The following is a 72089-nucleotide window of genomic DNA, read 5'->3' on the forward strand; positions in this document are numbered from 1 at the left end:
GCCCCTTCCCTGTCTCCTCTTTAGAAAAATCCTTGAATTTGTCCATTGTCCTTCAGCCTTTCCTTCTCCTGGTGACATTTTTTCACTCTCCAGCCTCCTAAAAGGTCAGGATTTCTGTCTGTCTTTTTGGATCCTTTTTAGTCTTTCTTTTCACATGGAAGGTTTTCTGGCTTTTAAAAAGACTGTCTCATTGTCCCTGATAACCTGGAGAGGTTCCCTTCAAACTTTTTCATTTTTTCTTCTAGGAGGGATAGTAGTCTTCCTTTTGGCCATAAGACAATACAATACTCAATTGGCTGTGAAATAAATACAAATATCACATATTCAATTTAAGAAAGAGAGAAATTTGAAGCTAGCTGAAGGTCCAAAGGGCACCAATTTATATTTGTACTTACTAGAAAACTAGGATGAAATTTTTTATTTTAAAGTAAAATTAGAATATCTGCCTGGGATTGTTTTTATTTTAAGTATATTTCCATAGATAGATGAAATTATAATAAATTATAGTAAAATGATTTTTAAATGTTAAACATACTGTAGCATGATGAAAAAAGCATAATTTATCACTTGTTTACTTAGATATACGTTTTGTGGTTTTAGTTTTATAAGATTATTCACTTACAAAAATGAGTAATAGGGAAATATGTTTTGCGAGATAATATATGTATCACCCAGACTGAATTGCTTATCAGCTCCTGGAGTGGGGGAGGGAAGAACAGAAGAAGAAAATACGGACCATAGAACTTTGGAAAACTTATGTGGTAATTTGTTATTAAAATAAAAAAAGAAAGAAAATGAGCGAGAGAAGGAAAAAAAAATATTGCAGCCACTGATGCAACTGCGTAGCTTGGTCCTTCTAGTTATTCTGCAAAATTCTGCCTCTCTCCAAAATACTGAAAGTGAGATCTGCCTCTCCTCTTCTAAGCTGACTAAGACCTCTTGAAAGTGCTCCAGTTCTAACCATAAAGTGAATCAAAAAAAAGTTTCTCTTATATGTTATATGGTCAGCAGCCTGGAAATGTCCATCTGTCTGACACAATCGCTCCAAAGATCTTCCATTACACAGCATCACAACGTTCCCAGAAGAAGGCTCTCACCCTCACAGCCCTGAAGAGACACTATCGGTGGCACTTTATATGTGTGTCAGCCCCTGTAGCACTGGCAATAAGTCTCACTTCAAACTCCTTCTGTAAGTGAGTGTCTCGTTGTAGTACATGACACAGTGGATGGAGCACTAGACCTTGAGTCAGGAAGATCTGAGTTCAAATGCCACCTCAGATAGGTGACCCTGACTAAGTCTTTTTTTGTCTGCCTTGGTTTCCTTAGCTGTAAAATGGATAAAATGTAAAATGCACCTACTGCCTAGCATTGTAGTGAGAATCAAATGAGATAATACTTGTAAAGCATTTTATAAACATTAAAAAGTACTGTATAAATGATAGTATTCATTCATCTATAGACTAGAAAGAAGTCAATCATTGTATGAGCCGGTACAGTCTTCAAGTGACAGAGAAATGTCTTCCATGTCTTAAATTTCTGCCACAAAACTAGTTCAATTCTCAATATGTTCTGATTGACTAAAAATGTGCATTCGTCAAACTTCAGGATGACTACAGGATTAACATTTGAGGTGGTACAGTCATAGGAAAAGTACTGGGCATGGAATCACAAGAATTCACAAGAATTCCATATGTACCACTTCATAACAATGTGACCTTGGACAAGTCACTAAACCTTTCTGTGCCACGGTTTTTTCCATCAGTAAAATGAGCCTAACAACACCAACCTTTGTTGTGAGGATCAAATTTGATAAGGAATGATAAAGTCCCTTTATAGCCCTATAAGTAAATGTCTGTTAATATTATGATATTAACATGTTTGAGATTCTTCAAGTGTTCTTTCATGTTACATGCATTCATTATAACATTTCCATTTCTAAATTTTCTGATCTCAAAACAGATTGTTCCAGCTTGAATGGGTGTAATTCCATAAGCTGTATATGTGAATTTGACTGAACAAGAATCATTTAGTTCCTTTTTAGGTGGGTGTTTTTTTCCCCCTTTGATTGTTGTTGTTTTTAAAAAAATCTTCCCAAATGGTGTCATCTCTTAATCTAGTTCCTTGCCAATACAAAACCTCCCTTGACTTTTAATTTCTACATTCTTGTTTCAGTCATTTCAGTTGTGCCTAATTCTTAAGGCCCTTTGGAGGTTTTCTTGGCAGACCCTGGAGTGGTTTGCCATTTCCTTCTCCAACTCATTTTACAGAGGAGGAACTGAGGCAAATAGGATTCAGTGACTTGCCCATGGTCACATAGCTAGGAAGTGCCTGATTTGTAAGATGAGTCTTCCTGATTCCAAGTCCAGTGCTCTATCCATTGTGCCACCTTGGTGCCCTCTAAATTCTTTAGTTATATGTATGTATTTCAGTCTCCTAAAATTTATCTATCTGCTCCTTTTGCTTATGTCTTCTTCCCTAGGCTGAAAATAGTGAGCTGGAATATCCCTAACATTAAAGATTTATCACTTCAAACCCTTTTTATAGGACTATTCATTTCTAAATAGTATCTCATTTGCTGAGGTTATTATGCAGCAAAAAAAAGTTAAAAAGGAATTAATGTTTCCTGAAGCTCTGCATGAGTTTTTAAAAATCTGTAGGATGGTGAGTTTTTAATAAATCCAACTAATTACCTTTTTAAAGATTAGATGTCAGAAATGAATCCTTTAAATTTGCTGCTATTTAAAACTAGTAATAAACCCAATTTGTTAAGAACTAAATGTAATTTTAATATGAAAATACCACCAGGCATAGCAATTTCTACAAGAAAGATTTTTCCTCAGTCAAGGTGTAAGGGAGGATATATCAGTCCAAGAAAGGTACATCAGTAGGGAGCAGTGAATGAACATAAGTAATTTTTCCTCTTTGCTGAGAACAATAGGATGAATTAATTTAATATATAATCTAATTGCAGTGTTACTGTGGTGACAAGGGGAAAACAAGTAATAAAACTCTACCTTCTGCTCGCAGTTAGGGAATGTATTTGCTTGTCAGGTATTTTCTTCCAAAACCTGTCCCCCACATATTTGGGATCTGAAAAATATGATCATCAGAGCCTTATGATTGTGTCTTGCTTTTCTCTAGGTGGTACAAAACATTTGACACAAATTCTAGTAATCGCTTAAAATTTAGATCAAATAGTGCCATTTCCATGTAGCCTTCCATCACTATCTCTTTTCTTTCTGTTACATAATGATTCCCAGATCCATCATTTACTGTGATAATTGTCAAGCCACTTAGCCTCTGGACCAATTCTAGCAATATTTATCTACTGTAAGGTTGGGATTTGTGCAAGAGGGATGGGACCAAAGGAGCCAGAGAAGGCAGTTACTGACAGTTGAGACCAGAGAGGATTCTGGGAATTTTTCTCAGAGGAAGAGAGGAGAGAAGAGAGGTCTTCAGGTGGAGGACTGGAAAGAGGGAGGAGGAGGACAACCCATCTCGGATCCAGTCCTAAGGGCTTCCTGAGGATCTTTCTTTTGGAAATTGAAACCCTGATTCCCTGATCAAAGCTATTCCATCACATCTCACCCATCAAGACTTCAACCATCCAGTCAGCTAAGTTTGGACTCCATTTTGGGAGTAATCTTTTAGTCTCCATCACCCATTCCCAACCTTGCTAAGAGACCCTTTTTAGTCAAAACTTACAATTATAGAAAAGGATAGAAACAGAGAATTAAAGAAATAGAAATAGAAGGAGAAGGGGCTAGGGGAGAAGCTTAAGAGTGGGAACTGCTGGGGTTCCCACCCAAATGACAGCCCCCATAGGAATAGTGAAGAGGGCATCCCAAAATCCCTCTTCCCTTCACCCCTTTCCCCAATTCCCGAATTGCAAACAATAAAAGCCATTCATCAGTCAGATAGTGTTTCAGAATACCTGAGAGACCACAAGGGAGAGGGGAACCATAACTTGGTCTGGCTGCCTCCATCTTGAAGCTGGACCACCTGCTGTGAATTTAACTGATTAGGGGGAGGTTTGTGTGAACCCCGTCCTTATTCAGGATCAGATTGGGGTACCACATACCTCCTCTTATAGAGAAGCCTTGCCCCCAACTCCTGTGGGGTAGCACAACCATCCAGGTCACCCAGTTTCAGGGTGACACCCCCTTAAAGTCTCCCAGGGTATATTCAGCCCTGGGGGAGTGCTGGAAGAGAGACTCACTTCATAGACTTTCTCTAACTCCCTTCTATGAAACATCCACTACTGGTCCCTTTTTATTGTTACACCACTGATTTATCTTATAGATTCAAGAAGGTCCAATATATTAAGTATTGAATTCATGTTGAGCAACAATTTACACACAAACACACATACACACACAACTTTTGGCTTAGGAGAGTTAAAAGTAAGGTAAAAAATTCGGGCTATAGATAAAACTTAATGACTTTTTTCCTTTTTTTTGCTATTTCCTAGTCTTAGATTATTCATGAAGCACCTTATCCAAACCCTTCAATGAGCTATCTCTGTATATATATAATAGTTATCTGTACACAGCTGTGCATCCCAGGTCTCAGGGAAAATATTTGGTGGGCTCTAGTCAATGCCTTCATCACAATTCAATGAACAACAAATCTGCAATTTCAGTCATGGAATAGGTCATATTCAACTTTCTCTTTTCCATTTCCCTCCCCACCTTCACTCCTGGAACCAATTATTGTGCTAAAAGATCCCAAAGCATCAGGCTGGAAGCAGAAGTAACATAGAATACCATATCTCCCCAAAAGGCACTATCCTAGAATCCTTTGGAAGTGATAAAAATTTGTGAAACTTCACTGATAAGCATGAGGTAAAATCTTCCCCAAATATTGGAAGAAAACCGAGAAACAATTTTTGATCTGCTGCCTCCCACAAACTGACTTGATCTATAACTACTGAAATAAGATCTAGGCTTCTTAGAAGCACTTGCAGTTCCCCATTTCTCCTGTCCTTGAGATTTCAGCTAATTAAAAAAAATCTTTCAATTAATTTTGATAGTATAAATATGTTTTGTTCATAGACTATTTTTTATTTCTTTCATATAATGACTTGCTTGGCACAAAAATCATACATTTAGAGAGCATTTACTGCTAAATAGTGCAAAATATAGTTGAGTGGTTTCCTTAGTTGATCAGAACAAAGAATGGAACAGTAGGTTTCAGAAAGGTGGTAACCAGGCTTTTCACTTCAGGTAGTACATGATCATCCGTCTACTATTCCCCTCCACCACAGTCCCCAGACCAGATAGGAATACCAGTATGAATGTTTGGGTCTGTGACATATCCTTTCTGCTCAGTTTATCTTTACCCTTAGTGTACACTTTGTGATAGAAAGTTGAGTAGACCCTGAACTCACAGATAATAAAAAGTGTCTTCTGTTTGTATCTAAGAAAGGGAGGGAAAATGTCCCTCTCAGCATATGGAAGACATTCCTTCAATTTTGAAAGGAACATTAAGTTATCTTCCATTGACAAAATGTTCATATAAAAAAGATTCAACTCTTTGTAAGTCTAGGAATGTAACTGGGGCTCAAGTCCATGGGCATGAGATCCTTATTTTTTTAATTGAGTTTATTTAATTAATTAATTTATTTAGAATACTTTTTCATGGTTACAAAATTCATGTTCTTTCCCTCCCCTCATCTCACCCCCCTCCCATAGCCAACGAGCAATTCCACTGGGTTTTACATATGTCATTAAGATCTTTATTGATGGAAAATGATTACTCAATCTTAAGTTTGTGTGAGGGGCAGAGCTGACAAGAGCTTGGGAGAAGAGAAAGTCTGTCCTGGTTTCTAGCTTCAAGAGAGGAAATACTCAGTTCCAGATTCCCTTCAGGGAAAGGTCCCAGAAGGGGGAGAAACTTCAAGAAGTCAGCATGTAGAAGAGCTGGTGCCTTGATCATGTTCCTATCCTCCCCAGCTTACCAAGCTGAAGTCCTCAGATCATTTCTTCTTGGTTGAAATTTGGGAGTTTCTCTCTCTCTCTCTCTCTCTCTCTCTCTCTCTCTCTCTCTCTCTCTCTCTCTCTCTCTCTCTCCACCCTCTGTCTCTCTTTCATGCTTCCAATCAAAGAGTTCATTCATTCTTTGAATTGTCTAGCACAGTGATTCCCAAAGTGGACACCACCGCCCCCTGGTGGGTGCTACAGCAATCCAGGGAGACAGTGATGGCCACAGGCGCATTTATCTTTCCTATTAATTGCTATTAAAATTTTTTTTAAATTAATTTCCAGGAGGGGGCAGCTGGGTAGCTCAGTGGATTGAGAGCCAGGCCTAGAGACGGGAGGTCCTAGGTTCAAATCTGGCCTCAGACACTTTCCCAGCTGTGTGACCCTGGGCAAGTCACTTGACCCCCATTGCCTACCCTTACCACTCTTCCACCAAGGAACTAATACACAGAAATTAAGGGTTTAAAAATATAATAAATGAATAAATGAATGAAAATAAAATAAATTAATTTCCAGGGGCGCTAAGTAATATTTTTTCTGGGAAGGGGGCGGTAGGCCAAAAAAGTTTGGGAACCACTGGTCTAGCATATTCTCATCTACATAATTTCTCTGATTTCTGTTTGCTATCAGCTTGAATAAGTTCATTTGCTATTCACTATGGGTTTTTTTGTAACTGGTGTTTGGTGGGAAGGGAGTCAAGTTTTTGGATATATGGTTTAGGGCACTTCTCTGTTAAAGCATCGCAATCAGGATAGTGGCTTAAATTTAAAAATTATTTCCCCTAGATTAATGATTTTTAGGAGGACAGAGAAATATAATTCTAGCTTGATGTTCTCTTTCAGAAGACAGCAGAGCAGCGAGACTCATGGCCCCAAACTCCTCCTCCCCCTTCTAAAGGAATCAAAATCTACCTTGGAGAAATTTTAATGATAGTTAGAGTGTCTATAAGCCATATCTAGTTAGATTCATGTGGACATACATAACTGAAATTGAAAAAATACACACACACACATACACACATACACACACACACACACACACACACACACTGTACTGATAAGATGTGGTTTCTATATGACTCCTCATTCTCATCACCTTCTAGTTGCAGAACACTGGATTTAGAATTAGATACCTGGGTCAAGTCCAGCCTTTACTTATTAGCTATGTGATCTTAGTTAAGTAGTCTTATTGGACTCTCGAGTTCCCCATCCATAAAATGAAAATAATGCAATTGATTAGCTCCATCAGTTCCTATTAAATAACACTGATATACTTATGGCTTAATGGAACCCATCTCTAGTTAGAACTGAACAATAAAACATTCCTGCAAGTTTACTGACTTGGCACAATTATAATTATTCCTTCTTCAACCTGAGTAAGCCTGAAGAAGGCATACCTAAGTAGTTAATCTTTATTTAAATAAAATAAGTAGTTAATTTCCCTAAGTAAATTAAATAGTTAACCTTTGGAGAACCTCCCTTTTGCTATTGGTCCATGGTTCCTGACCCCACTGCTCCACCACTAACATGGAAGCTTCCATGGCAGGCCATTTGTCTGAAAATCTTATGTAAACCCAGGTCTTCAGTGACCCTGTGCACAAGAATTCATATCCCACTGCCCATCCAAGCCAGTCTCCTGTATGATATAATATAGGAGAGGGGACAAAGGAGACACCACTCTGTCCCTGACTGAATTGCTATCCATAGCCTCTCAATCTGTACTTGGCTCTGAGCATCAGTAAGATATTTTGACCCATCTGATTGTTGCTTTGTGCCATTCCCCAGAACTGGAATTCTATTCTAAATATGGATGAAAATAATCCAAGTTCCACTTATTGTTGGATTTTAGGGAATTACATATTCAAGAGAATTGGGAATTTTCCCAAATAAACTATTGTACTCTTAGCCTAAACATTCTGGGAAATGTAGTCCTTAATCAAATGCACTTGTTATAATAATGTCCTTATACTACCTACTTCCCAAGATTGCTGTGAAGTATGGAGTTGGTAAACCTCAAAGTGCTGTAGAAATGTGAGCCATTATCATCACCATTATTCAGTCAAGAAATATTTGTTAAAATATTTACTAGGTGCAAAGCACTAGAAATACAACGAAAGGGAAGAAAGGAAGAAATCCTCTCATCAAGACACTCAAGGAGTTCACAGTCTATTGGAGGAGACAAGATGAAAACATCTATGAACAGGATAAATTGGAGATAATCTTAGAAAGAAGGCACTAAGATTAAGGATGAATAAGTAAGGGTTCTTATAGAAGGAAGGATTTAAGCTGGGACTTAAAGGAAGCCAAAGAATCTAGAAGTTAGGAAAGAGGAGAAAGAATTTTTCAAAGGATTAGAGTATGAGCATCTTGAATCCAGGAACTCTTTTGTCTGTCTGATTGACTGACTGACTGACTGACTGACTGACTGACTGGCAGGCTGTTTGGAAAAGGTGAAAAGCTGGTGAAAGTGCTCTGAATCAGGAGATGAAGAGTCATGTTCAGAGAATAGCAAGTACTGGATTGTATAGTATGTGGCATTGAGTAAGAAGACTGGAAGGGTAATGGAAGACTAAAAACCAAATAGGGGTTTATATTTGACCTTGGAGGACAATAGAGAGCTACTGAAATTGATTGAATGGGGAAAGGGCATTAAATGATCAGATCTTTGTTTAGGAAGACCATTTTGACAGAAGAATGGAGAAGGCTTGAAGTGTAGAGAGACTTGAGACAGGAGGACCAAGTAGCAGGTTATTGCAATAGTTCAGGAGATAGGTGATGAGGACATGCACCAGAGTGGTGGCAGCATCAGAAGAGGGAAGGTGATATATATATATATATATGAGAGAGATAAGTAACAAAGGTGGAAATGATAGGCTTAGATACAAGGAGTGGGGAAGGAGTGAGGAGTTGAGAATGACACCTAGGATGTAAGCCTGGGTGAACAGGAGAGCTTGATCTGCATTAGTAGAAGGAATACCCACATTGAAGAATTCACAAATCCTTAAAATATTGAAGTAAAATGCAATTGTTTTTAATTGTTTTTTTTTAAAAGAGAGGTTTTTTATTAGTGTTTTGTTTAGACTACTTGAAAACTATCATAAAAATAAAATTAGAAGCAAATTAAATAATTTTTTCTTCAATAATAGCCTGATTACAAAATTCAGCACTGTGTTTTAGAAATTCTGATGAAATGCTTTTCAGGCATGACAGTATCTTACTGAGTCTTTGGAGAACTGTCACAAAAAACTCAGATGGGGCAACCAGAATTCATAACAAAGTTAGAATGATGAACAAATATTACCTATTCATGTTTTTTACATGATAAATTCTCTCTTTTTAGCTATTACCTCAAGGATCTGTGAATTTACTCACCTAAATACTCTTTTAGACAACACATTACAGAACCATACCTTGATGGACTCCTAATTTCATGGGCATGGCTATTTCCTCCTCTAGTACAAATTGCAGCCCACATATATTTCTTATCCTGTACAATTCTTTCTTATTTTTGTTTTTCTAAAAACCCAAATAATGGATGTACTCAATGCCCTTTAGGCTTTACTCTGGTTTTTAAAATATTTCATGAGCACTAATACATCAATCAGGCTGTTCATCCTCAGTAACTGTGATGGTTCCTCTTAAGATATGGTTTTCTTACTATCCTGGTCCATTCTTTTTTGCATATTTTCAAGTTATCAACATCCATCCAAGAATGGTACCCAGAACTGAACACAATACATTAGATGTTTTCTATCTTTGAGTATACTTGATTTGAGCAGTAAACTTCTATTCATATAGTTTAAGTTCATATTAACTAGTATCATCTGTTGAATTACATGGTTCATGTTGAACTTTAGGTCAACTAAAACAACTAAGTTTTTCTTATGTGAACCGCAGTAAATACAATGCTCTTTTCAGTATACCATGATGTCTGCCAAGATAATGTATATTAAAATATTTTTTAAATTATAAAGTGCCATATAATTTTGTGCCATCATTACTTGGAATAATGTGTTATTATTATTTTGGAATATTGTTTTGTGCCTTAATGTTTTATCTACCACTCTCAACTTTGTCCGTCCATAGATTTGATGGGGATGCCTTCAATTTTTTTGATTAAAAAAATTGTTTAACAGAATAAATCCTTGTTTGCTACTAAATATTATACTATGGATTGACATTAATTCAACAAACATTTATTTAGAGTCTACTATATGCAGAATTAATAGATGGCAAGAATCAAGTGAAGAATTTTTGAGAATGGGAGAGGCTGAGCATGTTTCTAGGCAGTAGGTAAGCAGTCAGTTGACAGGGAGAGACTTAAAATAAGTGTGGAGATGACATAGAGTACCTTTGCACTGGCTGTCTTCCATCCCCAGTATACTCTGTCTCTTCACTTTTCTTTAAATTCTTGGTTTCCTTCCAAACTCAGTTCATGAGCACCTTCTACAATGATGGCTTTCCTAATGGCATCAACTACTATTGCCCTCCATCTAAAAACCACCCTAAAAACTGTATTCATTATATGTATATAGATATAGACATAGATATTCTGTATATATATTTCCTGCTCTTAATTATTTCCTACTTATTCCTCACATAGCTTATTTGTATATTATTTGCTTGTCATCTCCCTCATTAGATTGTAAGCTCCTTAAGGATAGAGACTATTTCTTGCCTCTTTTTGTGCCCCCAGCATTTAGCATAGTGCTTGGCATCTAGTAGGGACTTAATAATTATTTATCAATTGATTGACTGATTCTGACTGTGACTCAGTACTAAAATTCTTTCTTTCTTTGTATCTCATAGTTACAAATGATAGGTGCTTAACAAATGTTGACTGATTGGTTGATTGCTTGCAGTATTTTTTTCTTTGACCTGAAAGCTTTGGATTTTGGCTCAGATATTCCTGGGAGTTTTAGGGTTTCTTTCAAGAGATAACTGATGCAATCTATATATTTCCACTTTGCTCTCTGGTTCTAAGAGATCTGAGCAGTTTTCTTTTAAAATTTCTTAAACTATGATATATAAGGTTTTTTATCATGATATTCATCTTAAATTTTTTCTTCTTAAATTTTGTTCCAGGTCACTTGTGTTTGCTTTGAGATACCTTACATTTTCCTCTATCTTTCTAGCCTTTTGACTTTGTATTAATGTTTCTTGTTGCCTCATGGAGTCATTGGCTTCTATTTGGCCAATTCTAATTTTCATCAAGTTTGTTGCTTCAGCAAAGATGTTGTATCTGTGGTACCAAACTGTTGATTCTTATTTCATCTATTAAAAATTTTTAAACTATTTTTTAAACCCCTACTTCACTTCTTTTGGGAATTCTCATTGAGTTCATGCCCAAGCTATTTTTTTTTCCTGAGGCTTTGCTTGTAAATGTTTTGGAGTCATTTTCTTTTTCTGAGTTTGTACCCTGAGAGTCCCTGCTGACATAATAGCTCATTGTTGTGGGGTTCTTTTGTTTGTTTATACATTCTTCTAGCCTATTTCCTGATTTTGGCATTGATATTAAGGCTAAGCTCTGGGTACTTTTGGAGGGAAGATCTGGGCTGGTTCTGTTGCTGCTTTCTTGGAGTGTTGAATGGTATATAATTCTAGGATCTCGGAGATAGGCTAAGGACCTACAACCCTGAAGTACACCTAAAAGGGTCTGATCCAAGGCAAAGTCTGATTCCTGCCTCTGGTCTGAGCTCTGTAAGTTCCTGGCCTTGGTTTGGTTCTGAACAAGACTAAACTACTGCTAGATTCAGCTTTTATGAGCCAAATGGAAAGTTTGCTGGTTCAGAATGACAGAATTGCAGGTTCCCTTTTGATCTTGGATTCCTGCCTTGATTGTTCTTCTGCTGTCTGGGCTGAATGCTTTAAGTGTGACCCTGCTCTAAGACTGGGATCTGGTTTATGCTGCTGCTCTGGGCTTCTGAACTTCTTCCTTTTTCCATGCATCATCCAGGGGCTCCCTTCTAGAGAGTAACACTCCCCGTCTCAGGCTCTCATAGATTTGTGACCCTGAATCCATCTTGGTATATTACAAAGCTGGCAGTTGACACTTGTCCCCATTGTGGTGCTCTGATATGGGTCTGCAGGTGGCTTGGTCTGGGAGACTTCCTTTTGACTTTATGTATAGCCTTTCTTCTTGGGTACCAGAGTGCTCTGCCCAGGTTGCTCCTATCCAGAGTCAATCTGGGCTGTACAAATGGCTCACTATAACTTTTTTCTGGTTTTCTCTATCAAGATTTGATTTGGTGCATTTTCTAGATTTGTTTGGAAAAGATTGAAAGTTTACTGAACTGCTTCCTACTATTTGCCAGTCTTGGTTCCACTCCTCATGATATATTATTTTAAGTATGACCAGCAAGCTTTCTGGACTCCAATCGGTTTTTGTTCAATTATAAAAAATACATCATTTATATTGGAGTAATTGGTGCCATAGCTGCTGGTATTTTTAAGGACCTCATAGATATAGAGTTGCAAGAGGCCCTAGAGTGATGTTGGGGAAAGTTTTCGAGATCATGTGCCCAAATTACAACTTCAAGCTGCCTGTGAGCCCCCCGCATTACCCGGGAGAGCAGGAGGGTGGAGTAGCCCTCATGCCGCCCTGGCACCTTTGCCATGGCTTTGCCAATATGGCCCTAAAGACATCTAGTTAAACACTTTTCTTTTACAGTTGAAGAAATTGACGTCTAGAGAGATTAAGTGATTTGTTGAATGTTGCAACAGCAAATGACAGAGCAGCTGGGATTGGAACCCTGGTGTTTGGAGTCCAAGGACTAAATCAGTCTATTCTTTTGTGGCTATCTTAGTTGGTATTATGGCTAGCTTACTCAATGTACTTGATCCCAAATGACTTTTGACATTTTCTAAATAAAATATGGTTTGAAAAGATAAAAGTTTACAAATCCAATTATTTTAACATGCCACGTCCTCTAACATAAAGCCACTTTTTTTATTACTAGGCAGAAAGAGACTAATTAAATATTAGAACATTCCATACAAGAGATTTTGAGCAACAGCTTATTCTTATATATGAACAAAAAATCTCTTAACATGTAAATAATCGGGGCTATGCTGGACTATTTTCTTACTGGAAGAGACCCATTCTAATAATTATTGCACCAAAATAGTCCATATTTGTTACATAATGGGATGGAGGTCTCTGATACTTAGGAATCATTTATCCACACATACACTATTTGTCCTCCCACCTGAGACTGTTCATAAGGAATTAAGGAATAACTGATTGCTTAGTAAAAAAAAAAAGTTCCAGTATTCATTATGAGCTTGGGTGTGATGCTCCTAAAACTTGAAGAGGTTATTCATACAAGGGATCCTTTAGAGGGGGTGGATACAAACTGATACAATATGACAGCCAAAGTTAAGTCTTTATTTTGCAGTGACAGCTATAAAATAGCATTAACATGGAACTGAAGATACCAAACCACTAATGTGTTTTCATTTCAGAATGAGAGACAGCTGTTTTACAAAGCCAGAAAGCTAAAGCAGCTAACTATAAAAGGGAAAAAAATTAAAATTTTTTCCTATTTTATCAAAACCACATTGTGCTCATTTTGCCTTTTCTGTCTGGAACGCAGTCCTCCTCACTAACTATATAAAGATTAGGTTTACTTCCTTCAAGTAATCCCTGAGGAAACCTTCTTCACATTGCTTGTTCTTTTGATATGAAAGGGGAGACAAAGAAATCTGCATTTAAAAAACATATTCATCTCATGAATTGTACATCTAAACAAATGCTATTTCTCAAAGCAGCCATTGGGAAAGCTATATGTTTATATATGGCCACTATTCATAACATACTTAAAAATTCTCTTATAGAATTGTCTTCAGGGCCTTAGGCCCATTATTTCACAGGTTCTCCCTTGTGGCAAACTTTTATCTTTTCAAGACAGATTTTATTTGGAAATGATAAAAAAGTCATTCTGAGTCAAGTGAAATGACTAGGCTAAACATAATACCCATTTTGGGTCCTAAGCTGATTATAAGATTGATTTAGCCAGTAAGTAAATATTTGTTAATCACTTTTATAAAAGAGAAGGGACTAGATTTTGAGGTAAAAGAGAAATATGATTCCCTTGTCTGATTTTACCTTCAATATCAGGGATAGGGGAGTCAAAATGACAGTCAAACTAAGGTATTCATAGGAACCTGGCGCGGGGAAGTCCAGCATCTGAATTTGTGTTATTGGGGATTTGGAAGGGAGGTAATATGGGGAGTAGGTAGGATGTAATAGGCAGATGCCAAATATAATATGAGGCTGAAGATAGGGGTAATAACTGGTAGGATCAGGGAATAAGACAAGGCAAGGGATCCAAGGCTGGAGGTAATCAAGTGAATAGACTAGGTAGTAGGGAAGTTAAGGCAATATAGTGGTTAAGGAAGGTTCAATGATGAAGGATGGCAGTTGAGGTGGTAGAAGAAATAAGGGAATGTCTGAGTTCAGGGAGTATAACACTGAGGTAACAACGATTGCCAGGGAGAGGATGAACTAATCTAAATAGGCAAACAGCAGTAGGGAATACAGACTAGGACTTAGGCTAAAGACAAACACTGAAGGGAAATAGACTGATTGAAATTAACTACAGGCTTTAGTTAATATCACAGGAAGGGACTTGTTTTGAAGTTACACTTCCTTCAAGATGGATACCCCGGCTTCCCTCAATCCCAGAGTATGTTGATTTTATTCCTCTTCTTCCCTTTCTTACAAATTAACTAATGAAGTAACCAAAAGGTCTGTTTTAAACATAAAGGGGTTTATTGTCTTCTCAGGATAGATTGTCAGGATAAAAGGATCAAGGAAGCCCTAACAGCTGCTTAGAGAAACCTCAGGTGGGGGAAGGGAAGCAGGAGTGGAGTCTGAGAAAGGTTCTGCCTTCTCTCAGCTCTCAAGGTGATTTTGAAATCAAAAGGGATTAGGATGATGGATACAAAACCTCTCTAGATAAATTACTGCAAGGGTAGGGCTAAACTCCCACAGATTTGAACTAACTCTCAGATTCACTCTCCTTATTCACTCCTCTCAGACATTTAGGTAAGGGAAATGAAGGCAGGAAATGAGGTAGGGTATGGAGATTCAAAGGTTTTTTCTAAATTGAACAAATCTCAAAAAACTGCAAAACTAGGCTAAGGTTTCAGTCTCCAGAAGGAGCTCTGCTGGCCCTGGTTCCCTCCATGAGTTCCCAGGTCCAACTGAAACTCTTCCAAGATTCTAAAACCTCTTAACTGACATAAGCACTCAGCAAAAGCTTGCAAACTGTTAAGCCCTCCTCTCTGTATCACATTTGTCAAACAGCTACTTCCTCAAACCTCAAGACAAGTCCTCTGTCTTGGCAGATCCTCATCAAACCCACAGGGATTGTTGGTCTCCTCAACCTTGTGCTTTTTTGCACTATGCAGTGGCTCTTTTGGGATCACTTCATGGTCGCCAACTATGATATCTAAAATTATGAGGCATAATAATTGTATTAAATCAAGTAGTAGTGGTAGTAGTAGTAGTAGTAGTAAAGAGATGGAAAGATAGGGGAGAGGTAGAGGGATACTTAACTTTCTAATCTAATAGTCTCTACTATGCAATGATCCAGGACAATTCTGAGGGACTTATAAGAAAGAACACTATTCACATTAAGAGAAAGAACTGTGGGAGTAGAAACACAGAAGAAAAACAACTGCTTGATCACATTGTTCGATGGGGATATGATTGAGGATGTAGATTCTAAATGATCACTCTATTGCAAATAACAATAATATGGAAATAGGTTTTGATTGATGACACATGTAAAACCCAGTGTAATTACTCATTGGCTATGGGAAAGGGGTAGGAGGAGGGGAGGGAAAGAACATGATTCATGTAACCATGGAAAAATATTCTCAATTAATTAATTAAATAAACTTAAAAAAAAGATGAAATGAGGGGAAAAAAGATATCACCCTGTGATGACATTAGTCATCTTTAAAAACAAGAGAAATATATAACCTCCCATTTGCACTACACATTTCTAAAACTTCCCACTTATATATTACCTTCGATATACCACACACAGATGTAAATATATACACATATCTATCTATCTATCTATCTATCTATCTATCTATCTATCTATCTATCCTTTTGGTGATCTCAAAAAAAAAAGGTAGCAGGTAGGAAAGAGTAGAGGAAAGACACTGGGAAATGTCTTTTTTTTTTCAATCAATAAGCTTTTAGTTTTATTAAATGCTTGGTCTGGTCCAGGTGCTCTTAAATAATAGAGATACAGAGAGAGATGAAAGAGTCCTTATCCTTAAAGAACTGAAACTCTAAAAGACTTGCAACTTTCTGTAACTTACAATCTTAATGCTCTCATGGAGAATTTAAGTGTCAGTCTCAGGGTCACAAGGACAATATGTTTCAGGTAGGACTTGATCCCTGGTCTTCCTGCCTCAGGGGCTAGCTTTTTTCCTACTATCAGGAAATGCTTTGTACAGAAAGTGGGATTTTCGCTGCCTTTTTTTTTTTTTTAAACCTTCATTACTATGTATTGACTCCAAGGCAGAAGGGTGGTAAGGACTATGCAAAGGGAGTTAAGTGACTTGCCCAGGGTCACACAGCTCAGAAGTGTCTGAGACCAAATTTGAACCTAGGACCTCCCATCTTTAGGCCTGGCTCTCAATCTGCTGAGCCACCCAGCCGCCCCCTTGAGCTTATTCTTGAAGGAAGCCAGGGAAGTCAGGTGGTAGAGGTGAGGGTGAAAATAGTTCCAAATAGGGAAGGGGCATAAAGTTAAAAGATGGAATGTCAAGTGCTGGGAACAGAAAGAAGTCGTATTGGATGACTGGGTTGTAGATTACATATTAGAAAATAGAATGTGAGAAGATTGGAAAGGTAGGAAATTGTACATATTGGGAAGTGATACAAGTATATAAGTTGCTTTGCAATAGACAAATGGTCAAAGGTAGTTGTCAAAAGAAAGAAAAACTATCGTATACATTGTGAAAAAAGCCCCTCTGAATCACTAATAATCAAAGAATTGCTTATTAAAACAACTCTGAGATTCTACTTCCACGCCAATCAGATTGGCAAAGATGAACCCCCTAAAAAGAAAAATGATGATTTTTTTTGGAGGTGGTGTGAAAGGCCAGGCAGACTGATGCATATTGATGGAGTTGTGAGTAATCAATCATTCAGAAAGGCAATTTGAATCTATACCCCCAAAATGGGGACAGTTAAACAAACTATAATATGTAAATGGAATGGAATATTATTGTGCTATAAAAATGCTGAAAGGAGCAGATTCCTAGTAAACAGAGGATCTGTGTGAAGTGAAAGGGAGCAAAGGCAAACAAAATCAGGCAAACAATTTTTAAGGGCTTGTGATATGATAAAGGAAGACAAGTGTGCATGCTTTCTACCTTTTGGCAGAGAGATGCTGAATAAGATGTGAATTCTGGGATGTGGTCAATGAATGTGACTGAATTTTGCTTGACTGTTACGAAGAAGGACTTTATTTAGGTGGAGGGTGATGAGAAAGCCATGGCAGGCAAGAAGGAACAATGACAATAAAGGAGGAAGAGAGGAAAAAGAAGAGGAGAAAGTATCAATAAAATATTTTAAATATAAACAGAAGAAAGCACAAGGAAATTCAGGTGAATCACAAGTATAGCAGTTAAATTCATATTAAATTCAGTATGTGTATGTGTGTATATGTTTGTATGTGTCTATGTGTCTGTATATTAAAGAATGACAAAAGGCTGAGGGGACAAAGAGAACCAGGAGTGAGACTAGGCAGATTCCATTCCCTGCACAAGAATGGTGCAACTCTGAGGTCCCTCAATAGAAACATGAAATATCAACTTCACACAGAGGGAGTAGGAGCCAGGAACTAGAGCCATGAAGAATCAGAAAGGCATTGTGCCACAGAGAAAAGGATCCTGGACTTGGAATTTGAGGACACCACTTTGAATTCTGCCACCTTTGTGGCCCTGAGCCAGGTAAACTTTTGGGGTTCAGTTTCTATAGAATGAGAGGGTTGGACTACATGGTATCTGAGGTCCCTTCCAGTTCTACAGCTGTGATACCACAAAGCTAGTCCTAAGGACCTTCAGATTTTCACATTAAAAGGGATGCTGAGGAGCGTGATCCAGTGACCTCAATCCCTAGGGCAGGATTAGAATGCTGGCCCTGGAAGACCCAATTTCAAATATGACCTCAGAAATGTATTAAGTGCATGATCCAGGGTGTCACTTAACCTGTTTGCCTCAGTTTCCTCAATCTAAATTAGGAATAATGACTACATCTCAGGGTTGTTGTGAGATCATTGTAAAGCACCTGGTACATTGTAGGTACTTAATAAATGCTTATTCCTCTCCTCACCCTCTCCATTCACAGTTTGGAGGGATAGGTGCCCCACCCAGAGGTAAGTTTTTCTTATGAGGAAGTTTCCTCCCTCCTGCCAACTTGGAAGGCAAGAAGCTTGCACTCCTTGGGGTTGGAAGAGAGAACATGCTATGGATGGTTTTATCACTTTTTTTTTTTAAATTTCTCCCAAGTTATATCCATTGTTTTTATATGCTATTCACTCTGTAGCTCTTCCAGGTAAATGAAGAGTTGGGAGGAGCATGAGCCAAAGAAACTGGCGTAAGAAATCTCCACATTGAATATAGCCCTATAAATCCAGAGCTTCAATTCTGCACCATGGAGTTCTGCACCACCAATCTCAGAGATTCATTCTACAGACTCTGAGCCCAAACACACCATTTCTTTGAGGTCTGTGGCAATAGTATCTCCTGGTCAGTAAATCATATCTCATGACTATCGACTATTCCAGTTCACAAGAAGGTATAATAAAAATGGCCTTAGGAGACCATGCTCAGAGGAGGTAGTTATAGTTTCATGAGTCCAGGCCAACACAAATGCCAATTTAGAGTTCTAGAAAGAGAAGGTAGCTCACTCATGAATGGCAGAACAAGATTATACTTTAAACAAACATAGATAGGGAATTTTATTTAAATTCAGGAAGAAAAGATGACTTTTTCCTCAGATGTAGCCAATACTTATGGTTAGATTTTAAAAATTCAGAGGAGAAGGCTTAAGAACCTACAAAAAGGATGACAAGAAGGAACCTAGAAGATGAGCACCTGACATAGGTTTGGGGTCCCTAGAATACAACTGGAATTGTGGGAAAATTCCAGAAGATCAACACATAAAATGGCTCAAGTGAACAGTTGGCTAAAAACCACCTAGTGTTAAAAGATGTTACCTAATTGGGAGCTATACTGTAGTTCCTTTAGGAATCACCAATCCACAGGTGTAGTATTCATCCTTCTCCCCCCCACCCCCCCATCAACTGTTAAGAACTGAGGGTTATTTTATTAGTTAATAAGAAAAAAGATTTTGAGTTTGATGTGTCTAGTAAAAGTGAGAAGGGACTTGTCAGCCAGAAAGGAAAATGCAGTTTAAAAAAACTTTAAGACTTATTTCCCTATCATTGGCAAAGTAAGACTAGAATTAACCCAGAAGACACCTGTAACTTGTAAACTCTTTCCATGTATTGTGAAAGTAAATTTTTTAAAGGTGCTTTTAAAAAGGATTACCTATTTTTAAAGAGAAGGCAAAAGAGAAAGGAAGAGATCTCCCAACCTTGGAGAGAAGATAATAGTAAAAAGGCAACTCTGAATCAGGCCATAGAAAGTTCATTTTGTGGCCTCCCTTTAGGCCTTTTCCTTCTCCCCCCACCCTAGGCCTTTGTAACTTGTGTCTTCGACAATGCCAGATGAAGCTTATTAACAGAATAGCTTTAAATAATTGGAACAGAGTCGAGTTTTGTTTTGTTTTGAAACCAAAACAGTATTCCTTTCACAAGTTCAAGTCTTCTGACACAGACTGGTTGTGTGACCCTAGGTAAGTCTCAGTGCTTTAGGTAATTCTTAAGATTCTAAGATGCTAGGTGGCTTAGTGTACAGAACACCAGGCCTAAATACATAAGCAGTCCTAGATACAAATCTGGCTGGAGACACTTCCTACCTGTGTGACCCTGGGCAAGTCACTTAACCCCAACGAACTGGTACTTAGTATCATTTTAAGATGGAAGGTAAGGTTTGTTTTTTAAAAAGACCTTTTTTTCCCCCAGAAAATTTTAAAACACTTAAATAATTATGTCTGCTGCTTAAATGGTCCACTTAAAGGGTCCTGAAATAGTAGTGTAATGGTATGAACATAAACTTTTTTTAAAATTATGTCTGAAATAGATACATTTGCAAAACCACAGCAAAAGAAGCAAAAATGAGCAGCTCAGTGAAATGACCAAAGGAACAAAGGAAAATCATGGTACCAAAACAGCCATGAGAGCATCTACATTAAGAAAGGAAAATGGGAAATGGTCTGTATTGACCGTTGGATAATAAAGAGTTCACTGTATTCAAACCAGAATGTAGCAAAAGACCTATTCTAAAGGGGCAGCAAGGTGCTGAATGGATAGAACACCAGGCCTAGAGTTAAGAGATCTAGGCCCAAAGTCTGGCCTCAGACACTTCCTACTTGTGTGACTCTGGGCAAGTCACTCAACCCTGTTTGCCTAGCCTTTGTCCTTTTGCCTTATAATTGTTACTAAGACAGAAAGCAAAGGTTTAAAAAAATCTATTATAGCAACAATAATTTGAGTTGGCCCACACATTTCATTAAGAACCCTTAAAAGATTTTGGAATTTAAGTTATTGAAGTTAAAAAAGTTAATCAACTTACAGATATTTCAACAGATCAGTTATTAAAAGTATCTGATAAAGTTCTTAAATGTCAAAGCCCCTAAAGAGAAAACTATTAAGCCATTCTTCACACACATAGTAGGCACTTAATAAATGGATAATTGACTTTTTCTTTTTTGAGGATCTTTTTTACCCTTCCCTGATTCATTCTTTCCTCACTTTCCCCATAATTAGACGGTATAATATTGAATTTGAAGTATTTCTTTGTATTTAACTTGCCACATAAAATTTTGTTTCCTGCATTTAATTTTAAAAGTAGAGGACTTGAACGAAACAGATATTTTCATATAGGTGAAATGCTAAATTAAGCAAAATAGCTATAAAACTTACTAGGAGACTGACGGTGATGAAACTGACTAAAAGTCAAGGGGTCTAGGTACCAGTTCTGCTTCTTATTACTAACTAGAATCAGTTATAGTGGGACAGACAAGAGAACTAGGAAAGAGCAATTTTATAAAAAGTTAGACAAGAGTATCATTAATAAACAGATGATCAAGTGTCAAATGCTACAGATTAAGTCAAAAAGCTTGAAAACTGAGGAAACATTATTTATATTTGGGCATGATGAGATCCTTGGTAACTTGGGGGAAGGAGTGGGAGTTTTAGTTGGATGAGAATTGGAAGCCAGATTGGAAAGGTCTGTCATTTAAGTCAGCTATATAAGAAAAGCTACCCCATAACTTAATGTAGCATATTGGAAACAGTGGAGTCAGAAGCCCTGAGGTTTTAGTTTCTATCCTGCTGCTAAAATGCTGGGGGATTGAACAAATCATTTTGCATTTTGGAACCTGAGTTTCTTATCCATAAAATGAATAGACCAGGTTAGATTCACTTTAAGATCCATAAGAAACAAGGCTATCTGTGTGCCTCATCTCCTACCCCTCAGTAGTTATTTTACAGCTAATCCTATTTCCCTTTAGGAGACTGAGTTAAGATGTTTATCCGCTCTGATAATCTAGTATTTTCTATTTTACAAAATATTTCTCTATTTCTTTTGTGTTCTGTTTTGTCAACACATAACTGCAGACTATTAATCTGATTTTTTGTTTCTTCTGATTTTGTTGTGATTTCACTTTGCTCGTTTGATATTTTATTGGTTTTTCTTCCCTTTTTAACCAGATTAGTTATGTTTATCAATTTTTAAAATCTTTTCAAAGAACTAGATTTTATCATATTTTATTTTCACTTTACTTCTCTAATTTTAATATCTTCCTTTTTTGTACATAATCTAGGTTTATTTATTGGTTTTCTGTTTTTTTAATGTATGTTCAGTTTACTTCATCAATCCTTTTTTTTGATGTTAACGTATTATAGGGACAGAATTTTTCCTAACATTTTAGCTACATCTCAGAAATTTTGCTGCTTTATCATCATAATTCTTTTACATAATTAATATTCCTGTAATTCATTCTTTGACTCTGCCCTCCAATCCTGCTATCAAAGGGAACTTAAGCCTCTGCCAGTGGCTTTCATTGTGGTGACCTCCAATTTAACCTGTATAAAGTGTAAAGTGCATGTTGTATCCCCATCAGCTTGGGGGCTTTTTTTTTTTTTTTTATAAACCCTTGTACTTTGGTGTATTGTCTCATAGGTGGAAGAGTGGTAAGGGTGGGCAATGGGGGTCAAGTGACTTGCCCAGGGTCACACAGCTGGGAAGTGTCTGAGGCCGGGTTTGAACCTAGGACCTCCTATCTCTAGGCCTGGCTCTCACTCCACTGAGCTACCCAGCTGCCAGCTTGGGGGCTTTTTGAGGGCAGCAGTTATCTTTTGGCTTTGTCTCCTTAGCACAGGGGTCGGCAAAGTATCTGGCTCCATCTCCCAATTGGCCAGTCTGGGCTAAGCCCCAGGATATGCCCCAGGGGGACCTTTAGCCCCGACCCCCATATTCCAGAGCCTTCCGCATCCATCCTCCTCCTTCCCTTAATAAATGCTTGTTGACTAGACTAGAACTGACTCTACTGCCCAAAGGGATTTTCCTTAAGTGTAGACCTGACCATGTGACTTTCCTACTCAACTCCAGGAACTTCCTATTGCATCTAGGATAAAAGATATGGTTTCACTTTTACATATTCGACCAGACCCTACCCTATCTTTCCAGTTTCCTTGGGCATCATTTCCCACTGGGATCCAGCCAAACTTAACTTCTCTCTGTTCCATACTATCTCGTTTCTACTTTGGCTGCTTCATATGTCTAGAATTCACTCACCTTATATCCATCTTACTATCTTTTTTTTTTTTAAATCCTTGTACTTCGGTGCATTGTCTCATAGGTGGAAGATTGGTAAGGGTGGGCAATGGGGGTCAAGTGACCTGCCCAGGGTCACACAGCTGGGAAGTGGCTGAGGCCGGGTTTGAACCCAGGACCTCCTGTCTCTAGGCCTGACTGTCACTCCACTGAGCTACCCAGCTGCCCCCATCTTACTATCTTTTGAATAAGGCCTATCTGGATCCACTCAACTGTTAGCACTCTCCCAACAATACCTTGAATATATTTTTTATTTACTTTATATTTACTGTATACATGTCTATGTATATACCATAAATATATGTGTATATATGTTATATATGTGTGTATGTGTAAACACTTGTTTCCCCATTAGAATGTAAGCTCTATGATAGTAGGAATCATTTTTCCTTCTTTGTATTTGTATTTTCAGTGTCTAGCACATAATAAGCATTTTAAAAATTGACTGACTGACAAGTCAATTGAATTTTTCAGCCTCCATATTATCACCTCTAAAATGAGAGAACTGGGCAAGTTTATTTCTAAAATCCCTTCTCATTGAAAAGTTCAATGATTTTTTAAGTCCATTTTGTATATAATCTACTTGTTTCTACTATGAAGCAGCTGCAAAATTAAAAGAAAGATTGGTTTTGGAATCAGAGAATCTGGGTTCAAATCCCGACTGCTATTCATTACCTATGTAATACTGAATAAATTACTTGCCTTCTCTGAGTCTCTGGTTCCTCATTTCTAAAATGTAAAGGTTAGATGATTGTATTTTAAAATGAAGGTGCCGAATAACATGATCCCTAATGTAATCCTTCTATCCCTAAATCTTACAGAGTTGGGTTCAAAAGAAACCTGGTTATTATAGGCCATCATCTAGGATATGGAAATAACTTTATTTTACAGAAATTTTCTTTATAATGTGCTCAATCCAGTAAAAGTGAAAACTCATTACAGCAAATACAATAGCCACCTCTGTGCAACAAAATAAAACCCAGTTTTGGCCTACTTCTTGCAAAGGTACAATGAACACAATGCAGGAATTGTGCATATAACACAATAATTTTGACAGTTTCTCTGAGTTTACTACAAACAATTTAAGCTACCCCCAAATTACTTATATTTTTGGTTTTAGAGGCAATATATCACAGTGGGTAGCCAGTTGGCTGTAGAATGAGGAAAATATGAGTTTAAATTCTGCCTCTGATACATACTAACTGTGAGACCATGGGCAAGTACCTCTGTATGTCTCAGTCATCAGTGAAGATTACTAGTGATAGAGTTTGGTGGATGAAGTTTTCACACAGGTAGTTCTCTATATCAAATGAAATCATAGGCCTAGACCAAATATATGAGTCTCCAAGTATATGTATGTGTGTATGTGTTTTACAACTACAATTTATTTGGGTTAATGATTGAGAATAAAATTCTATGGAAATGCAAATGAAATCTTCTTTTTAGAAATTTTATTAACCCTGCCAGGCAATAACAGGTAAAAAATACTAATCTTGCAATGATATTTGTTTGCACAACAGCTTTTAGCAGCATTTTAAATGAAATCTATACTCATGGAATGTAAAAAAAATTAGGCAAGAAACAAAAAAAGAAAAAGTTTTCAGTACTAACATGAAAGATAAAACTATCAGCTGCTTTAACCACAACAAAAAGTTCTGCTATTACTGTTTTGTAGTAAAATCTTATGTAAGATTTTTGTTTAAAGTACTAAAAGTATTCAATTGTGTGTGTTTACTAATATTAGTAATACAGTTTGTCTGAATCATAAATACTATAGTTGCCTTTATATTAGCAGTAAGAATCTTCAGTAGCTCTATAAATAATTGAAAATGAAACTGATCAATTTTATTTTAAGAGAAACCCATCAATCTAAAGTGCCAAGTTTAAGGAATAAAATTTGAAACTTGAACTGATGAAGTAAATGCCAGCCTGTCACAATTATGTCACTTCCTACAAAAACTCATTGGATTACAAGGTTTTTCTTTAATGAGACGATTTGAATTCAGTGTAAACTAAGTACAGTGCATTTCCTTTTGGTTATCTTGTGGCTAACACAAGAGTTATAAAACACAAAAAAGTTATGGTTTTGTGGGTAGTTTACTTTGTTTCCTAGGTAGCATTTTGGTGCTGACACATGTGAAGTCCACATGCTTGAGGATCAGAGAAGCATGCAGGTCTAAGAGATAAAAATACATACTTTTAAAACCATAGTATTACTTTGTTTAAAAAAAATGTTCAATGTTTGTTTCTTTCATATAACATTAAAATTAGAATGTCCAACATACCAAATAGCTCATTTGAACTATTTGTATTCAAATGACAAAATTATATTTTAGGCTTAAAAAAAGGACTAAAAACAGAAAGAAAAACTGATTTTTGCCTCAGTAAAAGTAATTATCACTTTGAAACACAGGAACTGAGAAAGTGTGATGTGAAAATGAGTTCAGAGGAAGAGTATATGTACAATAACAAGGTTGTTGTGATTATTTAAATAGATAACCTATAAAAGTCCATTTTTTACCCTTTGAGTAGTTCTTTCCTAATTTCAAAATCCCTCAATTTTTTCCATTCCTAAAAATAATACAAAGAAAACTGATTTTGCCTAAACTCTGTAAAAAAATGGTTTTTACTTATGCCCTCTGAAACCAAGAACTTGTTTACCTATTTTTACTGTTGTAATCAAATAACACCAGCTTAGAAAAGAAGGTCTGTCTATAAAGAAAACCAACAACAATTACTGGGCCTGTATTGCCAAAGTTATGGTATTTATCAATTTGAAAATCAAAAAAGGTGGAATGTCCAAAATCTACTAAGCAAAATGTTCTGCATTATTCACTTTTTTTAGTATAATTTCTTGGGCTTAAAATGTTATCTTCCCAACTGGTTCTCTCTGTATAAAATTACAGAACAAAGGAAAACAACAAAAAAAAGTAAGAACCCCTCCTTTTTTTTCCCTTAGAAAGGGGAAACAGATTCATCTGGACAACAGGTCCTCTACACAATAGCATACTGTTCATATAAAAGGTCTCTTATCCTATAAAAGTCCTGGCACAGGCAGCCTTCTAGTCCAATGCGTCCAGTTTCAGTCTAAGAAAAAGAAAGAAAAAGGAGTTGGTTAGTTTTGTAAGACATTTAAAAAAGAGGAAAACCCTCAATGTAATTTATGTTAAGGTTACTTTTGGATTGCACATTTACTGATAATGCTTCTGAAATCTAGGATGGGGTCAAGCACAAAGTAGACACCTATTTAACATTTGCTAATTTGAAATGTTGCCAGATCATTTCTATAAACAATAACTGACTCGATGAGTGTGGAGGATAGTTTCAAAGAGTTCCAATTTGTAAAGACGAGGTAACAGCATATATGATATAATGATTCAATGATCTAAAACCTCTGTCCAATTTACACCCTCCTAAATGTTCAAATCTTAAAAGAAACACTCACTCTACGGACAGCTACTAGATTGTTGCAAACAAGAACACCTCCTACAAACTCAGCTTGGATTCCTTCTCGTAAAAGAACTTGTTTAAAATCAGATAGTCTTGGTTCATTCATAAACACCGATTGGTGTCCAGGAACCTTTAAAAAGATAAAACAGAAAAAAAAAAGTAAGTTAAAAAAAAATACTTGGTATAAGATTCCAGATATTTTCTCTTTATTCCCTCAGGTAATTTAAGAGATGATTTCAAGAAAGTAATTCATGTTCCCTACTGGTATTTGGAATTTTGCTGTGTTTTGTTTTTTTTTAAATGAACTTCAAATTTTCAATGGCTTTACAATAAGTTTTTATTAGTCATGTTTCATGAATCAATACACCTGACAGGGTTATATTATGCTCATCAACTTTACTCACTTACCTAAGGTCAATCAGAGTATCAGCATTAGAGCTGGAGTTAGAACACAAAGCCCCTCAAGTTCCCAGCTTTTCCATTAATTCAAAAGATATTTGCTATTTTCCTTCTCCAAACTCCTGAGCCTCATGTCTATAATGAAGCTAACAGTACTTTGGCACTTTTCAAAAGACTATGCCCTGTGTATGCCCTGGTTATGAGAAGCATACCCCTCTATGCTGCTGTGGGGTAGAAGGTGGGAGGGAAATTACCCCAAAAGTGGATAAAGAGAGAAGGAGGATAAAGATTTTCCAACTCTTCCCAATTCCAAAGGAAGAGGTACATAGAGGAACAAAAGCTATAGTCTAATCATGATGCTACCATTGAACTAAAATTGCCCAATGGCAGGGGCAGCTGGGTAGCTCAGTAGATTGAGAGTCAGGTCTAGAGACAGGAGGTCCTAGGTTCAAATCTGGCCTCAGACACTTCTGTGTAAATAGAATTAGCTCTAGCCCATTCATAGTCAAAACTCTACTTACCCTAGGCATAGAGATGATGTCATCCCCACCTCCCTTAGTGGGGAGGGGGATGAGTTACCCACACGTGACAATAAGTAACAAATCAAGAACAAGGGACTGCCCTTTGGACAGTCCAAATCAGTGTAGAGGCTGCCATTTGTCCACTTGAATTAGAGGTGGACCCACAGGAAGTGACGAGAGACACTATCTCTTTAAGTATGTTGGTTACTTCCTGCTAAGGGAGTTCCCCCTTTGAACTTGGTGCTGAAGGATCTCGGAGGAGACCTCAGGCAGCTTCTACTCTGAGTGGTCACGTGGGTAAGTTAGGCTGACTTCCTTGGCCTACCTTGGCGTTTTTCCAAGACTCTACCTTAAGTAGGCTCTAGCCTATCTGATTACTAGGCCTTGTGGCTTGTAGCCTAATTTATTTAGCCTTTTAACCTTCTCTCTCCATCCAGGCCTCTGCAGACCTGGACTATCCTCTCCCTCTCTTTATTCCCTTACCTTTTACCTTCCTAATTGTAAATAAACTACCTTAAACCCGATCCTGACTTGGGTCTATTTTAATTATGGAATCAATCTGAATTGTTGATTCCTGGCAGCCACACTTTAAATATATATCTATAAAATATCTAAAATCTCCCTCTTATACTTCCCAGCCATGTGATCCTGGACAAGTCACCTAACCCCCAATGTCTAGCCTTTACCACTTTTCTGCCTTGGAAACAGAACGTAAGGGTTATTAAAAAAAAATAAAAGTTAAAAAATAAAATAAAATTGCCCAATGGCAAGCCATTTAGTCTCCTCACAAAACATTGTCAAGAACAAGGCAGTAAGTGGACAATAAGAAAATATAGCCAATCCATTCTTTAATACTCAACTCAAATGCCTGGGAAGCCCTCTAGTATAGGGGTTAACCTTTTTAAGTGTAATGGACCCCTTCAAAGAATGACATTTTTAAATGAATAAAATGTAGTGGATTTGGTAATCAATAAACAAAGTTTATTGAATACAGTTATCAAAATACTTTTTAACGTTCATAGACTCAGATTAAGAATCTTTGCTCTAGTCAATAATTACTTTCTCTTGTAGACTTCCCAAACCCTTGTTTCATAATGATCTAAAGCATTTATAATATCATATATTACATGTGTCTCATCTCTATTCTAGACTGTCTCACAAAGATAAGAATAATGTCCTATCTAAATTTTATAACTCTTCCAATGCCTGGGACTATGATTAGGACATAGGAAATACTTAATAAAGTTTTGGTGACTGATTAAATAACTGATATTTATCTGGAATTTTGAGGTTTGCAGAGCATTTTAAATACATTCTCATTTTATCCCTATACCAACTCTGCAAGGTAAATATTATAGATGTTATTCCCATTTTATAATTGAGGTAACTCAGAGAGGTCAAAAACTCTCAACCAATAATGTATGAGAAAAAAGGACCAGAACCAGGTCTCTGGACTCTTTAAGTTCGATGTCCTTTTGGTATTATTATGGAGATGCCTCTTTACTCAATGGAAACAAATATATATGTGCTAGTCTTTCTTAGTGATGCATTTCAAGTCATGTAAAATTCAAGGATAACATACCATAGGAAGTTAGCAAGTTCAGATGACAAATTCAAGTGTGCAAATAACCCAAAACCCTTGCCTAGTAATTTACATATACTGGTGATCCTCTATTTTAAACAAACCCTAAGTAAACTAGTACAGTAAAACTCCAAATTAAAAACAAATTAGATGATTTAGTCACATTACAAAAAAATCATTTACAGAGTATCTTTAAATAATGATAATTTAGCTTCCAAAGCAATGATTTCATCAGCATGGATTCTCTCTCCATATCTTAATAGTGTAATGAATTGCCTCACCAAAAACATCTATCACCTGACATCTAAAATGCTAGTGATGAGATTCTCTGAACTTATTTATTAGGCTGATCTTCATATGACTATCCACTGTGTACTTAAAGACTTTCTGGAACCTTGGGTTTCTGTGCCAAGGTGACATATCAAAGGAGAATATAAATGAAGGATAGAACTTTACTGGTATGTTTTAAATGATCAGATTTTTTAAAATGGTGCAACAAAACTTTCCAGGAAGATGTTTTAAGCAATTTTTTAAACCTTTGTACAAATTTACTTACATACTTGTGACAAAAATTTTAAAATATCATTAGAATCATCCCTATGATGGAAATAAAATTTAAAAACCAAAAGTTTTTCATGTTAAAACATGCTAACAAGAGAGTACAAACTTTTTTTTTTACCTCATGAGGTGGCAAAGGTTCCAAAGTGGGAATAATTTCACTCTCTTCCCCTGTTTCTTTATCGTCATCTCCAAAGAGACTCTTCATAGCTTTTTGTTGTGCAATGACACTAGCATCTGAAGGAGTATCCACTTGCATCTCTGAGTCTTCTCCATCATCCTTCAGTTCTCCTTCCTCTAAAATAACACCTGTGTCTACTTTGGATACTCGCATGTCTAGGACACCATCTATCCAAGCTAGTTCAGCATCTTTTGCTTTACAGAACTGAAGAGAGCTGACAAGTGAATCTTTTAATCTCACCTATGTATCATATGCAGGACATTTTGAGAAAATGTTGGAAAAGGGAAAAAATAACAAACAACATGTTAATATTAGCAAATCAAACATAGTATTTTGTAAGACATTCAGTGTTCATAAATATTATGTTTAGGAAAAATATATTAAAAAAACTTATGTGAAATTTTGTAACGAAGAAACATATGAACATGCGCCTAGAGCGCAAGATAAGACTAAATAGAGGAACTCCTCAAGTAAAAGTCTGAGGGGTCACTATCAGTGGTTATGGTAAACTATTAACTTTGCTACATTTAAGAAGTACACCTACTAATCTAGCTACACACATGAAGCATTAGTATTATATGACAGCAATGGTTTAGTGCAAATACATAATTTCCTTTTACCTAGAGAAGGGACATAGAGGTAGAATGAGATAAAGTGATTAATGATATCCATGACAAAAAGGAAATTCTAAGAACCCCTAGGTTTAGCTAAGCTACTCCTGGTTGCTATCAGGGTGGTAGGATTTTGCTTCCCCTGGACCTCAGAATAAAACCTTATAGCCCCTGGTAATTTCAGCTAGTAATTTTAGGCTATTTGCCTGGATAGGTATAACTTTCAAGAACAAGTTACTTGTGTAGCTTTGCTTCCTTGGGTCAGACAAAGTCAGGGTCCCAGTAGATGACAGTGAAGCAGATGTGAATTTTTCTTAGATTCTTTTGTAAGAGTATGTGGCTTGTATATTATTTAATAAAGTTTGCAATTAAATCAACTGAGTATTAAATTTTCTTTTCTTTGAAATCCTGCACCTAATAAGCAGTATGTCCATTTGTGTCCTTGTTCAGTTTGACCAACAATGCAAGCTAAACACTAGTATTTTCTTCTGATTTGGGGGACTGGAGGGACAAGAAAGTGATAGACATTTTGTATCCTGTAATATGAAAGTAAGAAAAAAGTTCAAGGATTTTTTAAAAAGTAGGTAGGTAAGAGAAAAGAAATAAGAGAAGATATTTTAAATATATCATTATATACTGTGCTACATAATTATTTTAAATATGCTCCCAAATCTACACTTGGAAAAACAAAACATTGCACACATTCTATTTATACAAACACAAAAATTCAAAGGCTAAGCTTTTAAAAATTTTGGCTTGCAGAGAACTGTCGGTGCAGAACACTGGATACAATGACATTTAGGTGACATGTTGGCTAGTTTTCCTGAACTTCCTCTCCTCCTCAATCCCTTTTCTCTTTTGTTCTTTGTTCTACCTCTCTCTTGGTAAGAGAGGAGAAAGAGAAATATATCCAGAATCAAACTGTTATAAAAACAACTCAATAATTAAAAAGAAGCTGGCTTATTATACATAGGTTACTGTCAAACTCTCCCATGATAGGATCTATAGTTTTATTCAGATCAAAGACAGAGGCCCTTTTTCTTCCCATCAAAAAAGCATTACTTCTACATAGCTTAAACTCTAGTATATGATTACCTGATAGATATGAGTTTCACTGGTAGCATCTACTGTTTCATGTAGCTTTGGCATATACACTTTAATATCTTTTCCACCAAAAGCTCGGCAACATTCTGCTAGGTCTTGACTCGCTTCTGGTGGCCCATGGACTATGATCAACTGCCGTGGTTTCATCTGATTAATTATTTTTTTAATGGAGTCACCATCTGAACGTCCTTCATAGTCTATATAAGTAACTCTGGCTCTGTAACAAAGTACAGTTATAAATGTTTATTTTTCTCATGTTAATTTTTACTTGCCCTAGGCAAGGTTCATGGTATTTCTCAAAAATGTCAATTTACAAACAGAACAAAACATTTGTTCCAATTTAGAGAATAAAAGCAGCTATTGTAACTCTAGAAAAAAGAGAAAATACAAGACAACATATTTGGGTAAAATGTATTGTTAATAATAGTTAGAATATAATTCTTTAAAGTTAACAGTGTTTTATACTTAACTTAAAAAAAAATTAAAATGCTTATATTCTGTCTTAGAATCAATGCTGTGTATCAGTTCCAAGGCCAAAGAGCAATAAGGGCTAGGCATTGGGATTAAGTGACCCGTTCAAGGTCACACAGTGTCTGAGTCCAAATTTGAACCTAGGACCTCCATCTCCAAGCTTGGTACTTTATCCACTGAACTATCTAGCTGCCCTTATACTTAACTTCTTAAACTTTTTTGCTTTCTCTTTCATAGGCATCATTTCCCCCATTCCAACTTCCTTAAATACAAGTGAGGCACTTACTTGATTTCAATTGATTCTGTTGCAGAAATGCATTTGGTAGGAACATCTGATAAATCTTGATCCATGGGTTCATCTCCATTTGTCAAGCCAGACTCTAATTTGCTTTTTTCTTCTTCAGTGGCTTGAAGCTCAGGCACTAAGAAATCTTCTGGTCTAAATAATAAAGCCTCACTATTAATATTTCAGTAGTATGCAAGATAATATTACATTATTATCTAGTGGCACCATTAGTAACATCTGTTCAAGTCTCTTAATCTATAAAATGAATGTATTTAAAAAACAATGCAAAAAGGGGATTAAAAAAGCTGCGTCTTTTACTACTAAGATTTTTGAGTTCTAAGATAATCATAATGACAAATCACAAGGCACTCATGCAAACTTTCCTTAAACCTATCTAAAAATCACCATGTCCAACTTCACCTTTGCCTTCATTACAAGTTCAATAATCACAAGTAGGAGGAAGTAGGACAAAGGAAACTGGATTTAGAGTCAGAAAATAGGTTCAAATCATGTAGAAGATCCTGGTTTAAATTGGGGGCCTGGGATCAAATGGCAGCTCTACCAATAACTATCTGTATGACCATGGGCAAGTCATTTGCCCTCTTACTTGCAAAATGAGGTGGGGACTAGAAACCTGTAAAGTTATTTTAAGACCCTACTATATCATCTCTTTATCCCCTCAGCTCTGAGCACATTATTTTATTTTCTCTTTATGGAGAAGTCTGAGTCCAGATAGCATGAGCTTTCCAGTTTTCAACTTCTTTTAAGTCATCTGCTGCTGTCTCTGTAGCTGTCTCATCTTTCCCTTCCAGTTCAGGAAGCTTTCTTTTTTTCTTGTTTAAAGTTTAAAGCTAATGTTCTAGACTGTCATCTCTCCTCACCTTTTCCAGGAACTTTGTTCCCACAAAGCAAAATGAAAACATAAGAAAAGGCACATTCTCTATTATAATAAATCTAAGTACTTCTGCCTAGCTTTCAAAACCCTTTAAAATATGACCCTATCCTACCTGTTCAATCTAATTTTCATTTATTCTACTTATCTCCAGTCAGAACAGTATTTTCTCATACACAATTGTTTAGTCCAACATCTTTGACTCTAAGGGTGTCCTCATCACTATCCAGAATGTACTCTGCCCACCTAAATTCTAGGTAGCCTTCAAATCCCATTTCTGTTTCCACCTTCTCATAGGTATACTCTAAAGATGAGAAATGAGAAGCAGAAAAAACACACTAGTCTAGTTCTAGCTCTGTCATTGGCAAGCAATTTATTGACCTTCTCTGGATTCCACCTATACATCTTTAAATAGTCTCTCAAGGAGTTTTTTGGAATCCTATAATACTGAAACCATAAAAGATTTAATGATGCATTATATTCTATTTCTAAAATGGCTGGGAAGCCTTTTTCAGCTAAGCTATACCAGCCTATCTCAATTTCTCCCTTCTCTGAACTATTTAAAGTTAATACTATGGATTTAGTATCATAGGCAAGTCACCTAACTTTCTTAGGCCTATTTCTTTATCTGTAAAATAGGAGGACTGGCCTGGGCAACTGCTTCCAGCTATGTGTTGGTCTTTTCCTCCTAACTAGACAGTCTCTATCCTCAAGGATTTTACAACATGTTACATTTATTTCAAATACTAATTATCAAATGCAAATTTAAATTTATTTAACTAGAATGCTTAATAAGAATATTTAAATAGAAACCATAAGAAGAAAGAAAAATTAACAACATATAGTATAAGAGTCCTGGCTGTGCAGTCACAGGCCTTGGGTCTGAATCATGGCTCTTACACTTCCTGCCCGTGTACCTTTTAGCAGGTTACTTAACTTTTTGATTCCTCACTTTATTATCTATAAAAGAGGGCAAAAGGGTGGATGGGGAAGGGAAGAGAAGGGAATGAATGTGATGATCTCTAACGTCCTTCCCAGTCCTAAATATCTGATCCTAAGTCACCGATTCTTGTGTTTAACAATCTTCCCTACAGGAAGTGTTTCTTAAACTGTTCATTTTCCTCTAATAATGATCATAACCATTCCCACATCCTGTCTTTAGTGTTTAATGAAACTGAATATCATCTTCTAGATGAAACTCAACACATCTGAAGCCAACTATGTCACTCATTCCTTTTTTCTACATATTCCATTTTTCATATATTCTATTTTCAGAGCTTTAATTGTCTTCTCTGAACTCTTTCCAAAACTATTTCAGAGGCATTCTGGTGCAATGAAGACTTGTGTAATGTTGGACAGATCATATAACTTTTCCTGGACTTGGTTCTTTCATCTGTACAATGAAGGAGTTAGACACGGGGTTTGAGGACCTTCTAGTTCTAAATTCTATGATCTCAAAAATTAAGAGTGGGATGAAACTGGCAAAATGGCAAATTAAGTTCATACAATTCTTTCAGGCTTACAGTCCATTATAATGAACATTTTCATTGCTAAGGAAAAGTTTGCTTCAAATAAATCACATACTTGATAATCTCTCCATACTCATCCCATTTAATTCTTTCTTCTGGGGCAGGAAACATAGGATAAGACTTTTTAGCCTGTTTGAAGAAACTTCCTTTTCGGCTACCTTCACCTTTCATCATCAAATCATGCTTAGTTTTGTGTGCTGATGGCTGGTCAATATCTTCTTCAACATCACTCTCATCACTAGAATCTATATCTGCTCTGAGATGATAATGAAAAAAAACTATAAGGTTTTAAAAAATGCAATTGCTTTTAAATTGTAATTTTTTTAGTTGAAACAGAATATTTAACAGAACATGGCATAGGCTGTCAGGTAATGAAGTCACAGAAAGACCATCACTGGTTTTAATTGTATAAGCTTCAACTACGAGAAAGATAAGTCTTCCTTCTACAACAGCAATAACAAAGTCAAAAGAAAAATTTAAAGCTTAAATTAGTACTTCTCTGAATTAAGATTTTTGTCCAATATGATCTAGGCTAAGATTTTTCTTTTAAGAAACAGTATTGAAAGTGACTTATTTCATCCTGGCAGAAATACTACATTCATATATTGAAAAAACCATTCGTGGTAATCAAGTTGGATTTATACCAAAAATGTAAAGATGCATCAATGTTATAAAATAAAAACTAACAATTAATAAAAACATCCAAAACCATACACCAAAAGATGCAGAAAAACCCTTTGATAAGATATAATACTCATTTATATTATACTTATATCTGCAAAGCATAGTTTCAGAGATCTTTTATAATATGATGAAAAGTATCCATCTAAAATAAAAGAAATACATGGAATAAGGGAAAATCAAGTTTTCCCAACTAATATAGTAGTAAAAATCAAGGATGCCCCTTTCCCTTCTGTTATTTCAAATAGTCCCATCTCTGATATATATTGGTTATATAACCCTGAGCAAAATAACTTGACTTTTCAGGGCCTTAGGCCACTCTCTAAAATCCTAAGCTTCAGAAATGGTAACAACCTGCACAGGTAGAGAGAGTTTTATCCTCTGAGACTTGGGCCACTGATATCATAGGTTCAGTCCCAGCTAATATAGATCTAGAAATACCAGCAATATTAAGAAGACAAGAAAAAGTGATTAATGTTAAAGAGAGACTAAACTAAACCCAATTCACTTATGGCATGGTAGTTTATATAAAAAAACTAGAGAATCAGCAAAAAAAAATGAAGAAAATTAACAGCTTTAGAAAAGTTGCAGGCGGTAAAAGACAAAAATCAACATTTTCTATAGAATAACACCAAAATCCAGGAGGGAATGATAAAAAAGGAAGTTAGTGCCACACAGAATATCAGAATTACACTTCTAACAAACTCCTTAAAGAAATTAAAAGAATACTTAATTAATTAAAAGAATACTTAAGGGAATATTTATTGCTCATATCTGTACTATGTCAATATGATGACCATCCTTCACTCTCTATAACAGTTGTTTCTGCTTCCACAGATAACACCTCTCACATCTATTCTCTTCTTTTCACTAAGAGCCATCAATTAGATGACCTCTCAGGTCCCTCCTTATTCTAAATCTATGATCCTTAGTCAACCATTCTTGTTTAATAATCTTCTTTAGGTGCTTCCTAAGCTAAGTTTATTTTTTCCATGTCCTATTTGTAGTGTTTAAAGAAAATAAACATCATATCTTCTATGTGAAACTTAACTTACCTTAAGTGTTATTTTAGGACTATCAAAATTCACCTCAATAATGGAACAGCCTCCTAATTGGCCTCCCTGTCTCATGTCTCTCTTTTTACCAATTTGTCCTTTACACAGCTGCCAATGTGATTTCCCCTAAGCACAAGATTTAGCATTCACTACCCTAATTTCAAATGCCAATAATACCTCAGAGTAATTGAATTATCAACTAGTACTTCATTTGTACCCTCTGCTTTTATAACTTCTATTTTTATGTGATTTCTGTACTATTCTGGGAGGGGGAGGGAAGAAGGGAGGGAAAGAACATGAATCATGTAATTATGGAAAAACATTCTAAATAAATAAATATATTTTTTTAAAAAGTAAAGATACATATGTGAGGGTATATGATCAAAAAAAGTTTGGAGAACACTATTATAGGGAATTGTTCTCCAAGTGGAGAATATATTGGGAGGAGGGTTATGTCTGAAAATGAAGGCCATTATAAATTAAAGATATTAATAACAATTGAAAAAAGGTCAAAAAATTAGTTACTTACTCTTTTGATTGTTCTAGTTTTTTAGCTGCTTCTTTCTTCAGTTTCTCTTTTTCTAGATACTCTTCAAGTTCTTTTCCCTCGAGTTTCACACGTTTCCTCAACTAAAGCAGTATGAAGAAAGTATTAAAGAAACTATTACATAGTTTATGTTATATACAAATATGAATATGTAGTACATATTATATAGTTAGTTTTGAGGGGGAAGATAGTGAAGGAGGAGTGATCTTGAAATTTAATTTTTTTTCTCCTTAAATTATCCAATGGTTCATTATAGTAGGTATCTGGTATTTACTTACAATAGTAAAAATGAATTATCATGGCACCACAATGGATTGAACTAATTAAACTGTATGAAACCAAAAAGGATATCAATTTTCTTCTACAATTAGCACATCTATTTGTTGTTTAATATAATAACAGCTGAAATGGACAAAATATTTTAACATATTTACCTAACTTCACAACTTCACTTGATCCTCATAATCTGTGTTAAGAATTGTAGATATCCCCATAACAGGGATAAGCAAAATGAGATCAGAAATGAAATGACTTTGCTCATGATTACATAGCTACTAAGTGTTCTAAGGCAATACCTGAATTTGTGTTTCTGATTTTAAATCCAGGACTATTTCAGGCTGCCTAGCTTTTATAATCTTAAAACTAACTTAAAATTTCTGATGTCTTGTGTTTTTTTTTTTAATTTTTTGATGTCTTGTTTTAATGAATACTCACAGATATTTATTTTTAAAATAATTTTACATTTCAAATTTGATACTGAAGTATGTGCAGAATTCATAGATGAGATCTGAAGATGAGTCATAAAAATCATCATGTCCACTAGCAGTTAGATAAATTAGGTAAATGACTCCAAAAAGATTAAGTGATTTGCCCAAGATCACAAGGCTAGTTCATAGCAAGGTCAAAACCCCAATTCTCCCAATTTCTAAGACCAATAATTTTTTTTATTACATCTTACTGTCTCTCTCTGAAGACATTCCTTTGGAACATTTTACTTAAGCAACAAGTCCCTATAGTTCTTTATTTTACAGCTGGAAATTTTCACAAATGCCTATCTCACCATAAAAAGAACTTCAATAAAGTATTTTGCCCAAAGGGTCTCTTTTGCAGTTTATGAAATATCTTTTTAAATTATATATATATATATATATATATCTTATCTCAGTCTAGTCCCTTGCATACAACAAAGCTCTGTAATGAAAAAGTAAACCTATTTAAACTTGTATATTTGACATGATCAAAGAACGAGGCAGTCTAATTGACAAAATATCCTAGTTACTATATACAAGCACCCCTTGACTAATGTCATGTTTATAGGAAACCAATGATATTATGTGAAACATTATAGAAGGCAAATAGCTCCGTGGGAATAATGTTACAACCTGGAGATAGATTCCATGGGGTCCAAAATTTGACCATAAAAGCTGGAAATGAGCCTTTTCAAAAACCCAGGAAGACAATAGGGAACTGATGATGCATTATATATCTGAACTGAGCATCTAGGAATTGGATTTAGCACTTTTTGTAGTAGCAAAGAAGTGGATATAAATAAATGCCTATGGAATATTACTGTGCTTTAAGAAACAATAAACATGAATACAGAGAAACATGGAAAAGACTTTTACAACAATGTAAAAGGAAAAGACAACAACAAAACAACTTAAAATAGTGACACTGTACAACATAAAAATAGTCCCAAAGAAGAAATATGAGAAGACACCTCCTGCCATTTCTTTGAAGAGAAGTATGTGTGAGGATGGATGGTGGTTCCAGAAGTAACAAATACTGCATTTAATTTTTTACTCTTTTAGTGTAATAATTAGTTTTCCTGATTTTTCCTTTTTTAAAAAAATCTCTGCTATCTGCTGAAGGATAGCCCTCTAGAGGATAGGAGAGGGAAGGGCACAGGTAGAAATCTGGGCAATGTAAAAATAAATGGTATCAAAATAAATAAAAAACTTTCCTTTTGGAAAGCATCCATCAAATATGAATCTCATGATCAACTCAACATTATAGTAGTATTTTTTAATATTATAGTAAGGTTTGGCTAAAAATGAGTTAGTGAAAAAAATGAATTAGTGATATTAATGTGAAACAGAGTTAGCTGAGGTAGCATTTGTATAGCCCATTATGAAAGAACTAAAATAAGTATACAATATCCTAAACATAAAAACTATATTAAATATAATTAAATGTGCTGATTGGAAAGGTACTTTAAATTATAGAAGTAGCTCATTTTATAAACTTTTTGTGTGTGTGAAAACATTCAAAAAAATTTAAAAACATTGATTTATAGCTTATGAGAATGTGCTAGAATTAGAATTTACAAACTCTATTCCACAATGACACAGTCAAGCTTTAACAACTCATACATGGAAATTAGCATATATGTATATCTTACCAAAAGTATTTAGCAACAAAGGTTAAAACTGTACTTAAATGTCAAAAGATATTTTTAAAAAAGCATTTATTTGTAATCTACCTGTATGATATATTTCAAAAGTCTTTAGGTAAAGATTTGAACATGTTTCTTACCTCAATTTCTGTGATTTTCTCAGAAGGGTTATCTATTAGGAAACGTGCTAATGTTCCAGGTGTAGTTCTGTAAGTTAGAATGATTGAATTTTTAGAGTCCTGGCACCATTGAATAAAGAGATCTCTTGAAAACCCACATTCCAAATCAGGTTGGCTGGCAAGTACAACTTTGGGGCTAGGTACACGAGCCAGATCAGAAAGACCATGACATAAAGAAAGATGGCGAAATTGAAATGGGTTGTTTCTTTTGTCTTCAAAACATCTCATCAATTTATCACTCATCCATTCTACCTAATAGGAGGAGAAAGGGTAAGTCATTAAGAAATTGTTCATTACTATGCTATTTAGTTTTAGTACAAACTATTTCAAATTATATCTTCTACTCCAAGTTCTCTAATGACTTTATGTAAAATCATTAAAAACACACTATTAAGTTTAACTTTTAATAATTTACTATGAAAACTACATGATAAAATGTTTCTTTTTGTCCTTGTGAAAAAGATATTTAGAGTCACATTCAAGTAATTAAAGAGCTAAAAGGTACTTTAGAGGTCATCTAGTCCAACCCCCCTACTTTTACATATAAAGAAACTGAGGCCAGTGAGTCTGTGTTGCCCAAAGTCAAATAGTAAGCTTCCAAGTATAGTGCTCTTTCCACTACATTTATAACAACAGTAAATCAGCTTTTTTAGAAGCTTAATAATGTGTCTTCCATATAATTCCTTTGGATATCATCTATTCTGTTTTTACCCTTCATTGTATAATTTTACATCCTGTTTAACTTATAAGATCTTCTCAGAAATATATGGAGGAAGGCAAAATATAAATCCTAAATACATAAACTACTTCTTATTAGCTAAAATTTATCACACGTGATATCCCTTCCCAAAAAGAAAACAACCTCAAACATTCTTAGCACTCAGATTATGGGAAAATTTGGTTAATGAGTGAACATACAAATAAAAATAAAAATTTAGCAGAACTTAAAACTAAATGGATTAAGAACATTTTCCGTATAGATTAATATCAAGCTGATTAAAAAAAAAAGAAATTAAGAGATCCCCACAAACTATCTTTCTATCTCAAGAATGGCTATCTCAAATCTTCGACCCCATTTATTACATATTACATATGATCACATAAAACCAACCTGGGATTTAGAAAACTCCACTACATTATAACTGACATTATTCAAGAGTGCTAATGAGTATACACCCAGGCCTGCATCTTTAGTCCTCCAAATCTGATCAAGAAGTTGGGCAAGTTCCAAAACTCTGCCTGCTGTGTCCACAGCTATTAACACATTTCCATCACCTCGAAGTGTTTCCAAGACATTTGCTAGAAAAAAATGAACATAAAATTTGAATAACAATTACTTTGATCCAGTATCAAAAAAAGGGTAATCCTGTCTTTACCTTTATCCTCAAGTTTATAATGTGAAAAATGAAAGTTTAAACATTTTGTTTCTGATTTGGCATAGTAACTGAGGGCCAAACTGAGACTAGGATATCATGAAATACCGGCATTTGTTTTCTTAAATGGAGCATGGCAAGAGTAAATGATTCAATTATCTACACCAGTGATGGGCAAACTGCCAGATCCAGGCAGTAGTTTGCTCATCACTGCCTTAAGCAATTCCCTAATCACTACATCTGGATATGGGGCATAGTGATTAGGGAATTGCTTAAGGCAGTGATAGGCAAAACTAAGGCCTGGATATGGCCCTCAGGGGTCTATACTAATGGAAGGGAACAGCATAAAAAATGATTTTAAAAATTTGTTGGTCTCTAAAACGTGCAATATAATAAATTCTATTGCGTCCAAACCCCCACACACACTATATATATAATGAGACTTGCAGTGTCCACCTAATTGTATCAAACAATATTTGATAGAACAAAATTCTAAATATACATCTGATGTATATACCTGGGATTGTGTGTATGTAGCAGATGACTGAAAGTATGACTTTGGAAATATGAAAATCTTCTAGACATATAATAATCAGTTAGAAATGTGTAAGGTGATAGGTAAAGAGTCAACCTGGAATGAACAATTTTCTAAGGATAATCTAAAGATTATAGAATCAGCATCAACTGTAATAGATTCTTGTCTTAAGGAAAATGTTTTCATGGTAACAGAAATTTAAAATAAAACAGTGAAAAGGAAGAACACACATAAACCTTATTTCCTTTAAGGTGGTCAATTCAACTATTACCAGGAAGAATGGTAGGTACACGGAATAGTATAACAATAATTTATGCTATAATACATTTTTACTGCTGATTTAAATATAACAAAATACATACTGAGTAGTTGTTCATCCCTTTGTTTTCGTCTGGGCTGCACATAAGTAGCATTAAAGGAATCTGTGATAAGCAGTGAAGGTCTACTTAACATTTCCAGGGAACATCCATTTAAGTGACTGCAAATAAGAGTTGAATTCTCAGTACAAGATGTAGGAAATCTCAATGAGAAAATTGTGACAATATAAAAGTTGTAACTTTTATGCTCACAAAGAAAAAGGTTTTCCACAAAATGTATACCAAAATACTTTTTTCACAACCTCCCTCAACCAAAAATGTAATGATGTTTGTTTTTGGAAAGTGAAAGTGTGTGTGTGTGAGAGAGAGAGAGAGAGAGAGAGAAATCAACTAATCTATGAGTTACTTTGAAAATAAGAAAAGTTCTTTTATAGTTAAGTTTCTTGATATTTGATGCTTTTAAGTTCATCTAAAATCAGAGATCTGGGGAAAATAATTGAATCTACTTTAAGCACTTTAACTTTCTAGTTTTACTTTCATGAAAATGAAATTATAAAGCATATCCAAGTACATTTCCTATAATAATTTTTTGTTTAGATTTACATACATCTCCCTCTTGTGGTTGAAGTCAACAGCATAAACAATTTCTTCTTCACCATCTTTGACTATTTTCCATATTGTCCCTCCGATCATGTGACCAGCTGGCAGAGGTGTGATGGACAAACCATGCCCTTTGCCTATATATAAAAAAAATAGTAATGCTCAGACTTTGTTGACAACATGTTTGTGAATATGGAATTATTAGAAGGTGACTCAGGAATCTGCTGGCACAGATACAACCTTTCTCTAAATTTCCAATATAGGGACTACTCAAGTTTGAAACTGGGCACAAGGTTTTCTCCAGAAAACAAATAGGCCACTAGCAACTATGTCCTGTCATTAGGGACTAGCTTTATTTTGTGTTCCCTGATGCTGCCATTGTTCTTCTCTAGCTAAAACTTCACAATCATTTGCTAAAGAAAAAATGAGACTGGCCTCAGACTCTTCCCAGCTGTGTGACTCTGGGCAAGTCACTTGACCCCTGTTGCCAACCCTTACTACTCTTCTGCCTTGGAGCCAATACACAGTATTTACTCCAAGATGGAAGGTAAGGGTTTAAAATTGAAAAAAAAAAAAAGAGAGCAGTAAAGAATGCCTCATAAAATAAATAATATGCATTTCTATATAATACTAATGAAAACCAGGAACTTTATTCAAAATAACAACAAAATGCATGACTATCTATCTATAAGTTGATCTGGTAAGACATACACAAGATTTATCTGGATACAGTTGCAAAATATTTTTAAAGAAATAAAGATCTACAGCTGGGTAATGTGAAAATCAAATGAAATTACAATATTATCTAAACTAAATGCAGAATTAGCACTATATAAAAGTATAGTAGGGAAACTTTTAGAACTAGATAAAATAGCAGCAAAATTCATTTAGAATAACAAAAGATCTAAATTAAGGGAAAAAGAAGAAAAAAAAATGAGAGAGCATAGCATTACTAGACCTCAAACCCTATTATAAAGCCGTAACCATAAAAACAATTTGGAATTCATTTTAAAAAAGCAGATCAATGAAACAGACTTGATTAAAAGAGACAAAAGCAATTGAGAGCAGTAGCCCAGTGTTTGATAAATTAAAAAACAAAATTTATTAAATGACAACTTGTTTGTCATAAACTGATGGGAAAAGTGCAATGCAGTTTAGCAGAGATTAGGATTAGACCAACATCTCACACCATATTCTCCAAGTTCAAAATTTACATGCAACTTGAATATAAAAGGTCGCATTATAAAAAAAACAGATGAGATCTTGGGTATCTTTCACAATTATGGTTACAGGAGGAATTCTTAACCAAACAAAGGATGGTAGAGATCATAAAAGATACCATAGACAATACAAATAAAATCAATGAAGACAAAAATTAAGAAATAGTAGAATGTGAAATAGTTGTATTAAACATCACCAAAAAAAAAACAAAAAACAGATATCTTATACACACATGTATATAATGGACACAAAGAGCCATTTTCCAATACAAATGAACAGTTTTCAAAACAAATAAATACTAATTATGAATTGCTTCTTGAAAACATGCTTCAAAATCAGCTTACAGATAAGCTAAATCAATACAGCACTACTAGGCTCTTTCAGCCTACCAATATGAGAAATGCAACTCAAAACAACTCTAACATTTCATTTCTTATCCATTAAATTAATAAAAAAAAGAAAAGAAGTAGGGACAATTAATGTTGGGAGGCTATGAGAGAAGGGGATACACTTAAGTAGAACCACCAAGTTCTGGATTCTGGACCAGTATTTTGGATTTCAGATTGCAATTATGCAAAAAAAAAAAAAAAAAAAAAAAAAAAAGGAAGAAAGAAATTAACTGTCCATATCGACAATTCTACTACTGGGCTTATACCTGAAGGAAGTCAAGGGCAGAAACAAAGGTTTAAAATATTTCAAAAGTCATAGCAAGACTCTTTATGGTAGTAAAGAACTAGGGGGGGGAAGTGTCATATGCCTATGAACTGGAGAATGTATAAAAAGCAGCAACAAAAAACATGGTAGAAGAATATAATGGAAAATTATAATGCAGTAAGAGAGAACAAATATGGGAATTCAGAGAAACATGGGAAGATTTCTATAATCATATATGGCAAAATTAAGAGAAGCAAGAGGACAATTACACCATGACAGTGGCAATGTAAACATCACTGGAAACAACACCAAAAGAAAGTTGGGCTCAGCAACCGAAAAACCAACAAAATTCCTAAGCAGAGAGTGAAATATATGTCCTCCTTCACAGCAGGTAGGTAAAGAGCTATCAGGATACACATATAACTGCATATACATTGTCAGACACAGTCTCTGCATCAGATGTTTTGGCTTAGGTGTTTTCCTTTGTAACAAGGAAATCTGTGTTAAATCTGGAGGGACAATAGGAAATGATTTTGATCTAAGAACAAAAATCATTAAAAAATAAACCTAGCTTTTCCTCTCCCCCACTTCCACCCCCTCTATTGTCTCACACCATTGATGGATACTCAGGAAGGACAATTTATAACTACCCAGATTCATTAAGCAAACTCAAAACTTTTAAAAGGCTGTATTACAAGGTCTAATATGATTCTTATTTTGTTTGGGAGAAGTTTTATCTAGGTCCCAGAAGCAAAATGAATTTTAGTGTTTTCATTTTATTGCAAAAGCTATCTTTTCCCCCTTCAATTCCATTAGTTGTTACCTTTCAGATTCACAATTTGTGAGAACTTGAGTTGCTGTATTTTGTCAAAAGCTGCATCCACATCATCCAGTGTAAAGAGTGTAAAATCCTCTGTATTATGACGAGACTAAAAGAACACACAGTGTGGAAACAAAAGGTTAGTTTAAAAAAAAATGATTGTCAGGGCTAAAAAATTGGAAGTATAAAATAAAAATTACCTGATAAAGATCATACATGAACATCTGTCCCATTTTATAAACTGGAATAGTTGCATAGATAGCGCAATTCAAACCCAATTTTCCAACAGCATATGGGAGGGCACCAAGATGAAGAGGATCAGGGTGAGAGAGTAGTACTGCATCTACCTGGTGAACATGTCTAGAAGGACATAACTGAAATTATTAATTTCTGACATCTATTAGAGTTACTATAGTTCATAGGAAATCAAAAACTTATAGTAAAGAAACTTGGTCTCAAGTCCAGGTTCTGACACCAGCTGAGTAGAATCATGTGAAAAAAATCACAACTTCTACTTTCTAATCTGTAAAATAGGGATAATACCTCCCCTAGTTATCTTATAGGACTTAAAAATACTTAGAAATCTGAGTAATTATCTTGTTTCCAAGAGAGATTAGATGACAAATACAAATCAGCCAATTCTAATGTTTGTTAGAAATTCCAAATCAATATTTTGTGATAAAGTTAAAATTAAAAGCTAAAATTGGATTATGGATGTCAATCATAATGCTACCCTGTTCTTCTTTACCAATGGTAACAGAATATTTCATAACTATAAACAAAACCTAAAACACAATGTTCAGAAATACTGCTTTAATGAGGTAGAAATCTGGAATATGAATTTAATTGTAATTGAAATATATATTCCAGCTTAAGATTCAGGTATTCAAGTTGGAACTTTAGGAGGTACTTGGGGAATGATGTTACTTTTACCTACCTCTTTACTTTGGATTTCAACTCAGTTTTCTGGATGGTGACCAATAACGCCAATTTGGTAAAATTTCAAATTAAGTAGGATACTTGAGAGAATGGGATGTTTTGGATGATTGTGAATGTGAAGATAGGATTAACTCTCCCCTTGCCTGTTTTTAGCTAATCAAATCAAGAACTTAAAGCACCCCTTGTACTTACTTGACACTAAGTAAGAGAGTTCCCAAGCCACTTGCTAGAGTGGGTGACAACCCTTAAGGTCACCATCCTGTCCCTGGGCAGTGCTAGGCAAACTGAAAGACTGCAATTGGTTCCCATAAAGTGAGAAGGAATAGGAAGTGATGTGGAAAAAGGACTATAAAAAGTCCTGAACTTCCTGTCCAAGGGACTTCTCCTTTGGAGTTTGCCTTTGTGCTGTGCATTGGTGAGCCAGAGCTGGACTGGAGGAGGAGACTCTCCTGAAGGAGGATTCTGCTGGGCTGGAGCTTTCTGTGCAGGAGGCCTGCTGGATGAGTGAGTGGAGCCAAAGGAGAGACTTACATTGGTGGAACACTTGCTGAAGACATCACCAGGACTCCTGGCTTAAGAGACTACCATGACTCCATGTGGAGATCAGGACTTGCGGGAGCCCTTGCTGGGTGGTGAGCTGGACTTCTTCGTACAGAAACTATAGGGTATCTAACTAGGCAATACTTTCTACTTCCTTCCTACATTTCTCTCTTTTACTATATTTCTATTAAACTAAATTGTTAAGAGTGGCTAACAGACTCATGACTTAAGAGTTAATTTTTAAATAAGCAACCACAATATTACTTTAGAATTTTCATATTAGCATAAAAACCTAAATTTTAAATTCTTATAAGTCAGACAGAAAACACATTTTTTTTCCTACTTCAAACATCTTTTTTACATATATTACTCCACTAATGAGTTATGGGAAGAATTTTGAGTTTCTTTGATAGTTTAAGATCCTCTGATATTTTAAAATCATAATTCTAACACCAGCTTTCATCACTGAATATTGCAGTTGTTGGAAAAGGAAATGACAAAACACTTTTCCAAGAAAATCCCAAATGAGGTCCCAAAGAATCAGATATGATTGAAAATGATGAACCAACAAAATAAAGTATAGGATATTGTGCTAGATATGTCTTGATCCCAGAGAACACCCTCTTACAGCTTCTGATTTTTAAGGATGATGTTAGAAATTAGGTCTTGTTATATTAGTTATAATTAGGTCATTATATTAGAGATAAGAAGTGAAGAAGCTGGGTTGAGAAAGAATTGGAGTTTGAAGCAGAGCTGAGAGAGAGAGTGTCAATTTCAAATGTTGACAGCTGTAACGGTTTTTCTGTAACAGTTACTCTATCTGGGTGTGGCAATGGCACTAGTGACTCTCTATTACTGTTCTATATATTGTTTTAACTCTGAGAAGACCAAAGAAAAACTTGGTCTTCAGTTTGGACTCTGAGTCTGCTAAGGCTCAGAGTCCTAACTTGATTCTTGTTGAGACTCAGCCAGCTAGCCTTTGTTATTTTTATAACTTGGAGGCAAAGTTAAGAATTATAAGGATAATGGTGTTAGTTTATTTAGAATAGTAAAAACTTAGGTTAGTCCGATCAGGAAGGATCAGTGTAGCCTGTGGACACAGGAGAAGCAGTTCCTTGTGGAACCTGGGAGTTTTATTTGGGTGGAGTTAGAATCCCTTAGAGTTAGAAATCCCTTTATCCTTATATATATTTTCAATAAATAGTTTACTTTTCATAACAAAAGTCTCTTTAGCATTCCTTGTGCATGGCCCTGAAGAAAAATTAATTTATGAGCTTCACTTCACTTTATCATTGAAGATACTTCTGATTACATCTATCAAAAGTATCTGAACAGTTTTTAACCTTTATTTGCATAGTTTTCCCCATTTATTTTTACAGTCTCCTTTCTATTTTTACAGATTCCTCTCTAAATCTCTGACATGAACTTTTCTTGTATTTCTCTCCTAAAAATAGGATATAGAAAAACTCTAGAAAATTACAAGTTTGTTGCATTTCAACAAGCCATATGAAATAAAACAAAGATACTTAACTTTGTAACTACTATAACAAATAAAATGTTTACAAAGATCTAATTTGTTTTTTACTATGAGCACAATCAGAAAAAATATTAAACATTTTTGTATTGCATAGCAAAAAAAAGGATTGAAGTATACACTGGCAATTACTTACTTCCTAAGGGAATCAATAATATCCATTGAAAAGTGCTCATCCCAGCCACAGTCCAATAAAAATCGAAACTCATCAACCTGAAGTAGATAGCAAAGTGCAGATTCTTCCTGCACCCCTGAGAGGGTAGTTAGTTTGATGATAGATGTCATTTTTGCATCCCAAGGTCACCACAGAATAGTTCCTTCAAAAGAAAGATAAATATGCCTTTACAAATTTATCTGGCAAATTGAAGCCTTTACCAAACTGGCAAATACAAGTAAATTATTGGTAATCAAATGAAAAAAATATATTAAAATTGCTTTGCAAAAGCACAAATGCCGACCTCTTTAGTATCATTATCACCATCATACAACTAAACCACCAAGGAAAAATAGATGGTTGTTTTTCTCAAAAGTTTCCAGGAAAAATAGATTTTTGCCCTTTTATTTGGCCAAATATTTGGCCTTTCCAATATTTTGTAAAACTTCTTCCATCTGACCAAAATCTTACCTTTTAAAGCCACTTTTCTCTCATTTGGACAAAAAGAATAGTTGCCTATCATTTTCCTCACAAAAGATACAACTACAAAGTGACAAATTATAATTTAACAATGAGTTCTATGGCCAATTATTCAAAATATTTTTGGAGTTTCTCTTTTAGAATTCTTTTCAGAAACACCATTTTTTTTCCTACCCCAGTCCCCAAATAGGAGGTAACTATTGAGTATCAGGACTGGTTTGCTTATAATCTGGCTCAAGTAATTTCAAAGTTGTTGAGAAGAGTTACTAAAAATGGGTGTATAGCCTCTGAAGTGACTACATTAAAAGACAAAACAAATTCTGATAATTTATGATATGTTAACTTAAATTATTTAATCAGGTGCATTGCCTTGTAGTCATAACACATATAAACTCCCTTGGAACAGATTTACAGAATTCAATGCAATAATAATTTAATTATTATGTGCCATTATTGTATTTGGTTGCTGGATATACAAAGACAAAAACAAACCAGCCTGTGCCCTCAAGAAACTTACATTTTATTAGGAGAAATCACATATACAGAAAATCAAATACAAAAGAATTTGTAGGCTAATGGGCTAATATGGAGGATAGGAGAAGAGGATCTAGAGAGAGAATCTGAAGACTTCCTGTAGAAAAGATAAATAAAAAGGGTTTTGAAAGAAGCTCTGGATTCCAAGAGACAAAGGCAAGAAAGAAGAACTTTCTAGGCATGGGACCATCTTGTACAAAGATAGAGACATGAGGCATAAACCTCAGGCACAAGGAACAGAAAGCAGGATCTCCTTTAGCTAGAGCACAAAGTGCACAAATGAGAGTAATGGGTAATAAACCTAGAAAGGTTGGGGCCAGATTGCAACAGGCTTTAAAAGTCAGGTTTGTTTTTTTTTGTATTTTTGTATTTTATCCCAGAGGAAAGAAGGAGCAACTAGTACATCTTAACCACAGTAATAATTGGGCCTTAGGAATATCAATTTAGCAGGTATATGAAAAAAGGACTAGTGAGGGAAGGAAAAGACTAGAACTAAAGAAACCAATTAGGAGACTATTATGATAGTCTAATTGAGAGTTAGGATTTAAAATTAGGGCTAGAAAGGACTTTAGAGGCATTTAGTCCAGCTCTTTCATTTTACATATAAAGAAACAGAGTCCTAAAGATTCAGTGACATTATCACAGAGATAACAGTTTGTAGGGCTAGAATTTGAACCAAGGTTCTCTGAATTCAAATCTAATCTCTTCTACAGAACCTCATTGTCTCCCTTGAAGGTTTGCTGACAAATGCTTATTAAGCATTTGTGAAAAGAACTATATTAAGTATAGAGGATGCAAAGGGGGTGGGGGGAGGGTGGGGGCAAATCTGTGCCCTTTAAAGAGTTTATAGCAAAAAAGAGCTAAAACACCCAAGAGTAAAAGAATGGTCTAGATAAGGAAGTCTTTACATGAATGTCTGCAGATAGATTTCATGGGGTGCATGAACTGGAAGGGCATGATTTGGAATGATTATAGATTGAGTTAAAAGAAGAGTAAAGCCATGGTGGTAAAACTGGTAAGATTTGACAGAGGCTTAGATATATAGGGGATGAAAAAGAGAAGCAAGTAAAAAATGACTGAAATTTTAAGCCTGCAGAGGTTTTCAACCACTTGGTGTCATTAACAAATCTGGGGAAATGGCAGTTTTTTTTTTTTAAGTGGGAGCAGTAATATTCAGTTTTATCCAACATTGAGAGGACAGAGGTAAAGGAATGTGGAACCAAGATGGCAGAATGAGAGGAAGCATTTTTGCCTTGCTCTCCCAAAAGACTTCCTCCACAAAAACATAAAAAAAATGTCAGACCAAATTCTGATTAGCAAAGCCAAGAAAAAAAATCACAAGTCATTTTTCCAGTTCATAGCAGCTTAGAAATATATAAAGGTCTTCAGACACTGGGATGAGGGGTGGCTAGGAACATAGTATTGTGGTAGTATGCCAGCATCCACAGAAATAAAAGGAACCAAGATAGAGCACCAGGGAAGAAAGAAATCTCTGAACTAGCATTGGGAACAGAAATGAATACCTTCTGGTAACTCTGTCATCTACTACTCAATTCTGGGTCATAGATTCAAGGCGAAGAGGTGCAACCAGGCTGGTGCAGAACAGAGACTCAGATCTAATCTTTAGTCAAGTACATAATCCTGCAATGCAAAAACCAGGCCAAAAGGCTAAGTCCAAAGGAGAACCAATAGTTCAGTTGCTCTGAACCTGCAAAACTAAGCAGCAGGCAACAGTGCCTGAGGTCAGCAACAGACTAGTGAAACTTGATTATTTGTGTATAAGGTGGGGGGGCTTACATGAGGTGTGAAGGTGCAATTTGGGTACTTAGTTTCTAAAAAGTTCGCCATCACTGGCATAGATCAACATTTCATCCTATATTCCAAGATAAACTCAAAATCAGTTTCATGATTTTGACATGAAAGGTGATATCACAAGCAAATTAGTGGAGCTTAGAATAAATTACTTGTTAGATCTAAGGATAGGGGAAGAGTTTATGACAAAACCAAAGAAAAAGAGGTTAGCAGGAGGTAAAATGGAAAATTTTGATTACATTAATGAAAAAAGGTTTTGCACAAACAAAATCAAATGCAGTAAAAATTAGAAGAAAAGTCAGAAAAAAAAACCCTTTTGCAGCAAGTTTCTCTGATGAAGGTTCCAATTTTTTAATATGTGAAGAACTGAACCAAATTTATAAAAGAGACATTTCCTAATTGATTAATAGTCAAGAGTTATGCAAAAGTAGTTTTCTGAGAAAAATCAAAGCTATTAAGTTTTATGAAAAAAAACGTTAGAAAAATGTTTTCTTTTTTCCTTGGAAATGGTAAAGTAATTCTGAAGTGCCACTTCACAACTATCACAATGCCTAAAATGGAAAAAGAGTATATGGGAAAATAAGTACATTAATATGCTGTTGTTAGGGTTGTGAACTAATCTAACCATTCAGGAGAGCAATTTGGAACTATGCCCCCAAAGCTATTAAATTGTGCATATCCTTTGACCCAGGAATACTGTTACTAGGTCTATCTCTGAAAGAGATGAAAGGAAAAGGACCTACATCTCAAACAAATATGTCCAAAACAGAAATCACCTTTCTCCCCACAAATCTATTCATCCTATAAAGTCCCTATTTCTGTACTATCATTGTTCCTATAATTAATTCCCTTTTCCCATACTTCATCCACAATAGAGTCAGTTGCCAAGTCCCATCTATTCCATTTCTAAAATATTCCACAAATTTGGTCCCATTTTCACCACACATACTGTCAATATTCTAGTTTGGGCTCTAATCATTGATCACCTGGACTGCTCTTAATAATATTCTAAATTGTTTCATTATTTCAAAATTAAGTGACTAAAATGTCCAAGAATTTACTTCATTATATCTTACTAATCAAGATTCTACACAACTGACAAAATAGTCTTCGAGTCTAATCATGTCACTAAGCTCAGAAATCTTCAGCTTCCTGTTTTCTCTAAAATAAAATATAAACTTTTCAGGCTAACAATGAAATCCATCCAAGGCTTCTGGGTCACATGACCAATGAGATAACAGACTAGACATCTTTTTCAATTCTCATGAACTTTCAAAATTCAACATATAAATTATATGCAAGAAGTAAAAGTTATCTCCACAGACCAAAACACTAATATCTAAAGAAGTAACAATCCTATTAATTAATGGCTAATTCCCTAACACATTCACTAGGCACCACCCCATCCATTAGCTATCACATTCTGGTAGGGCTGTATAACCTGACTCATATGGTGCTCTGTGCTTCCAATCTGCCTGAGCCAGCAGTGGGCTCTAATAGCAACACTCAGTCAGGGAACTAAAGAACAGAGGGAACTGGGCTACTATGCCTGGGTCAATTCTGTCCCCTTAGAAGTTACTTAGGACTGGGACTGAGACCAGTGAAAAGTGAATTATCTAATGTAAGACTGAGTCAGTTTTGATGCCCAATACCCCAAGTGAATCTACCATCAAAAGGGAAGGAGTCAAAGAGATAATAAGGAAAAAGATTTGTATAAAAATATTTATAGCCGTGCTCTTTGTGGTTGCAAAAAAATTGGAAAATAAGTGAATGTCCTTCGATTGGGGAATGGCTAAACAAATTGTGGTATCTGTTGGTGATGGAATATTCAAAGGAATATTGAGCTCAAAGGAATAAAGAACTGGAGGAATTCCATGTGAACTGGAATGACCTCCACGAATTGATGCAGAGTGAAAGGAGCAGAGCCAGAAGAACATTGTACACAGAGATTAATACACTGTGGTACAATTGAACATAACAGACTTCTCTACTAGCAGCAATGCAAGAATCCAGAGGGAGCAAGGCTGAGGGACTTATGAGAAAGAAAACTAGCCACATTCAGAGGAAGAACTGTGGGAGGAGAAACACAGAAGAGAAACAACTGCTTGAACACATGGGCTGATGGGGATATTATTGGGGATGAAGACACTAAACGATAACTCTAGTCCAACTATCAATAATAAGGAATTAGGTCTTAATAAATGATACATGTAAAACCCAGTGGAATTGTGCATCGGCAAGGGGGGGTTAGGAAGGTTTGGGGGAGAGGAAAGAATATGAAACATGTAACTGTGGGAAAATATTCAAAATAAAAATAAAAACATAATTTAAAAAATTAAAGTTTAATCTGTGTTAAAAAAAGGGGGGGAGGAGTTAGAAAGTATACAACAGGGGAATACAAGGGGGAAAAAGTTAAATTACTAAAGGTCTCAAGAGGAAAACTTAGTTTAAAACCTTAAGCAAAAGAGATATATCAATAGGGAATATACTAAAACAGAAGGGAAGTCAGACCCAAAGACATAAATGAGTTGAAATATCTCTAAATAAATATTTCATGAGAAAAGGAAATTGTACCAGCACTTGATAAAAGCAGAGGTCTCTGTTCATTCTCAAGACAGTATGGTCCTACAGCAGGATCAATTGGTTCAAGAGAGAAATAAGAGTGATAAAAGCAGCATTTATGGCCTATATTTCAGAAATGGTAGATAGAATAAAGAAATGTGTAAATGCACAAAAACACAAGGGAGAACAAGTGATTGAGAACACAAGTATTTAAAAGGGGATAATCTGGGAGAAAAGAACTCAAAAGCAATAATGGTAAGAAAAAAACATGATCTTAAAAATATGATCTCCATATAAGCAAAACATTGATCTCAAAGAGGCACAGAGACAATTTGAAGATTTTAAATCTCCCAGAAGAACAAAATAAATAAAAAATGCTAAACATTGTAATGGAAGAATACAAGAAAATAAATTGTCGAATTTTTAAAAAAAAACAACCAACTATCTAGAACAGTGATGGTGAACCTATGGTAAAGGTGCCAAAGATGGCATGCAGAGCACTCTCTGTAAACTCTGTCCTCCCCCCACCCTGAATTCATTATTAAAAAGGCAGAGGGACTCTGGTGGAACTGCTCTCTTCCCCCTCTCCACTGTGCTTGATGACATTTTTTCACATCACCTGCCCCTCTGCCCAGTAGCCCAATTGAAGAGCTTCTTCTCTCCTCTGTATGGGGTAAGAGGAAGGCACATGTGGTCTCTGGGGAGAGGCCAGCATGGTACTCAGGCCTGGGGGCGGGGGGGGGATGGGAGTGGGCCCAGCATTCCATCTCTAACATGTTCACCATCACTGATCCAGAACTTCTGAACATAGAAAAAAAATGTCACTCAAAAAAATGGGGTGGAAGAGAACAGAAATGGATGGGGGACATAAGGAAAATTTTTTTAACACAGATAATACTTCACAACAGGGAAAAAAAGAGGGAAGTTGCAATATTTACAATGCAATAGCATAGAAATTATTAAGGGAAAGACCTCAAAATAGTTATTTCAGAAGCTTTAAATCCATAAAGCACACAAAATAAAGAAGGAAGAAAAAAGCATAAAGACCATAACCAAAATCTAGGAGACTGAAAAGGAAGAGAATTTTGGAAAAAAGAAAAACCAAAAGTTGAAGGTGAGAGGAAGGAGAATTTTAATTTTACTGAACTGAGAGGGGGGAAAGGGAAGAATTAGATAACCAGATTTTAAAAAAAGAAAGAAAAGGGAATCAAGGTTAGCAAAAACAATGTTAAAAACAGTAACAACTGGCAGGGATGGAGTAAAGAGGACTTGAGGCCAAGAGGAAGAATACAATCTTTAAAGAACAAGAAGTAATTTTAAAAATCTCATTAATAAAATAATATTCAAGACAAATGAAGGAAAAATGTAAACCTAACTCTCACAGCTTTAAAACTGAATGGATAAAACAATCTGATAAAATCAAGGAGTAACAGATTGGATTATAAGATAAAACCCCACAGTCAGTTGTTTACAATAAGCACACCTATAAAAAGCGAAGCTATACACATAATAAAAATGAGGGCTGGAACAAAATTTACTGTGCCTACAGTGAATTTTTTTAAATTAAGGATTATAATCATGTTATAAGATAAAGAAAAAATGAAAATTTGTAAAATAGAAGAATAAACAAGGAAATCATATTATGCTATAAGGAATCATAGACAACAAACTTATCAATATGAAACTCACATCCTCCAAATGTCTTAGTATCTAATTTCATTTTTACGGTTTATATACTTTACTTTTTTCTCTTAAAAATTTTAACATTCTTTTCTTTTTAAATTAAGTCTAAATTACCTCCCTCCTACCCTTCCTCTACTCGCAGAGAAAGCAAAGTTATATTAATTATACATGTAAAATCATACAAAATAAAATATCTAAATTTGTAAAGGAAAAAATTAACTGAATTACAGGAGTAAAACAAGATACTTGTATGCCACCAACCTCCACTACTTCTGTACGACAGATACTGGACACAGTTCTATGCTAGAAATAATAATAAGACAAGACAAAGGAATTTTAAAAAGATAGAGAGGAGACAAACTATCCCTACGTATTCATGTAATAGTTTATTTTGGTATTCATGATATATAAAACTAAATGCTATTCCCCTAATATATGTAATCAAAGGATAAGAATAAAACAGTTCACAAAAGAATTACAAACTACTAACAAACACGTGAAAGCTTGGGTCAATCACTAATAAGAGAAATTAAAATCAATACAATAATCTGGTTCACCCTGCAAATTGGTAAAGATGATAATAAATAAGAACAGTGAATATTGGAGGATTTGTAGCAAGATTAGTACACTGTTGGTGGAGCTGTGAATCAGTACAATTATTCTGGAAAACAATGTGGAATTATGCAAATTAGGTGATTAATATATCCAAGATCTTTAAGCCAGAGATTTCACTACTGTGCTTATCCTCCAAAGAGGCCATTAATAGGTTATTAATAAAAAAGCAAGTAATAGGTGGAGTACTGGGCTCAGGAAGACATCTTCATAAAGTCAAATCCAGCCTCAGATACCTATTAGTTGTGTGATCCTGGTCAAATCATTTAACTGTTTGCCTCAGTTTCCTCATATGTGAAATGAGCTGGAGAAGGAAATGGCAAACCACTCCAGTATCTTTGCCAAGAAAACCCCAAAATGGGTCAGGGAGAGTTTCCATGACTAAAACACTCAAACAGACTCATATATGCCAAAATATTTATAGCAATATTTTTGTGGAAACAAAGGAGATATCTAATAATTGGGGAATAGCTAAATAAATTATAGTACATGAATGTAATGGATTATTACTGTTGTAAGAAATGACAAATTTAAAAACTGAGAAGTATGGTAAGACATATGAACATATGTACCAGCAAAATAAGCAAAGACAAAATAACAATATATAACGGGTAAAAGAGCATAAATGCAAACAAAGAACTACCACCACAAAATTATGGAAACTTGAGTGCAGCAAAATCATAAAGAACAAGTTTGTTTCTAAAAATTTGATGTGAAAATTAACAGTCCCAATCCACCACCTATTGCAGAGCAGAGAGATTTACAAGTGTGGAATATTACATATATTTTCAGCCTTTTTTTATGCCTTGATTGGTTTTTACTATTGATTTTGTTCCTCTTTCTCTTTAAAAAAAATTCTTTGTCATAGGGAATGTCCTGAAAGGGAAGGAGAGGTACAATAGTGGGAGAAATTTTAGCTCTGGAAAAAAAAAACCCAAAAGATATCAGTAAAATTTTATTTAAAAAGAAAAATAAACTCTTCTGGCTCCAGCCTATCTTTCCAATCTTAATTCCTATTACTCCCCAGGACACAAGGCTACATTCCAGGTAAGCACAATTACTAGCCGTTTTCCATATATCTGCATTTCAACTCCATGCATTTACTTGCACAGGTTGGCTAAACCAAGGGCTTAAAAAGAAAGCATACCGGTCTTATCAACCCTCTCAGAATCTTCACCTTTTTCACATTTAACTATTAGTTCAAGAAGCTATCTCTTAGGAAAAGCCCTCCAGGTTGTTTTCCTTTCCCAATTTACTTTAGTTTCATATTATATCCCCACCGAATAAGGTAAGGTACTTGAGAGATAAGAGTATTCATTCTCATTCTGCATTTGAAGCTCTAAAGCCTTGGATTTACCAGGTACTTAAAATTTTAATTGCCTCTTTCAGGAGAATCACTGTGATGTAATAGGAAAAAACCACATTAGACATAGGATCAGAAGAACTAAATTAATCTCAGTTTTGTCACTATCTGTGGAGCTACAAATATGCCACTCAGCTTCTCAGAGCATTAGTTTCCTTATATATAAAATGGGAACAATATTTGCTCTTTCCACTCACATCCTTATTGTGAGGAAAGGTATGATGTGATCTTTGAAAGAGCCTTAAAGATGAGAGCTTCTATTATTTCACCCCCAAAATCTAACATATCTTGACCACTGACAGAACTCAACGTCTGCTATTGGCAATGACAAAAGCAGAAATAGAAATTCTAAGATCTAACAGGTACTGAAAAGGAAGTGGTTACATGTGTTCATTTAAGACCGGGGCTCTAATCCTGGCTTCTAGCTTGTGTCCGGGACTCTTGCAAATGCCTATGTGCCTGCTCTCTGAATAATGTTTTTAAATAATTGGGGGGAGGGGGAGATGCTAAATTTCAATTAGAGATTTCTGAAAATAGAAATGCAATTTTCTTCCCCATTCGAGTTCATAGATTCCCTGACTTTCTCCTCATTTATGGGAAATACGAGTTAGGAGAGAAATATAACAGGAAGCAGTTCTGCATAGTTTTTTCATTGTTAGTCCATTGAGAAATGGATAATATGAAGAGGAAAATCATCAATTTAATCGTACATTTATTAAATGTCTGTTATAAGCTAGGTTCGATGCCAGGCAATGGAGCTACAAACATTTAAAAAACCGGAGTGCTGAAGGTCCATGGAACACAAGAAGCTAAACTTTCTCTTGTTTCTTGCCCAACTTGCTGTTTTCTATATAACCGCAGGGGTACAGAACTTCAACAGCGCGGCTTCTTATAGAAAATAGCGGTGATGGTAAAAGTATCGGGCAAACTAAGGCAGAAGATAATATAAATAAACAGTTGAACAAGTGAACACCTACTGTCCGCCAGGCGCAGAAGGGTAAAGGGGAAGTCTGCAGAGTCGTCTGGAGACCTTTTATGAGCAAAGCTCGGGGTATATATTCTCTAAGTGATAAGAAGTTGAGACCAAGCAGCATCAGGAGTCAAATAAAATCCAAAGGAAGCCTTACTTTGGGGGAGGGTTGCAAAAGGAGGATGGCGAAGCGTGGGAGCAACGAGGGTAGATTTAGACTGGCTCCCGCCAGTCCCGGGGGAGGTTGCGAATGGGGCAGTTCTGAACCTGGGGGTGGGAGGGGCTCGATGAATTTTGTAACCTCCGGGCCTGGAACCACGAGGCTCGTTTCCTCGGGGGCATCAGGACTATGAGATGCCCAAAGGCGCCAGCCTATGGGCGCCGAGATGAGATTCTCGCCAGCCTTCCGAGAGGCCCACTCTCTCGGCAGATTTCCCTTCTTTGCTCTTGCACCATCACTTACCTCCTTGGCCCTCCCTCAGCACTCCTTGGTTTTTCCTTCCTACCTCCCTCCCGTTCCAATTCTTCTCTAGACAGGACCGGGCAAAAAAAGCAGCAGCTCCTTCAGCAACAGAGCCAGCCGCCAGTGCCCGCCAACAGCAAGCGCTGACTGGCAGCCGCCATCTTGGGGGCGGAGCGAAAGAGAGGCGGAGCGAACTGGAAGCTACCACTTTTTCCCTAGGGAAAGAGAGGCACAGCGGGGGACACAAGGAGTAAATTGACATAACCTGAGGAAATTCTACATAAGCCACACTTGTGAACTAGCCTCCGAATCTGAAATCTATTAGGAGGTCTAGGATAAACAGGAAAAAGAGGGAAAACGTGACTTTTCAGCTCCCACCGCTCTTCCCCCGGCATTGCGAATGGTGGCGTCCCGCAGGATGTGACGGCGCCAGAGGCCTAGGCTGGAGTCCTCGGAGGGAGCTGCTGCCCTTGTCAGAGCTTTTACCGTCCAGGATCCCATCCTGCAGGTGAGTGGATGATTAGGGAGCGGTACAGACAGTCGGAAAGGTCCTGAGTGTGGGCTTCAGTTTCTTTCATAGAGGTTCATACTCGCTCCCTGGAGGACGGGGGGTGGGATTGGGGGGTCTCCAGGAGGACGGAGGACGCATCTGGCTTCTTAGTCTGTCTGCGGGCCTACGCATTTTGATGGCTGCTCCGCGGTCAACCCTGGAGATGAGAACTTCTCAGCGAAGTAATCTAGTGGTGTTTAGGAATGACCGTGACCTCTGTGAGGACAGGAGCTTTGCGCTTTTCTTGATAGCGGCTTCTTCTGATGGCAACAAAAAGGCATTTTTGGTCAGTTAGTAAACATTTATCAGGCGTCTAATGCATGCCAGGCACTGTGCTAAACTCTTGGAAAATTGGTATATGGGGAGTGAATTCCTGTGCTGCACACTTCGTAGATTACAGGCTAAGGTAGTATCTTAAGACAGGTGACGATTTCCGTTTAAGCCCTCTCTACATCACAGATTTTGGTGCAACCACAAAATTAAAGTCAATTTTGCCAATATTTTATGATCATTTACTAATGTGAAAAAAGTTGGTTGGTCTTTTTGTTTTTAGCTCATAGGCACAATACCTTTCTGGTCTGTCGGAAATTGCATTCCCAAATATACTAATAACTTGTAGCATTCACATATTTAAAAAACTGAATAGAATACAAATTTAAAGTCAGTACAGGTGACAGCCTAGTGCACTGACCTGGAAATAGAAAACTATTCAGTATGAGGCTCTGCTGTAAAGTAACTTCTCTGAGCCTCAGTTTTTGATTTAATAAGAAAGAAAGAAAAAACCTTGACGTTTATATAGGTGGCACAGTGGATGAGAACACTGGACTTGGCGGTCAGGAAGACCTTTTCTCAGAGACTTAGAGACTCAGGTAGCTCAGTGGTTTGAGCATGTGGCCTAGAGATGGAGGCTTTGGGTTCAAATGTGTTCTTGGACACTTACTAGCTTTTGTGATCCAGGAAAGTCTCTTATCCCCCTATGTCTAGCCCTTATCGGCCATCTACCTTGGAACCAATCCACAGTATTGATTCTAAAACCTAAAGTAAGGGTTTAAAAGAGTCTCAGACACTTAATACTTGTGTGAACAAGGGAATGTCATTTAAACCATGCTTGTTTCCTCATTGATTAGCCAATCAATACGTATTCATTAATTTACTATTACATGCGGGACACTGTGCTAAGTGCTGGAGTTACAAAAAAAAAAAAGGCAAAAGACTGACATTTCTTAAAGAGCTCACATTCTTAATGGGAGAGATAACAGGAAAATCATAACAATATACAAAAGATATGCATACATATTATATAAAGGAATGATAAATTGGAGATGATCAGTGGAGGGTAGGCACTAACATTAAGGCGTAAGAAGTAAAGGCTTCTTTGTAGGAAATGGGATTTTAGCTGGATATGAGGGAGGGTAGTCCAGACACGGGGGAAACCGGGAATGTCAAGTATGGAGATGATTTCTCTTCTTTGAGGAATAGCAAGGAAGCCAGTGTTACTGATAACAGAGTGCATGGAGAGTTGGAAAGTGTAAGAAGACTGGAAATGTAGGCAAGGACAAAGTTTTTCTAATGCCAACACAATTTTGCATTTGATCCTGGAAGTAAAAGGAAACAACTGGAGTTTATTGAATGAAGGGTTGACTTAGTCAGATTTGTACCTTAGGAATTTGACAGCTTGAGTGGAAGATGGTCTGAAGTAGGAAGATTGAGGCAGGGAAACCAAACAGAATGTTATTAGAGATAATAAATAGCACCTTTCTCCCCTTTACTGCCAGATTTGTAGAAAGAATAATCCCAGGATTTATTGCTTCACCACACAGTCACTCAAACCCTAGAGATGATGTTTGTAGTAGCAGAATGAAGATTTTCACTCAGGTTTTCTTATTCCAAATCCATTATTCCATTCATCATCATACATTGTTTTTTGCATATTCCTTTTTTAGCCATTGTATATAATTAAGCATAATTTGGTTTCTTTAAAAAATTTAAAACTCAATAATTAGTTTTTGAACTGTTCGTTTATTTAGGGGATAGGTCTGCTAGTCAGAGTAAAATGGAAAGATTACCGCATAGTCGGAGTATCTGGATTCATGTCCTATCTCTGTCAATATCTGGGCAACCTTGAGCAAGTCACTTGAACTTTCTGGTTCTCAGTTTCCTTATTTATAAAATGAAGGTGTTGCACAAGAAGTCCTCTTTTAGCTCCAAATCTGATCTTTCTCTCAAGTCCTTTACAATGAAATATGAACCTATGAAATATGAATTTAGGGCCTAATTTGTGAAGCGGCTTTTGCCTTAACTTGAAAAACTTTCCTGAAAAAACTGCAGATTTAAAATTGCTAGGAATACTTTCATTCTAGCATCACCATTGTTGTGGATATTGAAAATACCTATTTTGACTTTAGTACTACCATTAACACCTTTTCTAAGATCTTAAAATCAACTAGTCTCCCTGCTAATGAGATTTTTGCTGTTGTTGTTGTTATTGTTGTTGAATATATGCTTTTCTTCTCAATAGCCAGTTAATAATATTTGATAGATTTACCAAGAAGTTTCTGTTTCAGTAGGTATATAGATATATAAAAAAAGATATATAAAATATATATATATGTATATATATATAAGAAATTACTTACAAAACTTTAAAAAGAATTCTAAATGAATTTTATGAAGTGGATTAATTTGCCAGTAATACCTTCCATTTTGAAGATAGGGAAATGGAAAAAAAAATACACCAAAGATCTTGATCTTAACTTATGCATCAGTGGGGAAACGGGAAACAGATCTCAAGAAACTAATTCCCAGACAGTTGCATTGTTGGTGGGACTAAAAATGGTTACATTCATTCTGGAAAACAGTGGAGAGATATGCAAATAAAATCTGTAAAATATTCATATCCTTTGACTCAGAGATTTCTACTGCTAGGCACATATCCTCAAAAACACAGCAAATAAAAAAAAGAGCAGCACCCTAGATGCTTAAATATTTATTGTTAACCTGGAAAACACATGGAACTACTAAAGTAGTCAGAAAAACTTTGTCTTCAATCAGGAAAGAGATAGTGTTCAATATTTGGCTGCCACACAGTCAAGTGCCTAAAAAAACACACACAAAGCCATGGGATCTGGGACTCTGGGAACAGTATCTCTGTGAGAATTCACCCTGTGAGATGATTTTCCCAAGAGTGACAGAATTTGGGGGTCTTTTATACCCTCTGGGGAACTTGGTACAGCAAACATGCATAGGTAGGCTGCAAAGAGGCTGCAGCCAGCAGCTTGGGTCTCAGGGAGTTATCAACTACAATGAATACAAAAGGAAAGGGTCAAACCTAGAGCTGGGATTCCTGAGAGAGAACTCTTAATACAATGGGAGAACCTACTAAGACAAATAAGTGTACTCAATATTTCACTTTGTCTACTAGTCCCACCCAAACTGGGGTCACCAAATACTTTAAGGTCTATTGTTCCGTCCAAAACTGGTGTGCCCTGACTTCCTGAGTGTGACTTCTCTGAGGGCAGGGGCAAATTTGAAACTTGCAGAAAACCCAGTTGACATTATCAAAGTACTTTTGTAGTAGAAAGAACTGGGAAAAAGTGGATGTTCATTGATTGGGGAATGACTGAACAAATTGTAGTCGAATGTCAGGAAATACTACTGTGCTCTTAAAAAAATGAAAAGCATGATTAATACAAAGAAGCATAGAGTTACATGAACAGTGAATTAAGCAGAGTCAAGAGAACAATATTTACGACTAGAAATATGTATATGGAAATGACCACCACAAAACAATTAAAATGGATTACTAAAAAAAAAAAAAAAGACTAAGATCCTTGTGATTAGGAACTTTTCATTTACTATGTTTGTAACACTAGTAGCTAGCACAGCGCCTGCAATATAATATGCATTTAATAAATGTTTTTAAGTTATTTTTTTAAAGTTTATCTCCATCCTTTATCTCCATCATATGAATTTTAGACACTTTATCATATTATGTTGAGGAGTTTGTATTCCTGTCAGGGCAATTAATGAGGCTCAAAGAATTTTAATAAGTTAATGGTTTAAAGGGAATATCAATATTCATTTGTATTCCTTCCCTTCCACTAAATACTTCCTGTTTTAAGTGAGGCTTTAGAGAGTTCTCAAAAACAGTTTGTGTTCAAATGTCTCTTGTCTCATTATGCCTTTTTCTTCAACTCTCTTATCCTCCCTCCGCCCCCCCACCCCCCCTTTTTAAAGCAGTCGTGATGAATTTCATTCAGGCTGTGCGTGACCACTGGGTTCATATACTGGTACCAATGGGATTTGTCGTTGGCTATTATCTAGACAAGAAGAGTGATGAAAAACTAACTGCTTTCCGGAATAAGAGCTTGTTATTTAAAAGGTTAGTTTATATATGTTTTCTAAAACTTTAGTTAACTGATTTATTATTTTTTACAATTCTGAGTTAGCCAACAGTGTTCTCCAGTCAACATAAGATAAATAGAAGTTATTACATCTTTTAGAATCTTATTAAAATGCTATCACAACAAACTTGGTAAGGCATATCAACAGGAAAGGGACAAGAATCCTTATTGTTTATATTTTGTTCAGAAGTGATTTTCTCTCTTTCCAGTTTTGCCTTTTTTTTTTTAACGTCATCTCTCAGTGACCTGGAGGTCAAATATCACCAAGTAAATTCAGGTATAGATGATCCTCTGAAGAGGAAGTTAAAGAACCAAAGAACCAATAAGATAGGAAACTGATTCCACAGGCACTGTTCCCCTTTGTGGCCCAGGAAAATTAAGAAACTATGATTGGTTCCTGAGATGTGACCTGTGAGAGTTAGTAGGTGGAGGAAAAGGCTTATAAATTCAGACCAGGAGCTAGTCTTAGTCTTTGATCTACTCCTGAAGGAACAGAGTGGACCCTTGCTGGATTGTAGCTAGAGGCCCATAAATGGCACCAATAGATTAGAAAGGTTAAGTAAGTACCTCTCTACCTCTCTCCTACTTTTTCCTCTCTTTACTACTACTTTTGATTTAATAAAGTTATTAAGCTACAAACAGCCTCATAACTTTACATATTACAGTTTCTAAAAGTTCATTTAGTATTAAGATATTTGGAATTTGGAACAGTTTCCAATAAGAATATTTTTGTTTGAATTTTTCCAGAATTCTAGACAAATTTACTTTGCAACATACTTCAGAGATCTATGACTTCTTCCAGGGATGCATCTCAAAACAATATTGGTGTGGCTGAAAAATTCATCACCATATTGTCAACTAGTGATGAGTCTTAGATGAACTTCATACTGAAAGCCCTTCTGGTCTTGTAGTACCCAAAGTCACTTTCACATCATGATAAAGCATGAGTAGACTACTTAAACAACAGCAATAACAATGTTTTTTAAGCATTTTTTATTTTTCAAATCACTGAAAAGAGGTTTTAGTGAGCATCAGCTGCATGGGCTAGAAGGAAGTGGTAGGGAAGTTGTTGTAGGTTCTAACCTTTACAGTTCTAACCATGAGAGTTCTTCTGATAGGTTATTAACAAGGAAAGGTTCCAGCAGCAATCTGCTAATATTTACTTGTGTTTTACAAGTCAAATATTCATAAATAAAGAACTGCCTATATTTTGTGTACATCTGGTTCCTGAACCTCAGGAAATATATAATGGAGCTGGTGAAAGTCCAGAGAAGCACACTTAAAAGGATCAAGGTGATAGAGCTTCCATACAAAGTTAAACTAAGAAAGGAATTGAGACTTTTTAGTCTCGGGGTCATGGACAAATGAATATAACTGAAAACAACTGACAGATAAGGATGAAATGCATATATTCCTGAATACTAAAACTGTATAAAAAATGTCAAATGATAACTTAGACTTACACAGCATTTTACTTGTTAAGTTTCTTAAGGATGAAAGAAATAGTTTGAGGGTACTGAGAGGTAATATGAGCTGGCATGATGAATACAAACTTAATAGAAATTATTACCCAAGAGGTGGGCTTCCCCAGTATGGGATTGAGGAGCAAGAATAAGAATGAAAAATAAAGACAAATGTCTAATTCAACTATACTTTTCCCCCTTCCAGAACTCTGCTACTTTCAGGTAGGAGATTGCACATCATTTACATTGATAGTTTTAATTGAGATGGTATCATAAAAACAAAGGTTACTGTATTTTAAATGTTATAAAATCATAAGATCACAGTTTAGCACTGGAGGACTCTTAGAGGTCTTCTAGTCCAATCCTCTTGTTTTGCAGAAGAAGAAATTGAGGCCCACATTAGTTTTGGAGCTTGGTAGGACTCACATAAGGTCTAGCAAGCATAATAGTCAGGATTTGAACTAGGTCCTCTAACTACAAATGGATTTCTCTTTCTGTTACACAAAGTACCTCATAATAAAATAGTCAAATTAACAAAAAATAGTAAATTAATCTTCCTTTAACTTCCTCTTTTATCCTCATAAAAATGGTTTCTTAAATGTTTTCCTTTTACCTCTTTTTCCTTCTACCCAGGAGTCTGAAACCCAATGAAGAAGTTACCTGGAAATAAAGGCTTTGGCTGAGTTGAGAAATTTTCATCTTGAATAAAAATATTTTATGAAATAAATGGAAAGTGCCTTCATTGTTTTTACTTAGGAAATTGTGTTGTCCAGATTATGATGAGCTCTTATTTAAAACCAAGGGAGTAGAAAGCCACTGAAAAAAATTATTCATTTATTCGTTCATAATTTTTCTGTATCTATGGAACACTCCAGAAGGCATAGAACTTGATTTGCACTTGGTATTTAACTTCCTTTTGTTTTTGAAAATATTTAAATCCTATTGACAAATTTTTATTAAAATTTCCATCTTAAAACAAAATACTTAACTTCAAAAGAAATAGCAAAACCACACAATTAATCCTGTAAAAGAAAAGAAAAGAAAAATGAACCTATTTGGCAAAAAAAAAAAATTGTCATCATTGTATGGTTTTAACTTAAAAACAGGAGAAGATGGAGAATTTTTCATCAACTCTAATATAAATATGGAATGATGAATAATGTTTTTTAAAGTGTGCAACCAAATAATGGAAAACTAATACTGGAAACAAAATACATAGGAAAAGAAAGCTCCTGAAATTAGGATGTAAATTCCCTATCATGGTATATTTTCTCCAAATATACTACTAAATACCAGAGCATATGAAATCTAACTTCTACTGTATAGAGAGCCGGCTCTATATATTTTGGGGGTCCTGAGTGGCGTTTAGTGGCGTCGGATTGAAAAGATAGAAACTGAGAACAGCCATACTAGTGGTTTGCCCATGCTGATCTAAACTCTATGGGTTTTGGAGTTTATTTTATACTGGTTTCAAACAAAGAACACAAAGAGTCACAGCTGTGAAGGGGTTTCAAATCATACACAACCCATTAAAGTCTAAAAAGTAGAGAGATGGGTACAAGGGCAAGGGCCAAATTCCAACCACCAATTAGTAGGGGTTAATTCTGGGAGCAGAAATATATTTCATAGAGATGTTTACTAATTGCGTTCTGTCTTGATTTATAGGACTGCACCTGATCAGATAAAGTCCGGCTCCAGCTTATCTAAGTAATCTTTTTTAGGGTTCAGTCTTCTTAATTATTAAGGAGAGAAATTGTTAACTCAGTCTGATTAAGGACTCAAAGCTTTCCAATAAGAATATTGAGAAAGGGTGGGGATCTGAAAATGAGTCAAAAGAGGAGCCTCAGATTTTTACCTTAGATGGCCCATTCTATCTGCATCTGACATGCAGTGCAGAAAAAATCATACAGTTTTACTCGCCAATGATTCTGTAATGGGATCCAGATAAAACATCTATTACAGACTATTTCTCTAAATGACTCCTAATAGCCTCCTGAAGGGGACAAGTTGTTTTTGGATTAACCTACCTACTGGTACCAGAGCTTTTCAGGGCTTAGGTGACCAGGACCAAACACAAAGACTGCCTCAGCCTGGATTGGTCATGTTGGGAGTCCAGATAACAGGCTCTGTCCTGACCCTATTTCTCCAATGGCTCTCAACACTACGGTTTGTTTTACTGATTCAGTCACCCATTTTATATAATATACAGCTCAGCTATTTGCTAGAACCTAAAGAATGTAAAGTCATTAAATTAGGAAAAACAACAAAATTTTGATATTGAAATATTGAAATTAAATTTCCAAATTATATGACATATTGCCACATCTCTAATCAAGACATATGGATATCAAAATTGTTAGAGTTAAAAATAGGGCAGCTAGTGGATAGAGTGCTAGACCTGGCATTAGGATAACTCAATTTCCTGAGTTCAAATCTGGCCTCAGACACTAGCTCTATGACTGGGCAAGTAACTGTTTGCCTCAAGTTTTGCCATCTGTAAAATTAGCTGGACAAGAAAAGGGAAAACCCCAAATAGGATCATGACAGTTAGACATGACTGAACAAGTGTAAAAAATACATTTCCTAAAATAATTAGTTCATTTTAAATTTCATTACATTACATATTAAACTGGGAAAACAAAGAAAAGCAGAAGGCATTACAAGCTTTCAAGGAGCTCAGTTAAATGGAGAAGACAACATTGCAAACAACTATAGTAAAGTCTAGTGACTCCTTTTCAGAATGCTTTTAAATATATGACAAAATACATATTACAAAGAAAAGCCACTTTATTGAAATAGTTATAAAAATATTTTTTAAAAAACATGTTCAAAGGCCCCCAGTTTAAACACCCTGCAGAGCTAGAACTTCCAGGGCTCCAGCTCCTTTGGTGTCCCAACCCCCTTCCTTTCTGTTCTCTTCCACCACCACCACTCCCCCTCCTTTCTTTACGAATAATTTCCAAAACCTATAGTTCAAGGTCTTCATGATCCACTGCCCATTAGACTTTACCAAAATGTCTCACCAGCACTCCTAACAGCTTTATCCTACTCCTAATATGACTCCACCACCTGACTTCAGTATTTCTATTAGTGGTGGCACTATTTAATTTTAACACTTCCTTGCTCTTTACATCTTAGTTACCAAGTCTGGTGGACTCCTCAAGCTATCTCATATTTCTACTCCTACCTTCACTCTAGTAAAGACAGTTCTTGTTACCAACAACATGTATTAAAATTGTTTTCCTATCCTTGTTATACACAATAACAAATATTGTGGGATGAGCAAATGCAATAGACTTTGCTACTAACAGCAATCCAATGATCCAGGACAATTCTGAGGGCCCTATAAAAAAGAATGCTATCCACCTCTAGAAAAAGAACTGTTGGAGTAGAAATACGGATGAAGACATGATTTATCACTTGTTTATTTGGGTACATAATCTGGGGTTTGGGTTTTATAAGATTATTCACTTACAAAAAAGAATAATATGGAAATATTTTGCATGATAATACATGCATAACCCAGATTTAATTGCTTGTCAACTCTAGAAGGAGGGAGGGAGACAACATGAATCACATAACTCTGGAAAACTTATGTGTAAATTTGTTATTAAAATAAGATAAAACTAAAAAAATTAATTGCTTACATTGTTCTGTATTTACCTTAGTTCTGAACTATTAGGCATTATTGATAAGTAGAGTGGTTGTCTATTCTATCCTTCCTATGTTCTCTTTGAGGAGGGCATTCTAGAAGGGTAATGAGACCTCTCCTGTGCTGACAAATGATGGCAGGTGGGACAATGGGGGGGAGGGGGACATGGAACATGAACACTAAAGGCTCTGGCAGTCCAGGGTCCTCAATAAATATGTAAACCCTGATCCATTAAGGGTGAGGGGAAAGGCTACTCCATCAGCCCAGGACTATGGGACTACTAACATCAGCCTTGGAGCTTCTCCTAGCCCAAGACCATTTCACCAGCCTAGGCTATTATACTTCAAATAAGATTCTTTTAGACTGAAGAGAGTTTTGAGCCTCCCATTCTTGGGGCAAGACCCAGTAACAAACTTGGGTATGTTTTCTCACAACACTGATTCCTTGCTGATTAGCAGAAAAATGAGATTTCTTATTTCTGAACCCTGCCAAAGGACTTCTTACAAAGTCTAACCACTTCCCTGCTCACCGACTTCCAGCTGCACACTGTCAGAAGGGTAAAATAAACTTCTCAGCCTAGCATTTGGAACATTCCACAATTTAGTTCAAATATCAATCCACAAACTACCTAATGTGTATTAGGCACTATTCTAGGGATGCAAATACAAAAGGGAAACAGTTTCTGCCATCAAGGAGCTTGTATTCTAATAGGAGATAAGTAGAACCTCTATGGCAACTCTCAAGCCATATCTGGCTCTTTTGAGGCACTGTTACAGGAACTCGCACTGTAAGCACTGTACGGCTCTCACAAAATTACTTTTTAAAAAATGTGGCATTTATGGCTCTCACGGCCAAAAAGGTTGCCGACCCCTGCTCTATTGGGACACATATCTTGGATAAAAAGACACCAGCAACTGGGAGGACTAGGGCAAAATATAGTGCTTAAGCCAAATCTTGAAAGAAGATTGCCTCACACACTTACTAGAAAGAAGGTAAAGATTTTTTTTTTTTTGTTTTGTTTTGTTTGTTTTTTAAATCCTTACCTTCTGTCTTGGAGTCAATACTGTGTATAGGCTCCAAGGCAGAAGAGTGGTAAGGGTAGGCAATGGGGGTCAAGTGACTTGCCCAGGGTCACACAGCTGGGAAGTGTCTGAGGCCAGATTTGAACCTAGGACTTCCCATCTCTAGGCCTGGCTCTCAATCCACTGAGCTACCCAGCTGCCCCCAGTAAAAGTTTTTTTAAAAAAATTAAACTGAATTTTTATTTTGCCACTGTTGTATGGAAGATAAAACCAGTGTCTTTTTTTAAAACACAAAAGGCAGATTACCAAAGCATCAGGCCACATATTGGAACAGCTCATAGATATCTTTTGAATAATTCAGATAGAACTTTCTGATACTGGGGTCTTGGTCCCTTTACAACTCTTCAAAATCTAAAAGGGAAAGGCTAACAAAAGATGTCTCCAAAGCTCTTTCTCAGGGATTTTTTTGTCAGTAGCTTCATATCTGACTTGTTCAAATAAAAGCAGGAAGAGAGGAAATACCCTTGGCTCAGTGGGGAAAAAGCCAGGCCTGGAAATGGGAGGTCAGTTCAAATATGATCAAACTTCCTAGCTGTGTGACTCTAGGTAAGTCACTTAACCCCATTGTATAGGCTGGACCACTATTCTTTGGAACCTATATATAGTATTGATTCTAAGACAGAAGGTAAGGGTTGTTGTTGTTTTAAAGAGAAGAAACCAGGGACTCCCAAGAGATAGAAGTGAGAAAGGAGAGCATTCTAGACATGGGAAATAGCCAGTAAAAAGCATGGAGACAGAAGGTCAAAGGAAGAGGGTAGTGTAAAAAGGAATTCTTAATTCCTTTTTTCTAATTTAACTGGGGTACTGGAAGTCCTTTTACTATAGAGATGTGTAAAGATGTACCAGCCCACAGTGAAAGGAAGTAGAAACCAGAGATACAGGAAATGAGGTAAGAAGATTATAAAAAGCTAGCAAGATGACTGAGAGGGGTTTATTGCTCTTTTTTGAGTTGGTTGGTGGTTGGTCATTGGTAGGTGGTTGCTGGTGGTGTGGGTTGGTGATTAGTTGTTGGTTGATTCTGCCTGGTGAGCTGAATTGAAGGGTGATCAGCTGGACTTTCTCTAACAGCAGTATAGGTAGTTATGGGGTAGCTAGTTAGGTATTAGACAATTTCTTTCTCTACCTCTTTCCTATATTTCTCTCCTTTACTATATTCATTTTACTATATTCTTTTACTATCTCTATTTTAATAAAACTAAATTGTTAATTATTAAAAGCTGCTAGAAGTTTTCTTTGCTCTGGCTTAAAGGGATAATATTAATTTACAACTCTCCTATATTCAAATTAAAACTTAAGTTATTAAAAGCTGCTCTTTTATTTTGTCAGAACTCCTAATTTAACCCTTACAATAGGAAAAAGCCAAGTTATAGTTATATTAAATGCCAAGTGGAAGATTTTATATTTGTTCAGAAAGTTAAAATAAAGTCATTAGATTTTACTGAGTAGAGACACAGTTAAACTTATGCTTTAGGAAAATCATTTTAGCTGCCTTGAGGAGAATGGATTGGAGTAGGGAGAAATTTGAGGTAGTGATCCACCCAAGCCATTACAATAGTTCAGGCAACAGGTCTAGTAGGATAGTAGCTGTGTGAATAGAAAGAAGGGAGATATATTAGAGAGATAATGTGGGAATAAAAACAAAATTTGGCAATTTTTCAGCCTTGTTTTATGTTACTTCCCCTTTATACATGCCTCTTTGGACTACTTGTTCCTTAACTAAACATTCCACCTCATACCACAAGCATCCAAACAGGTGGAGGCTCTGTTCTCCCTCCTAATTTCTTAGAACCCTTTTTCTTCTTTCAGGGTTCAGCATATGTCTCCTCTCTGAAGCCTTCCCTAAACTTTTCTATAGTGAATGAATATTGTTTTTCTCCTCGAATTTCCTCGTGCTAACATATTCCACATGAAGAATATGTAAATATTGAGTCAGGTAGATGGTGCAGTAAAGAACTGGACTTAGGAGTCAGAAAGACCTGAGTTCAAATACTGCCTCACTTACTAGGTACTTTTCTAAGCCTGTCTCACATATTGTGAGGATAAAATAAGATAATATACACAATGCATTTCGCAAACCCTGTACTAGCCAAGTTCAAATTTGCCTCATGCACTTACTAGCTGTGTAATCCTGGTTAAGTAGTTAAACTACAACTGTAAAATGGAGATGATAATAGCACCTTCCTCCCAGCATTGTTGTGGGGATCAAATGAGATAGTATTTGGAAAGCACTTAGCACAGTGCCTGGCACATAGCATCATCTTAATATAATAAATGCTTATTTCCTTTCTTTCTACATGATGTATCTTCAGTAGAAAGTAAACTCCTTGAAGGCAAGAATATAGTAGATGCTTAATAAA

General features: G+C 35.9%; 2 protein-coding genes across 4 annotated transcripts; one reads left to right on the top strand and one right to left on the bottom strand.

Moving 5' to 3' along the window:
* Positions 1 to 23837: 23837 nt before the first annotated feature.
* Positions 23838 to 48234, bottom strand: CPSF2 (cleavage and polyadenylation specific factor 2). Of its 2 annotated transcripts, XM_044662144.1 has the most exons (14): positions 48086 to 48234; positions 45137 to 45296; positions 44940 to 45045; positions 42249 to 42378; positions 41687 to 41802; positions 40528 to 40715; positions 39378 to 39668; positions 36825 to 36925; positions 34615 to 34815; positions 32139 to 32291; positions 31373 to 31598; positions 29607 to 29906; positions 26421 to 26555; positions 23838 to 26062 (listed from the first exon to the last, which is right to left on the bottom strand). In XM_044662144.1, exons 1-14 carry the CDS (start codon positions 48232 to 48234, stop codon positions 25970 to 25972), a joined length of 2349 nt encoding a protein of 782 aa, XP_044518079.1. In that variant the 3' UTR covers positions 23838 to 25969. The 2 variants fall into 2 exon arrangements, with proteins under 2 accessions (XP_044518079.1, XP_044518080.1); XM_044662145.1 differs by lacking the exon at positions 32139 to 32291.
* A 10750-nt stretch (positions 48235 to 58984) lies between these two features.
* Positions 58985 to 65725, top strand: NDUFB1 (NADH:ubiquinone oxidoreductase subunit B1). 2 transcript variants are annotated; one of them, XM_044662147.1, is made up of 3 exons: positions 58985 to 59090; positions 63369 to 63513; positions 65632 to 65725. In XM_044662147.1, exons 2-3 carry the CDS (start codon positions 63377 to 63379, stop codon positions 65666 to 65668), a joined length of 174 nt encoding a protein of 57 aa, XP_044518082.1. In that variant the 5' UTR covers positions 58985 to 59090; positions 63369 to 63376; the 3' UTR covers positions 65669 to 65725. The 2 variants fall into 2 exon arrangements, with proteins under 2 accessions (XP_044518082.1, XP_044518081.1); XM_044662146.1 differs by having other exon boundaries at positions 58988 to 59090; positions 63372 to 63513.
* The last annotated feature ends 6364 nt before the right edge of the window (positions 65726 to 72089 follow it).

The sequence above is a fragment of the Gracilinanus agilis genome, chromosome 2 (assembly GCF_016433145.1).
Source record: "Gracilinanus agilis isolate LMUSP501 chromosome 2, AgileGrace, whole genome shotgun sequence".
NCBI classification, from domain to species: domain Eukaryota; kingdom Metazoa; phylum Chordata; class Mammalia; order Didelphimorphia; family Didelphidae; genus Gracilinanus; species Gracilinanus agilis.

Coding starts and splice junctions, on each gene's coding strand:
- NDUFB1 (XM_044662147.1), top strand. CDS start 63,377: ATGAATTTCATTCAGGCTGTGCGTGACCACTGGGTTCATATACTGGTA. Junction 63,514..65,631: donor AAGAGCTTGTTATTTAAAAG/GTTAGTTTATAT, acceptor CCTTCTACCCAG/GAGTCTGAAACCCAATGAAG.
- CPSF2 (XM_044662144.1), bottom strand. CDS start 48,234: ATGACATCTATCATCAAACTAACTACCCTCTCAGGGGTGCAGGAAGAA. Junction 36,926..39,377: donor AGAAAATCACAGAAATTGAG/GTAAGAAACATG, acceptor ATACTGCTTTAG/TTGAGGAAACGTGTGAAACT. Junction 26,063..26,420: donor ATCTAGTAGCTGTCCGTAGA/GTGAGTGTTTCT, acceptor TCTTTTTCTTAG/ACTGAAACTGGACGCATTGG.